Source organism: Onychomys torridus, chromosome 5 (genome assembly GCF_903995425.1).
Source record: "Onychomys torridus chromosome 5, mOncTor1.1, whole genome shotgun sequence".
In the NCBI taxonomy this organism is placed as follows: domain Eukaryota; kingdom Metazoa; phylum Chordata; class Mammalia; order Rodentia; family Cricetidae; genus Onychomys; species Onychomys torridus.
The window spans coordinates 62511945-62584033 of record NC_050447.1 but is presented as its reverse complement, the minus strand read 5'-3'; the positions used below and the strand labels follow the sequence as shown (position 1 = coordinate 62584033).

The 72089-nt window shown below is 36.3% G+C and overlaps 1 pseudogene; it reads right to left on the bottom strand.

Annotated features, from left to right (window-relative positions):
• Window positions 1-45341: 45341 nt before the first annotated feature.
• On the bottom strand, window positions 45342-45986 carry LOC118584755 (annotated as a pseudogene).
• Window positions 45987-72089: the final 26103 nt, after the last annotated feature.

Below are 72089 nucleotides of genomic sequence, written 5' to 3'. Positions count from 1 at the left end.
CAACAAGTTGGTTCAACTCATATGAGAGAGAATTTGCTATGGTTCAAATACCCCTCCAAATATGGTTCTATATGGTTCATGGGTTGATTCTACATCCTCCCAAAGACCCATATGTTGAGTTTGATCCTTGAAATTATACCATAGGATTGATGGTCTAGTGGGACAACCTTGGGTAATAGAGTGAATGCCCTGAAAAGGAATTGTGGAGCCATACACTCACTTGGTTCTCTTCCATCTGTCATGATGTACTACATTCAGCAGAGGCCAAGCCAATGGATCCAGCTGATTCTGGACTGTCTACTAATTTTCATCCTCCTCTTCCCCCATCTTTTGTATCTAGGACTTCATTACATTTCCCCTGTCTAGCCTGGAGCTAACTAAGCAGAACAGAGTGACCTTCAATTCACAGAGAGCCGACTGGCTCTGTCATTCAAGAGTTGGGATTACAGTTTGCCGCCATGCCTGACATGATACTTGTCTTCTTTCAGTATCTTCCAGCTGCCAGTTTTATAATGGAAACTTGTCTTATTTTCCACCAACCATGTCTTTCTGATTCCTGTCAAGCATACTGAACATACATTCATTCAAAAATAAATTCAAAGCATTCAATATTTTCTTCTTTTTTTATTTTATTTTATATTTTTATTTATTTATTTTGGTTTTTTGAGACAGGATTTCTCTGTGTAGCCCTGGCTATCCTGGAACTCACTCTGTAGATACAGTTGGCCTTGAACTCACAGAGATCTGCTTGCCTCTGCCTCCCAAGTGCTGAGATTAAAGGTGTGAGTCAATATGCTTGGCATCAAATATTTTCTATAGAAACTTTTTTTTTCTCTAGGAAAATGGAGTATTTTAGATAATTTAAGGTAAGAATGTTCTTAAGTTTTTAATCTGATATTTTTCATTTTAGATGTTATTATATTATGAATCCTGCAAATTATACAGTACATCCATCTTTGTACATGGTAGACAAGAATACCTTTCAGTAAACAAATTTTGGAGAAAATATTATTACTGTAAGTTTAATATTATACCAAGTAAGAATGCTAAAAGCACAAAACTACCATTTTCTAATGGGCATTATTGGGGAAAAAAGATGTCATTTTTTAAATCACAATATAGAGGGTGTGTAATGTTTAGAAAGAATTCTTAGTGTTATCCTTAAAGAATATATTTTCAAACTCATAACATTGTTTTCTTATTTTTTAATTATAAATATGTCATTTCAACCTTCCCTTTCTTACTTCCAAATATTGCCATGACCCCTTCCTCCTGCCCCCCCCCCCAAAATGCTCTCTTTCAAATTCATGGCCCCAGTTTCTTTAACTGGTACTTTATTAATGCATAAGTTTCAAATGTTGTTCTATTTTGCCAATTTCTCTATTGATCTATGAAAATATTCTTATAGAACTTTAGTCTGTGAGAGAACTAGATTCCAGAAATAATAGAAAACAACTGAGTTTATGGATAGCAAAGTCTCTGCAAGTCCTTCAATCAACATTACTTGTAGAGTGTCATATTCCAAGCTTTAGTTCACAGGGTTATAAACAGCATGACAGTATCTACTTATATGTCAGCTTTGCAAATAACAAAGTGACATGAATACAAGGTCATAGCTGACATAGTAACCTCAGGAATGCCTCCATTTAATACAGAATCCACGAAACTGTTCAGTGGTTCCCCGCTTTCCACTATGATCCTGGGAAGCCTTTGGCTGAATCTTCAGAGTCAGAAAAAGGCTAAAAAATGCCCTACAGCTGGGATTAGATCTCAGCACCACTCATGTTCCACTTTCTCCTTATAACCACCCTTTTCAAAGCTTGTGCATTATCCTTGATCTAGGAACTCTCCTCCTGCAGGTCAAAGTCACATACAGAGGTGTATCTGTGATTATGGATGTGCTGACTTTGGTGAAATACTCAAATGACAGCAACTCCCTTCTGTAAGAGGATATCTGCTCATGTCAAGAGAACTTTCAACTTTCTTTTCATCTTTTGCAAAGGGAATTTGTAGTCTGTTTAGCTAGATTAAGAACAAGGAATAACAAAGGATACTATGTTTAGTTTTCTTGGATAATGCCCTATAATTTTGATTCATGTTTAAATTCCTAGAATGTGTTTTTGTGTTCATTAGAACTTAAGTGTAACTTCTTCTTTTCTTGGTGGTTGTTGAAACTTTGGGATATCATCTACCACATCTAATAATTAAAACTCCATGCTAAGCTAAACAATGAAATAAAAGTCAATTATGCTAACTCAAAATTAATCTACTGTATTTTTTGTTTCTTTAGTAAAGTACCCAGTTAAATGAGGAGAAAGAGTGATGAGAAAATAAATGGTTGACACATTTCTAATCTGCCAAATACTGTGGCACAGTCTTGATTAGTTCCAACAGTAAAAGCCATTGCCTATACAAGTTTATGGTGCAAATCACTAGAGTCAAGAGGTAATTGTGAGTGTTTATAGGCTTATACAGAGTATACTATTGTCAATTTTATTACATCTACAGTGATCCTATTTCTGGTAAATCAACCAATTTCCAAATAGGAATTTTAAACTTGTTGAGTGGAAGCCTACCAAAGAAAAACACAAATTCCAAAATTCAAATTCTATATTTTGGAGGAAAGCACATTAGTAGAAACAATAAAATATCATGTATAAAAACATTTTAAGGTCACAGATGCCCAAACTTCCTTTTTGAAATAACAGTGGTGAATAACTTCATTATTCCATATCCATATTTAAGCAGTGATTAATGGCAATTGCCAAAACATTATAGATTAACTAACTCACAGAAATGAACTTGAAAGTCATTACGAAGCACTGTTTAACTTTATTTTATAAACAAAGAGCTGTGATTAAAACTCAAGATGGTATTGTTAGGAACCCAAGCAAATTGTCTGAGCCTGCAAGTATTTTCTTTCTGCTTCATCTAAGAATCAGAGTTCTCCTTTAATTAATGGCAAAACCAGATTTTTTTAGAATAATAATTTGGTACTGTGGATATGGGTTAGGGGGCAAGAGTGCATATTATGAAATCAAGAAGATCAAATCCTAGCAATATGTAAAAGTCAGGTGAGTGTGTGTGTGTGTGTGTGTGTGTGTGTGTGTGTGTGTGTAAAACTCAAGTTTTGCATGGCCACTGGGAGGGCATGGTGGGGAGAGAGGCAGCATTCTTTGGCTAACCAACAGAACCAAAATGATGATTTTTGAGTTTAATACAAGACTCTTTAAAAAATAAAATGGAGAGGAAGAGAGGAAGAGTCTGGACTCTTTCCTCCTGCCATTGCATGTATGTGTACACATCTCTTCTATGATACTGAGTAAAGATTGTTAGTGTGGAGAACTGGCGTTGCCTGGGTCATTCACAGGGCTGTGAAACATCTGTCAATGCACCCAATTGTAAACGTAAACTCACCCCCATTGCTCAAGAAACATTTCGCACACCCTCATGTTGTAATGCACGACTAATTTCCCAGCAAAGGAACAGTGATGACAGCTGCAGGAAGCGCTTGAGTTTCTAGCATGTTTATATTTTTTATTGTGTAGAAGCAAAGGGAGTCTGTGATGATCAAAACCTGAATGCATATGATGTCTGAATGTGGATTCCGTTCCAGCCAATATTTCTAATGTTTGGCATGATAAATTGTCCCTTGATATTCCAATTCCCTTGTTACTGCTTTTGTACATGTCTGTAGCATTTTTCCACTTTTCTCAGGGTGAAACAACTTAAAAAGTTAACATAAATATTTATTAATCATGCTGTAATCTGTTGTATAAGTGTGCTAAACTCCCTGTCCTTCTACAAATGTGCTACAAGTCATGAAGACAAGTGAAAATAACTGTTTTAGTCTTTTGTTTGCTTGTTACTTCAATTTTTTTCTCATTTTGTTTTTCTTTGAGAAATTCACACAGTGCATTTTTATTAATTTTTTTCATTTATTTTACATACCAATCACAGTTTTCCCTCCCTCCACTCCTCCTTTTCCCTACTCCCCCACCTCCCTTCTACCTCTTCCCCCATCCACTCTTCCAATATCCATTCAGAAAGGGGCTGGCCTCCCAGTGGAGTCAACACAGCATGGCACATCAAGTTGAGGCAGGACCAAGCCCTGTTCCATCTCATCCTGTCCCTCCCCACCCCATTACCCCAGGCATCAAGGTTGGGCAAGACAACCAAGCTTGGGGAATTGGGTTCCCAAAAGCCAGCTCAAGAACCAGGGACAGGTCCTGATCTCACTGCTAGGAGTCCCACAAACAGACCAAGCTACACAAAGGACCCATACAGTGTATTTTAATCATATTTGCTCTCTTCCAATTCCTGCCAGCCACAATCTCTCCATAGAAAAGGGAATTTGGCAGGAAATTCCATCCCGAACTGAGACACTATTAATGATAACTGCTGGGAGAGGAAGATTTCTTTTTTTTTTTTTTTTTCTTTAAAGGATGTGGTCCCTGGTGGGTCAGTTCCAGTAAAAGGACTCATCTGATGTCCAAGGGCAGGCCTGGAGAAATGGCTCACTGGTTAAGAGTACTTGTTGCTCTGGCAGAGGGCCCAGGGTCTGTTACTTGTATCCGTATGTAGCTCATCACCATCATAGCTCCAGTTCTAGGGATTCTGATCTCTTTCTGCCCTCTTCAGGCACCAGACACATACATGGTTCCCGTAGATGCACGCAAGGGAAACACTTATACACATAAAACAAAATAAATAAATAAAATAATGTGTGGACAGCACAATTTAGATAGGATGGACTTCAAAAAGTTTCCTTTCGTTTTACCTACTGTCTTCTTCACATTCAAGGTATTTAAAATGTATGGGTCTTACTGTTTCTCCATGTTCTCTTTTGTTTTTCCTTTATTCTGCAATGTTTCAATTTTTATCTTCTTTAAGAACTCTAGAGACATTCACCATTATCTCTCTCTATTTAATATATGACTATATTTCTTTACACACACACACACACACACACACACACACACACACACACACACACACAAAGAGAGAGAGGGAGAGAGAGAGAGAGAGAGAGAGAGAGAGAGAGAGAGAGAGAGAATTTTAAATCTAGGATTTGAGTATGAGATGAAACTTTTTTTCTTTCTGAGTTTGGTTGATATTTATTAACATACTAACTTTCAACTATTTTCACACAAATAGCATCATTTTGTTTTTTTTCTGTATCAGAGTAAAATGCCACTACATATATATACCATTATTATATATTATATATACTTTATATATTATTATATATATAAATTTTTAAAATATATTTTATTATATATTATATACACAATTATATATATATATATATATAGACACCTAGGCTAGTTTCATTACCTGGCCACTATGAATATTGTAGCTATAATAATATCTCCATGGTATATTGACATAGCATCTCTTTGGTATATCTATCTATCTATCTATCTATCTATCTATCTATCTATCTATATCTTAGCATAGCTGGCTCATATGACATTTCAGTTCTGTTTTTAGTGTTTTGAGAAAACCTTTATTTCCATAATGCCTGTCTGTACAAGTTTATATTTTCAGCTGTGGTGTATAATGTTCCTACCCATAACATATTTTCAATCTTAAGATTTTTGTTTTGAGACAGAGTCATGTTATATGGCAAGACCAGCTGCAAACTCATGGTAACCCTTCTGCCTCTGCCCACTGAGTGTTGGGATTACAGGTTCACTCTACCATGCCCAGCTTCTTTTATAATCTTTTCAAGAGCAAAGGCTATTATGAATCAATAAGTGATTTCTTAACATACATTATTGCACTGCTATGAATTTTTAATATCATTTATTGTGCCATAACAAAGAGAATGGACACATTTTCCAAGAGCTCATTTTATTTCTGACCTTGTCCACTGAAGTTATTTGGACTTTGAATATCTCCTGAAGTCCCAAATGTTTGTGTTATTTGGTCCCTAGCCGAGGGCTATAGAGAATGGTGATAGAATTATTAGGGGTCAGTCCTGTAGAAGGAATCAAATCACTGGGAATGCATTCTTTCAAGTGATCCTTGGGTCCTAGCCGTTTCTTGCTTCTCTGTTCACTTCCCAGCAGCCATGAGCTGAAATAGACTACTCAGCTGTCTACTCCTACCACACACTCCAAAGCAGTGAAGCAATGTCCCATGGGCCGAAACCAAACTAAATCCTCAAACAAGCTTCTTCTTCTTGTACACTAATGATCTTATGAATGCTTAAAGTCCCCTTTAACATATGTATGAGATTCTAGAAATATTGTTCACCACCTGGAAATGTAGAAATCACATTTACAGATTTGTTGTCAGAATTACTTGTGGCAAAATAATGTTATTAAAATTACTTCTTGATCTATTTCACTAAACAATGTTGAAATATTACTTGATTGAGAAGAATTAGACAGAGAGAAATGACTAAAACGTCTGAGGACAAAAAAAACTCAACTTACACTTATCCAGGACCACTTATCATAAGCACAAAGGGACCAATAAATAGATTTCCTGTGTGAAACCAAAAACATATATAAAAAAGAAATGTTAAAAATGAATGAGTTGAGATTGAAGAAACTAGTAAATAGAATTACTTGGAGAAAATAATTTCTTCTTCAGCAGATAGCCATAAAATAAAAAAATGATGAAATTAAGAAATATTTAGAAATAAAGAAACAATGAAACCAGTTTTGTCTCTACACAATTGTCTAAAGAGCTAGAAATTCATTTTTCACCCTAGAGTCTAATGTGATTCCTAGAACATACCCTGCACCAGCATGTATTCTACTAATTTCCAACTTGCATACTAATTTTTCAAATTCATTAATTATTTAGAGTAATGAGGCAGAAATGGTTTCTATGAAATAAGTTACAAATTGTTGTGAGTAGTGTGTAGTTACTTCTTTAGAGAAGTTCTCACATCAAGTGCACAATGATGGTGTGTGTGTCTGTGTGTGTCTGTGTGTGTCTGTGTGTGTGTATGAGAGAGAGAAGAGAGAGAGAGAGAGAGAGAGAGAGAGAGAGAGAGAGAGAGAGAGATTGAATAGTTCTTAAACCAGAAAAAAGTCTGAACAATCAATGACGGGAGAGGATGTGGAGCCCTGAGAAGCAGTGCAGTAATTCACTTCACACTGGGTAGTTTTTATTGTCAGGGATTAGCATAACTGGCTGTTGAAACTTGGCGTGCCACACAGTCAGCATGTGCAAGCGATTGGTAACTCTATAAAGTAACATGATCAATGGTTATTTTAAAATTACAAGCTGGAAATAATCACCCTCATGACCCATTAGACTTTCGGCCTTCTTCCTAAACGCCTTTAGAAATGGGAAGAGCAGCATATTAATTCTCACTGATATTTCATTATTTTCTTGTCACTCGTTTCATTAGTTATACACTATTCCACATTGATGTCAACGACACAAAGCTAATTTCTTGACACACTTTTTTATGGCCCTCATGAATTGTACTCATTGTGGAAAACAGGTTGAATTTTTTATTGGTTTATCCTCAATGAATGATTATATTGAAATAATTTATTTTGTTGCCAAGATATTACTTCCCCAGAAGCATGTGAATTCCTAAAGATACGTTTTGAGGGGACTCCAATTTTACAGTATTTGATAGACAATGCATGTGAATAATGCAGTCACTGTAGTCATGAAATCCATCTTCACTACTCCGTTCAACATGAAGGTAATTTGTATACTGCAATTTAAAGGCATTCCACAGTTCATCGACAGAAAGAACATTTAACAGAATAAAATTGTCCCAAAATACTTAACATAAGTAATTTCCCTAAAAATATATAAATAAAATATAGCTATAAAATGTTTAAAAAGTTGTAAAATTTCTAAAACTACAGTGCACTGAAATCTAGAAATACAAATTATATTATTAGATACTGAATATTATATACACATTATGTTAAAAATAAGCATGTCCTTTACAACTTGGCATGTGTTTAAATAAAAACTTTACTGACTACACAAGTTGCAATAAGTCATATTAAAAGGATGTTATATTTCTGTACTGCAGGTGTTATGTTTAGTTTAGATTGAATTGGTTATTTTAAGCTGTGGTGCCAGCAAGGAAATGCAGAGCCTATTCTTCAAGTGCTCAGTCATAGTACTATACTGAACCAAATTTATGTACCTTATTATTAATAGTGCTTTTGATTGATAGATCAGAATAGTCCACCACCTCAACAATGCCACACTGAGAACCAGGAACCTAGCACCACATCAATGAACCACAGAGAGGAAAATGTATGTAAACTCTATTCTATCTCTGTCTCTGTCTCTCTCTGTCTCTCTGTCTCTCTGTTTCTCTGTCTCTGTCTCTGTCTGTCTGTCTGTCTTCTCTCACTCTCTGTATGTGTGTGTTTGAATGTGATGTGTAGTGTGTGTGTGTTCGACTGTGGTATCATAGGACTCTATCCACCTTATTTTTTGACACAGGGTCTCTCACTGGTGTGTAAATTTCCATATCATGTAGACTGAGCTGGGTTGACTGAGATCCCCAGGGATCTTCCAATCTCTGCTTCCTGGAACTGTGATTATAAGCACGTGTTATCATGCTCAGATCTTCTAGGTAGGTACTAGTGGTTAAATTCAGGTCCTCATGTTTGTAAGACAAACACTTTTTCCTTTGAGCCATCTTTCCAGCCCCACAACTGAGCTACTTAATATTGAACAATTAATCTTATGAACTTGGTAAATAATTTTGATTTTGGCTTTATTGACTCACTATATTTTTTTGCATGTTTGTTTGTAAATAAATATTTGGAGGTTTTTTTGTTTGTTTGTTTGTTTTTCGAGACAGGGTTTTTCTGTGTAGCTTTGCGCCTTTCCTGGATCTCACTCTGTAGACCAGGCTGGCCTCGAACTTACAAAGATCTGCCTGGCTCTGCCTCCCGAGTGCTGGTATTAAAGGCATACACCATCACCGCCTGGCTTATTTGGAGATTTTAAAAAAGAGCTTAGCTATAAATGTATCTTCATGAGCAAATATCAGCATGTTCTATTGTTGGATAATGTTCTGGCATCCAAATTATAGCAGTATCAATTCTATTTGTGCTTGAATTAGGCTTAATTTTTTTCTGATTTGCTTTTGGAAGTATGCTGTTATTTCTAATTGCAAAACTTATATGAGTGATTTGCCTTTACAAAACCATAAACAAAGATGAATCCTCAGATTCATAGCGTCAGTTCTTTATTTCACCATGTGTGATTGAACTCAGACTTAGGTCCTCAAGCTTGGTGGCAAATATCTTTATCCATGGAACCATCTTTCCATCATCCTATTTTTCTTTATATTGAAGATGCATATTATACAAGTACATCTATTTGAATTTTGAACTGGGTTTTTGCCACATGGTAGACAAGAGTACTAAGTGCATTGGTGAAATAAGAGATATAGTTTAGCCTCAGATTGTGTTAGACCATTATGTATGTAGCAGGCTATGGTATAATTATTTGCTTTATATTTCAAAATGGTATTATGAGGAAGTAGTGAAATGCTAAGAAGGATATGTTTCTTCCATTAATAAAAAGGTTTTTAAGAATCTGATTTTCATCTATTAATATCTTCCACAGCTCATCAAATATTCTCTTATGTGAAAGCAATGTCAACATAGACATCATATCAGTACTGATATTCAGAGTCTAATGTCTATTCAGAGTCAGAAGATGGAGATATTTTGAGATGGAGATATTTCCTGAACAAATCTCATTTGTAGCATAGTAATGAAAACCATCATTGTTATGAGACTTAGAAATGATGCACAAAAACGATTAGCATGGTAGATATCACAAATATTTACAATATGTTGAAATTTCCATAATGCATATAGTTAAGGATTTTAAATGGTGTTTGAAATGTGGCACAATAAAGACATTTGCAACATATTCCCTATGTAAAATCTAAAAGTATAAGAGCAAATTTTAAGAGTGCCCTGATCACGGCTTATTTCCTGGAAAGAAAACAGATCTGAGTTCAATTTCTGGAAACCATGATCCCCTTCCACCTGCCACCAAAAGAAAAAAAAGACAATGAGCTGGGAGTAATCTGTCTAGTCTAATTTGTGAGCTCCAGGCTAAAGAAAGACTCAGTATCAAGGAAGGCAATAGCATTTTTTTAGGATGATACCTGAGGTTATCCAATATTCTCTACATGTAGCTCATATCAGTTGGGACATCATTTACAAAATGTGTGCAAATCCAAGCCACACCAAATCCTAGCATGGAGAGGAGGGTCAATCATACAATCCTATCCCTAGCTGTGGAGCTATTGAAAGTGTTAAGAATGAGAGTCTCTAAGAGTATAAACTCTGGTAAGTCACCTCAACCACTCTTCAGCAGAAGGCCACAAATCCAAAAATGTGTGTGCAACATAAATTAGTGCTGAAGGAGGATTAGAAAACAAATAGGAAACAAAGTTTGGTGGACAAGGAAGGGAAGTGGATCTGTAAAGCTTTGGGGGAAGGAGTTGAGGAAGATCCAAACATGTTGTATGAAACTCCCAAAGAAATAATAGAACAAAAAGTAGAGAGACTTAATATACTTCCAGTATAAAACTGAACTGCTATCAAACACCTACTGTGTGAAATGCTAAATGGGAAACTTCAAGTTACAAGTCTTTGGCCTGTATATGAAGAAGAGAACATAACCTGCTGAAGTAATCACACAGATAAATGTGTGGAGAGATAGAGGCTCAGTTGGCAGAGTGCTGACCTAGCATTCACAAAGTACTCAGATTGATGCTCAGCACCACATAAACTAGGCGTGGTGGTGGGTATCTGTAATCTAAGCACTTGGAGAGGAGGTAGAGGCAGGAAGATCAGAAGTCATTTTTGGCTACATAGTGAATTTGAAGAAAGTCTAGGATATGTGAGTCCTTGTCTCAGTATAACCCAAAACATGACAAAACTATGATCAAATTAGAAAGTATATACATGACCCACTCATTTAAAAAGTCATTCTTTTATATCATTGTAATGCAAATAGAAAATACATGTATTTTTCCCATAAAGAAATTTATTACACTAATATGATTTTCATAAAAGCCACTGGGACTTGAAGTTTGTGCTTGGCCAAAGACAATGTGATTCTTCAAAGACAAATCTGTTTCTTGGGCTCAGTAGGATTCCTTAATATCTAACACTCTCATAAAGATACATTCATTTGATTTAAGTGCAAATGAATGTGAACAAGATTTTTCACTTTCTAGTGACCACCTAAGAGTTTAGAAATTGAAGGAGAGAAAAGAGAGTGGAAACTATTATTTAAGCATGTATTTATAGACATGTTTAGGACCTATGGTGAGACCATATAGATAAATTTTTTTCTTTAAATGTTTTTTCTCTTTAATATATAAATATTTTGGGGCCTAGAGAACTATTAAGTAAAGGCATCTGCTGGCAAGCCTGAAAATTTAGGTTTGATCCATAGTATTCACATGGTGGAAGGAAAGAACAGACTCTCAAAAACTGTCTTCCTACACCCACATGTGTGCATGGCCTATGACAGAAAATAATAAAAAACACAAGTGCAATGAATATATTTTCCATGTATTTAAATAATATGATCCAATTACAAAGTATTTTAATATTTGTGAGAAACAGTAAGAAACTACTGTAAGAGCTGGAGTTATGGTACACAATGGTAATTGTCCTAAACCATTTTGAATCATTTATGAGGAAATGTCACCTTTTTTATAAACATATTTTAAAGTTTAAGATAAATACAGAAGCCGGGCAGTGGTGGCACTCGGGAGGCAGAGGCAGGTGGATCTCTGAGTTTGAGGCCAGCCTGGACTACTGAGTGAGTTCCAGGAAAGGCACAAAGCTACACAGGGAAAACCTGTCTCAAAAAACAAAACAAAACAAACAAACAAAAGAAGATTGCATACAGAATTCCCTTAACCATAAAACCAACTTTGCAATATCATGCTATACAAAAAAGTAATGTTAAACCCGATTTGTTGTTGAATTACACACTATGGATTTGAATTTTTCTTATAAAATTGAATAAAAAAATAAAATTTTTTCATGTCTTTATCAGCACATTATCCTGATTCTGCAGAGAGCTGGATCATAATTTCATAATTTCTATGCCTGCTTAACAACTTTCTTTGGTACATTATATCCGTAGTTATTGAATGAATTATAGTTACAGCTCACATGACACATTGTCAGAATAACTGTAACATAATTAAATAATACATGTCTTCTCTTATGTTTGTTTAATGTGCTAAATGAGAAACTGCATATGGAAAAATACAAAAATAACATGAACTGAACAAACAAATGGCTTATAGGAAGAATATAAACTTTTTAAAACTATAAAATTTAAAGAGATTATTTTCCAGAGCTTGCTAAAATACAGAATGATTGTCTGTTAAGCATATTTTGTTCGTTATTTGCAAAATTTTAACCTATGACTATTCAGCACATCTAACATGGAGAATAGTGTCCCCTCAGTGAGTGGTGGCTGTAGTGTGTGATTTCATATTCCTTCTTCCCAGTGTTCTCAAATAACTCCATGAGTAGGGTCAGTGAGAGGAGCTACAGAAACATACATACATGTTCATGCATGTTCTGTTGACGTTAGGGATAATATAAAGAGGGGCTATAGAAGTGTGCATGCATGTCGATGTATATTCTGTTATCTTTTTAGAGGATAATGTAAAGAGGGGTTATAGAAATGTGCATACATACCCATGCATGTACTTCTGACTTTAGTGTGCTATTTCCTTTTAATTGGTTTCACTTGTTGGTTAAAATCCTCACCAAATTCGTAAGGCACAATTTGTGAAATTGATTGTCATGTGGTCGTGCCATCCAGTACCAACAAGACTTCCTTGGGGATCTGTGACAATTCTGGGAATACAGAATTCTAAGAAATTAGATGTAAGTGTCAAGGAAAGTAAAGATGTTTTTGAAAAAATCATGGAATAATATTTTATAAGTGAAGGAGACATGACTGTTCAACTGCATTGCTTTCATGATCACATAACTAGCCTTTCATGCTAGTAAGAATGACGAGTCATAAGAAACAATGCACTGGTTCTCAAGAAATAAAATACATATGTATGTCCATGTGCTGCATGTCTTTAATAGGAGATGAACGAGGCAAAAAGAATTTTAAGCCACATGGAAATAAAAGGCAGCTTGAGAATTTCATGGCTTATTACTTAATTAAGCTACTTTAATCAGAAAGTATTTATTTATTTATTTATTTATTTATTTATTTATTTATTTATTTATTTATTTATTGTTAAAGCTAGGTAGTCTGCATTTATTCATCTCAAATTTAACCATGCCACCAACAGGATCATTAATCACGTGATGTTAAGTGAACACAAACTCAGCACCTCTAAGAATGAAAAATGAAGAGAAAATACCTCACATTATACTGACAATAATGACTTTTAGAAGAAAGAGCTAGAATTTACAACATGAAGCAATTAAGAGAGCTAAATTAAATCAACTTTGTTAGCCCTCCAGACTAAAGGAGCCCTCTCCTCTGACAAGTCTGGCTATTATAAAACCAGGCAATGAGTTTTGTTTGTTCATAGTTTAGCCTATGGAACAGGGTGACTTGGGAAATGGAAAGATGTATTAGGAGAGTCTTTAGGGTTGACATTTAAATCTTTAAACATAATCAAGTGACAGTGCAAATATACAATTGCTTGGGTGTTAGAAGTTAAAAGCATTGCAAATTCCTTTTTGCATGTGTGCATTTTAGAATTAATTCTTTTCACTTGCTTTTTGTCCTGTACCATCATTCTTTACAAAGAGGATATTATGTTTCATGAATCTTTTTACATATTAAAAATAGTAGAAACTCAAACCTACATTTCTAATTTATTGTTCTATTAGTAGAAATCAGTTACAAGGAGGAAGGGCATATCTGGGCTTATTTTCTTAATTCTCTCTCTCTCTCTCTCTCTCTCTCTCTCTCTCTCTCTCTCTCGGTGTGTGTGTGTGTGTGTGTGTGTGTGTGTGTGTGTGTGTGTGTGTGTACATTCATGCACATGTGTATGCATTCCTATGTGTAAGTACAGTGATCTTCAACTTGCACATTGTTTGAGAAAGACTCTATTGGATTTTTACTACTGTATATGCCAACAAAACTGGTCCTTGAACTTTAGAATTTTCTCTGTCTCTCCATAATAGCCTCAGATTACAGGAACCAGGTATCTGTCCAGCTTAACAGGGGCTGTGGTATCTGCCCTCAGTCCCCCATTGCATCCACAGTAAACACTTCACCCACTCAGCAATCTACTCTGCTTGTATTTTCTATTAAATGTAAATTTGCAGGGTAATTTGTTTTGGTCTATGCATTTGCCTCACTCAAGGAGAAAAAAGAATCCTCTGAAGATTCTAAAGCTTAATTTTATATGATTGCAAAAATCACATCCTCACAACAATTATGGTAGTAGCAACTGATTACAAAGATGGCTTTTTGGTTGCAATAAAAGGAAGCATTTAAAATCTAATGAAAAGAAAATTAAATACTTCAGGGATTTGCCACCAAAATTTTCAAGCAAAAGGAACAAAGTATACATGGTCCCTTGATAACAGACTAATATTGAAGAATTATGGGTTTTTCTTCCTATATAAGCAGGAGACATATTTATATAAAAGACAGACATAAAGCACAACAGCACTCATTAGAAAAACACAAGGTGTAAATGAGAGCATCACACATAATTGTGAATTTTATTTCAATTAACAATCTGGGATAAAAGAAAATAGGTGAAATTAATTTGGGTGATAAAGTTTATTTAAAGTATGATATCTAAACATTTTGTTCATTTGTTATGCCATTTATCAAAACTCTGATTGTATTTTTAATTTTCAACTATAAGCAATTCATTCCTACTCAGAGTAATATGACATATTGATCTGTAGCAGTCTGACAATGACATCATAAACATGTTTATTTTCTCTAAAGATTCTTAAAATTGTCTTAACAACTTGTCTTGGAAGGTTGGAATTTTTATCTATGCTAGGTATACAGCTGCTCAGTCTTTAGAAGACTGTCAGACCCAGAAGTTTACCTCAACTTAATTCCTCATTCTTCTTTATAAAACAGTATTGAAATACCTTATTGCCCTTTCATGGGTAAAGTCCTGTGTATGTTTGGAGTTGCCAGTAACTTGAATGGGAGGCAAAGATTTGCACCTGAAGACTATATTGGGAAGTACTTTTCCGGGAGGGAGGTAGGAATGACATGACAGATCTGAGGTTTGAAGGTGTCCCTTTTATGATGTCCCAGTTCAGACCATGAAACTGAACTGTGCACTATGTGTCCACAGATACTGAATGTGCACCAGAGCAGGACTACAAACTAGGACATTATGACTCCTCATGGAAGGAGCTTGTGCAAGGTACTTGATGAAAGATATCATTTGTCATAACCTTCTGCTTCCATAGGGCAGAGTCCCTCTTCTAAGAGAGGTAAATGTGAATAAGGAATTTCAATAGTTGATATTATAACCCAGGCCTTTTTGAACTGTTCTAAGTCCTATGGCTAAATGTAGAGAGTTATTGGGCAACATAAGACTATAGGTTATTTTGGTAATGTTTATGTATATTGAGATATATAAATCTAAATATCAGTCTATATACCATACATACATATTATTTTAATAAGCAGATGTGTATGTATGTGTAGATGTGGAGGCCAGAGTTCTGCCTTGTGTCCTATTCCTCAAGTACATCCAATTTATATTTGGAAACAGAATCTTTCACTTTTACCTGGAATTCAATAATTAAGATAATATGGCTGGCCAGTGTGTCCCAGAATTCCATCAGGCTCTGATTCCTCAGCACTGTGACTACAAGCCACCACATGGATTTTTATGAGGATTCTAGGAGTTAAATATACATCCTTACATTTGCACTTCAAGGGCACACCAATTAGACATCTTTTCATGCCAATTTTTCAAAAGAAAAGAATTACACACAACAGTAAAGTAATAAGATATGGTCCCTATCATTGAATATTTAGGTTCTCTGAGAAAGAAGATGCCACTGTCCTGGCATACCTGTATCATCATGGCATATGACTTATACTAACATATACTAACACAGATGTTAAACCCTCATCCAATGAGATGCAGTGCAATCCCATTTTGCTTGAATATGGAAGGCTATGGCAACTATTTCTGACCTAGAAACTCACCACACAATATGGAAGATAATCATTGACATGTTCTTCCCTTCAGCATGGTGATTCTCTTTCCCTTTAGATGTATGTGAGATGTGTATGTGATGTATATGAGCAATGCTTAAGATTTTTCTTTTAAATATAAACATAGATACAAAGTAAGTTATACCCTTTTGATCAAAGTATGTATTGGAGAATAATGTAAGCTTCTCTCTCTGTAGATGGTCGGCTTTAATTAAAGCAAAGCTGGAATGAAGTCATCCAAGTATAAAGGCATTTTGCTTAGTCTCTGTGTTATGCACCATTTTTTCTTTTCTCTCGCTAACTAAAAGAACTGAATATTTATTTCTAGGGAACTAAACCAAGAATATATTGCTTGCTATTCAATTTTTTTCATGAATAACTTACTTCAAAAATTTGACTCTTCTTCATTTATAAGTGACAGATAACTCTTATTACATTTTCCTGCCATTCAAAGCAAAACATTAAAGATACTTCTTCCTGTCAAATTTGCTCTACAAAGATGTGTTTATATATAGTTTGCAATTTCTTGGCTCAAGGGAATTACTAAGTATAAAATATTTTTTCATAGAGACACTAGTACGTAGAAACATGTCTCACAGTTTTCTGTTAAAATAAATATGACATTGACTTTTTGTTTTAAAGTAATAAAAAGCATTATGTGATGTTATGACAAATAGAAAACATCCTCCACAGGCTCATGTGCTGAACAATTGGTCTCTTTTAGGTGTTATATTTTCAGGTGGTGGAGACTTAGGAGGTAGGTACTGGTTGAAGGAAATAGGTCATTAGGAGCATGAACTTGTGGCTGGCTATCACCTGAGTCCCTTCTTGTACCACTCTTTACTTGCTCGTGACCATGGAATCTCATTCACTGCCATGACATTCTACTTTACCATCTGTTCAGGATTTGCAGAGCCAATGGCCACAGAATGAAACCCTGAAACCACAAGCCAAAACATATTGATCTCCTCCACATTCTGTGTTCAGGTATTTGGCCACAGCAATGGAAAGTCAACACGTGGTTTTCAGACTCTTTTAGAGATGACAATGCAATTTAACAGTTATCTTCCATAAATATTTCATATGAGAGACTGTGAGGCAATGAAAGTATACCCAAAGTTTCTAGACTGGCACATTTATAGAGCTTTACATATAAAATAATGTGATATATAGAATGGATACAGATACCCTAGGACAATGAAGGAGGTTACTCTGAAGATTTTACCAGGAATAAATATATGAAAAGGATGCAGTTAGTGAATTAGGAGTTAGTCATGCTAACATTAGCTTTTTAAAATATTTTTTATTATATTTTATGTTAATTTTCTATTTGCTTAAACTAGGACAGAGGACTTTTTGTCTTACATCCCACACATTTAGATGGATACAGAGAGATAAAATACTAAACATTAAAAATAAGGAAGAGCAAATGTTTAATGACTGGGAAAAGAAGGTCTTTTTAAGTGATCAATAGGTTCGTACTTAGCTACTTTCTGAGTTATTATTTATGACCTAGGGTAGCTTACCTATGTTATCTCCTCCTGTTTAATGTTGGTATCACCCTCATAGAGTTACAGTATATTTAATTTAATAACTTATATATAGGTCTTGGCATACCTGTCATAGAGTTCATGAAGTTGCCTCTTAGGGTCCCTAACTCAAAGATTGCTATTTGTGTAGCCCCTTTGGTTCTTTTTAAGTGTAGGAGAAGCTTGCTTGTAACAAATAGATAACAGCAAAGTGAAAAGGCTCGTTATAGTATGTTATAATTTTCTTGACACATTCTTCCTACAGATTCCTCCTGCTGCTTAGTTAAAAAGAAAGATAATTCTGAAAAATATCAAGTGGCAAATGAAATGGGTAGCATCTAAGAAGTGTATACATGTGTGATAGCTAGGGTAGAGGACAGTTTTGTAACCATAAGATATAAATGCTCCCCAAATCCTAAAAGAGCTTGGAAATGGAATCCTCCATCTGTCCTTCATATGAGACTGCAGCCCAGCTTCCACATCTACCACAACATGAATGACCCTTCATAGAGGACCAACAACCTCTGCCTGTACTCTTAACTCATAGTAAGTAGCAGATGTATGTTGTTTTTAAGGTCTCCATTGGGTGGATTATAGCAGAGCAATTGAAGTTGAATACATTTCCTGATTACTACAAGAATTTCCTATAAATAATAAATGCAGGCAGAAGTTTCTGTCCCACCAGCAACTCCCAAATACACAGAAGCTGCTTCCCAAATTATCACATAGAGACTTATTTTAATTATAAATGCTCAACTGGTAGCTCAGGCTTATTACTAACTAGTTCTTACACTTAAATTAACCCACAATTCTTATCTATGTCTAGCCATGTGGCTTCGTACCTTTTTCAGTATTGCATTCTCATCTTGCTTCCTCTGCATCTGGCTGGCAGCTCCATGCCTCTGCATTCTCAGTTTGGGTTTACCACCTAACTTCCTGCCCAGTTACTGATTCAGCATTTTATTAAACCAATTCAAGTGACACATCTTTAGAGTGTATAAGAGAATTATTCCACAGCATATAAATACTTTATTATTTAAATTACAAAAATAAAAATGTGACATACAATCTGAGTTACCATTTAAGGACATGGACTCTGGTAAACAAAATTAAAGTAAAAAGTATAAAATACAGTAGAGATTTACAGCTTTCTAATGATTGCATTTATGGGTCACTTTGGGTAGTCCAAAAGCAGCCACTCATAGAAGATGCTTCCAAAATTAAGTATTCCAATCTCAGGAATGCCTGTGGTGTTTTTTTAAATCTCTTTATCAATATTTATCTTGAGTTTTTCATTGATCTAAAACTTTTAAAAGAGGAGTGTGTTTACAGGAGAGTTGTTGAGTCTTCCTCTTAGGCTCAGAGACATCAGCTGGAATGATATTGAGAGACTGGTTTTGAAAATTTAGATTCCATTCTGCCATTTCCCTTATGAGTTTACTAAAAATTTATTCATCACATGCCCAGTGCAGATGGACAGTATATTCTCAAACTCTTCATAAGAATAACCTTGACTATTGCACTGGAATCAAAACTATAGAATGCTGACATGTAATTTCAAGTTTCACCTAATAACCTTTTCACTTTAAACATACATGCTAATTGGAAAGCAAAACCTACTTTAAGTACCTTCTAGGTCTGCGGTGAAAATTCCATCTACATTGACTAACTATATGGCCCCATTATTTCTAACACATCACAACTTAGCAAGGGATGGTGTGAAAGGAAACATCAGATAACATGCTGACAGTAATAGCTTTTTTTTTTTTTTTTTAGGTAAATCTCTACTTGTTTGCAACAATGCTGGCATCATGTTTAGCTGCTACTTGCTTCAGCAAAGATGGATTTTTCCTACTCAAGTTTATTACTTTCAGTTATCCACTTGAGTAACTGTGTTTCTATAGCAATTTTGGTCATGTCATTGGACATAGTTAAAATAAGACAAGCTGATTGGGGCTTTTTCATGTTTCTTACTACAGGTAATTGCTATTTCTACAAATGTCAAAAATTGCCATGTTTCACAGAGCTATGCCCAACATTGTCAGTTAAAGGGCAGCAAGATGTGAAGACTTTTTTTAAAGCTTGGTGGTTTTTGATTCAGGAATGAAAAAATAAGAGTCCACGTTTAATACTCCAAATTCTCTTTTATAAATCTAAGAGTCACAAGCTGTAGCTGCTCATTAATGCAATGTCTCTAGAGAGTGGCTGCAATAGGCTCCTGAGATCTCTTTCAGAATACATGGATGACTTTAATTCTTCAAAAGACTATTAGCTGTGCTAAATAATATGCAGCCAAGACAGCAGCCTAACTCAAGTGATATTTTCAGTAGACATCTGTGTTAAAAGCTTTTCCTTTGGAATGGGATTGTATATTAATTGAAGAGGAGTGCTTTAAGTGGTCATATGACCATAAAAAAGTATCATACAGGCCAAACATTAATTAAGAATAAATTCCTATTAGAATATTGTTGAAATAATGTGAAGATTCTGACACGATTATATGACTCAATGATAAAACATCTATCCAGTCAGCACAATTTAAACACTTATTAGACATTTTTATGTGCTAATATGGGGTAAAATTTAATTTCTCTCCCATATCATGGAAGAAAATCTCCTTTAGGTCTAGATGAAAAGATACACAGATAACTTTTGCATGGTGGAGAGAAAGGATATTAGGGGCATTCTTGGAAGCTTCCACAGTGACAGGGAAGGTGTTTCTCTGAGACTCAGTAACTAAATCATTTTTAAGTGCTGGAGGATTCCTGGCTCTGTCTTTCTCCCAAACTTTCTCTGTAGGGAGACAGTAGCATTCAGACTTGGGGCTCAAAGGAATTTCATTATCCTAATGTGTTATCTATTGCTGTGATAATACCATAGTCGAAGACAAACTGTGGAAGAAAGGGTTTGTTAGTCTTATGCATCCTGATTACAGTCCATCACAGAGGGAAAACAGGGCAGAAGCAGAAGAAGGCACCCAGAGCCTTAGATTCAGCATAGACATGGAGGTGTATTGCTTACTGGCTTGATCCCATGGCTTGCTCAGCTGTCTTTTATATACAACTCAGGACAATCTGCCCAGGGGTGGCATCACCAATAGAGGGCTGGTCATTACCCCCCCCCCCCCACACACACACATTAATCAGGAAAATGCCAAACAGACTTCCCTCTAGTGGAGGCATTTTTCAATTAAGGTTTCTTCTTCCCAGATAGGACTCCAACTTGTGTTGAGTTGAAACAAAAACAAAAACAAACAACAAGAACAACAAAACCACAGCAGTACATCCATTCAACAAAATTCCCCGAATTTATACATCCTATTCTGAACAATGGCATTTTTGTACAGAAATAGAGACTGTAACATTCAGTTTTCATTATTTAATCAATCTACATATACATTTATATGATCAGTGTTTCATGCAGTTTATAGGGAATTTCATGTAGTTTCATGCAGGCTACTAGGGAATTTTCTAGGTCAAAGGAGAGATAATTTAGATTTTTCAATGAGCATTACATAAGGTATCATGCTGTTACATAGACCTTAAACATTTGTAGGTTTTTATTTTTCTCAATTTTTAAATAAGTAAAAAATAATATTTCAATATTACATTTTATTTATGTTTTTATGAGTAAAACTATGAAAACTTTTATAATCTTACAAGCAATATGTAACCTTTATTTCCCTAAAAATCCAATTCTCTCAACTTTTTACTGTGAATTTGTTCTTATGACAATGGTGCATTTTATTAGACTTATTGTTTTGTCTAATTTATTTCTAAATGAAAGCACTAGTTCCTTGTGAAACTATTATGACATTTTTTCTGCAATTGTTATCTCATGATTTTATGGTATTTTAAGTTAAATAGTTCATAGTCAATGTCAGTTTACTTATGTCATGTATACTTCTGCCCAGCTTGGACAGCATTTGAGTTTGTAGGTTGCCATTTCTGGACCCTTATGTCAAATTTTGCGTATTTGTTTTAAAACACTAAATACACAATGTATTATTATAAATAAATAAATATTTTCTAGGTACTTATTTTTATAAATTAAATAAATTGAAAATCTACTTATAAATGTAAATATACATGTATCTGTATGACAAATTTCTTAACATTTATTTAATATTAAGTGAATATAATTATAAGTTAAGTAAAACCAACTGTTTACATTACAAAAATAAATCAAAATTAAGGTAGGAGTTGTTGTAGGGGGAAACAAATTATATAATTGTCAGGATATTAAGTTTTTCATTGAGCAGGTATTGTCATTTTATATTGTATTAATTATTTCATGAAGTTATTTTTAATCAAGGAGCTGATAAATATGGATAGAGTAGGGAGGTTAATAGCATGCAGGCTCCAAGAAGACTGAAGAATTCAGCCTGAAGCCTTCAGAGTAATTTAACATTAGAAGCTATAAGTGGAAAATCCATTAAATTTATTAAAGTATCTAAGACCTTAATAGCCTCATGATAGGGAAAGATTTATTTTAAAAGTTTGCAAATATTAAAACCAAATAGTTAATGAAGTCAAAATAAGCCGTGTACAAAATTTATGCTTGACGTTTCTGTAGCTTTCTTTAGTTTCTGTATGAAATTGAAAAAAAATTTAGGGGTTCATGGCAAAAATAACTGTTATCATACAGTTCTGAATCAGAAGTTCTAAATATGTCTCACTGTGGAAAAATCTGTAGCGCTACTCCTTCCTGCAGGGATCACAGTTCGTGGGCTTCCTGACTTTGTGAGTGTCAGTTATTACGTGTGTGTGTGTGTGTGTGTGTGTGTACAGGTGCACTCAGCTTTGTGTGAGGGTTTGTGGAGGATATTGGATCTTCCATTATTTTCACTCATCTTTTTTTTTTTTTAAACAATGCCTCTCACTAAAACTGCATCTGACTGGCCCCTGAGTTCCAGAAATGCCCTTCTTTCTGCTTCCCAGGTGGATTAGAGGCAGGTGAAGCCACAATGTACCCTATACCTCTCCTGAATTCTGGTTCTTTCTCTGTTTTATCAGCAGTGAAACAAAAACTGAAACAATTACCTGCCATCAGAATGCAATATATGTGTATATGTATATATGTATATATATATATACATATACATATATATGAATATCTATTGCACACATATATACATATATATGTATATAAAATACATATAAATACATATGTATACACACACAGACACAGACACACAAACATACACACAGACATACCCATATGCAGACACACACACAGACCCACATAAAGACACAAGAACACACATACACAGACACACCACACACAGATACTCATACACACACCTTGAACTGATCCCTCTGAAACCATGAGCTAGATAAAACACTCTTGTCTTCACATTTTCATGTAAAGTATTTTGCAGATTGAAACACATATAGTTATTTAATGCATAGAAACCTTTAATCTTTATATCCCACTTGTCTTTTTTTTTTTTTGTCATAGTTGGTTCTTGTTTTATTGCCACAGAAAACACTGAGGAGGGGCTTGGGTTACCTCAGTGATTAAGAGCACTTGTTAGTCTTGTAGAGATCATCAATTCGGTTTCTGGCCAGTACCCATACAATAGCTCAAGTTCTAGGGGATCTGACCACTTCTTCTGGCCTCCACAGGTACAACCCACATGTAAAACATACCCATAGATAATTATTTTAAAGAAAAAAAATGAGATAAGGTTAGACTTCAACATTTTAGATTTGGACACTAATTTTAACAGAGTCACTCATTCCAAATGTCTGTTCATTGTATTGTCTTGGTATTCTACTGACACTAATTTGTAATATATGTAATTTCTGCCTCTGGATCTCAACTCCACTCCTTTGGAGTATTTGCCATCCTTGTTCTTTTTGTGCACTGCTTTCATTATGTGGCTTTGCAGTAGGTTTGAAATCAATGATTCCTAAAGTGTTATTCATACTATCTGGGAGAATTCAGCTACTTTCTCAACTCTCTCTTAAATAAAAGTTATATCTGGATTGCTATACTTTGTATCCAAAAAATGTTTGTATCCTGTAGTTAGAGGATAAGTTCCAGGAATCTCAAAATATCTGAGATGATACACATTTATGTCTAGTCTCTTAGCATAATTATTAAATGTGTCCCCTTTTTATTTTCCTTATGATCCTATTTTCAATGACAAAACATGTGATCATCACTACTTCAGGTCACATAAAAGGAGATGCAGGAATGACTTGGGAATTGAGTCTGTCGGAGAACTAGATAGCATCCCTAATTCATGAGGGTGTGTTCATTTATTCCTTCCTTCATTGTTAATGAAGATAATGTTTTACTCTATTGTATACTGTATTTTGATTGAATTTGGATACTTTGATGTTTTAATACTGCTCAGCAATTTTTGGTGTCTGAAGTAAGAGTGACTGACACTTTCTATATGGAAATTCAGCACAGGTGGTTGGTGCTGCTGAGAATACCTTGGGCACAAATGATGTGTTTGAATGCTGAGTAAGCCTGACTTTCTGCATTTGGACTTAGACTCTGTCACAAATAGGATACTATTCTGAGGTTTCTCTCAATTGTAAGCTGTAGATGAACAGTCTTATTAAATAAGAAACACAGAGCCAATTGCAGAGTTAATAGCCCAAAAGGTCAGAGCAATAGCTAAGAGCTAAAAAACCTTACATTTCATTGCCACTGCTATCCTTCCCCTCAGCAAGAGGCCTACTTCCTGTGTGTCTGTCATTTTATTGACTTTCTGTTCTGCCTTCTCATTGGTTGTAAACCCAACCACATGACCTCCTCATCACTGCCTGTCTATACAGACCTCCAGGTCTTCTAAGGTTGGTGTTGAGATTAAAGGTGTGTGTCTCCATGCTGACTGTATCCTTGAACACACAGAGATCTGCCTAGCTCTGCCTCCCAAGTGCTGGGATTAAAGGACTGTGCCAGCACCACCCAGCTTCTGCTATGGCTTGCTATTACCTCTGACCCCCAGGTAACTTTATTTATTAACAGACAAATAAAATAACATTTCAGTACAAATAAAATATCACCATAGTAAGCAATCCCATGCTTGCACCATCATCCCTGCTCTCCCTTCAAAAGATTTCAAGCATTTCCAGCTCTCTCTTGACTTCTCTCCTTTTCTAAGGAAAAGTTTATCAAAATATTCAACATCAGAACATCATAGAGAAATATGCATACAAATGTGTATTGCAGCACATCCATAATAGCTAAACAAAGGAACCAACTTTAGCGCTCATGAGAAATGGATAAAGAAAAAGTATACCTACCCAATACATTTTCCAGTAATAAAGAAGAACAAGTTATGACATTTATAAGAAATCTGATGCAACTGGAGAGAGTTATATCAAGAAATTAAGCCAGTCTCAGAAAAACAAATATCTCTTCCCTAGGTTATATAGTCACATAGATTCATGTGTGCATATAAGACACAAAGATATAAGAGAAACTGTCAAGGTGGATATAAGTGACAAGTGGGAAGGAGAGGAGGAGAGATGGAATGATCAAGGACTGTGAGGAACATAGGTTCATGGTACAATCTATACTTGTACAAAAATGCCTTTATGTAGCATAGTGCCACCACATATAATTAAAATGTTCAATGAAAAGCAAAAATAATAAGTGTACTAGTTACTTTCCATGTCTGATTATCTCTGTTAGCATTCATAACATAGGAAGTCAGTATATATGTTATAAAGCCAAACTCTTTTTACCAATTTTCTTTTCTCCTTTGTAGCAGAGAAAGCACACTAAATTTTCCTTCATTGTCTTCTTATATTACATTTGAAGTTAATCTAAAATATTATTTCCTTTTAAAATTACAACCACTAAATTTTCTTATATACACAATTCCACAGAAACCCAAATTGAAAATCAAAACAAAGAAACCAAAATGACACCAAAATCCAATAAGACAAAAAAAAAATACCAAATTAAAACTACCAAAAACCATATAAAAGTATTGAGCCTACTTTGTGTTGTTCACAATACTGAGTAACAAATATTATTCCTGAAGTTAACATTGCCATGCTCTCCTTTAAAATTGCTACTTTAAAATGAACAAAAATTTTATAAAGTTATCTATACATTATTAGGCACTTAAATAGAGGAAAGAATGAAAAATACCCAAGAATGAATGGTAGTGTTGAGCTTGATAAAGAAATCTATACCTGGGTTGTTCTCACACTTAATTTGAAAGTTAAAAATTGATATGGACAGGAAAGGTATATTTGATTGGGTATTATAATTTCTTTCTTTGTCTTTTTAAAAAGATTTTTAAATTTAATTTTACATTTATTTTATTTTATATATGAGTATTTTGCCTGAACATATGTATGTGCATATGTGTGTGCCAGTTTCCAGTGGAAGCCAGAAGAGGCTGCCATTACTCTAAAGAATTGTTATGAGCTACCATGTGGGTGCTGGGAATTTTACCTGTTGGTCTTCTGAAAAAGCAACCACTGAGCCAGCTCTCCAGCCCCTGAACTACAATGCCCTATTTGATAACTAAAATACACTTTTATGAAGCAAAACAAAGAAGATATATTTCAATATCATTATTAAATACTTTCATTGAAAGTTTTTTAATCCCTTACTGCCTTTGCATGTTTAATTATAAATGTCAGTACCTTTCACTGGAAACAAGCATAGAGAAATAAAAACAGATATCCAAGCCATGTCCTAGGTGTCCTGAAGAGTCCTGTGATGAAATAAAATTAGGTTAAATGGCATTGATTATGCTTTCTGTGTGGGCATATGTAATTTATGCAATAGACTACTGTCATGATGACTTAAGAGTTTTGGTATGAAAGTTTTTAAAGATGATTAAGTATATGATACAATTTTATTTTATGCTTTCTCTTTTCTCTATGTAGCTTGAAGAGATAATGTTTTTTTATTGTGGATGGTTATCTAATGACTTCTTTAAATGGTATATAATGTAGAGAATACAACTGTCCAAGAGTAGAGAATAATAAATATCACATCACAGACTGATGTAAACTTTTAAATTTCAATTATTGTAATATCATGTGTCAGTGGGTATGAGAGTAGAACATGCTTTGAGTTCCATACAACCCTTAGGTTAAGTTTACTGTGATGCTTCCTTCCACATCTGTTCCTCTGTCATTGTCTCTTGCTTTCATACATACAGAAACACACTTTGCTGCTAAAATGCCACGTGTATAATATATAGGTTTAATTCTCAGAATCACTGTTCTATTGTTTTATAGAAAGGACATGTAGATGATCTAGATGTTTGTCATCAATGTTTTGGGAAGAAATAGTAAAGAATTTCAAGAATTAAAAGGCTGTTTTATAAATACTATGTCCTGGATTAAGAAAAACAAAACTTGCTAGATTGTACATATGGTAGAATGAAAACCAGTTGCATCCTGTTAGACTGCATTCTTTTCACACAAAGAATTTACAAAATCGATATATTCTTCTATATAGCTTGAGAAGGATTATAACCTGCCTCAATAAAATCCACTTCTTCATAAAATGTATGATATTTATAAATTATTATTACATAACTACATATTTTAAATAAATGCTCATTGGCCAAAATAGAAACAATGCAACAAAACAGGCATCTCTATTCAGATAATAAAATTAGCATTTATAATACATAAGACATTGCATTAAGCCACAGTAATTTTAAAGGTGTAGTCTTTAGCTATTTGCAAATAGCTTTGTGTTAAAATTGTACTTGTCTCAGCTATTTGTACATGATGGAAAGTACATACAAAGACATTTGGGGAACTAATAATAGCTATTCCTTTTTATTATGACAGTTGATTCTACTACCTAATTGTTAGCTATAATACTATTTGCCGTGACTAGAAACAACAGAGACTCTTTTTGTTGCATTTGGAATTGCCTCATGAATCAGAGAACAACAGTAGGCTGTAGAAACAGTAATATTAAAACTGCGCATAAATTTCTCTAAGCGAGTGCAATACTTCATGCCTTATTATTGAATGAAAGTTTGAAATTTTTCTACTTAGGTTGAACTATTATGTTTTTCCTGATTAAAAGACCTGTTCTTGGAACATATTATTGGAAATATTATATGAGGGATATACAGTTCCAGAGAGGGAATATGGTGCTTGTGGTAACAATGGCTGGCATCTAGTAGTTGTTTTAAGGACATTAGAAATCCTTTGTCCCACACTTCCCCTACCATCACATAGGGTAAGCAGTAGTATTGGTTCTCGTTATATCCCAGTTTTTCTCACTGGTTCATTGCATAGGAGGAATGGTAGACACTTCTGTTTTTGTTTTGTGTAACTTGACAAGAGGTTTTGGTAGATTGCCATAGGTACCATGTGATTATTTGGACATGGGCTTGCACCGTCGGGTGGTAGTGCTGATGTCTCCTTTTAACAAGCTTTTGTGGTGTGAATGTGACATGGCCCCCCACAGGTTCATGTGTTTGAACACATCATCTCTGGCTGCTAGGGATGTTTGATAAGGTTGTGGAACTTTAGGAGATGAGGCCTTGCTGAAGGAAATTGGCCACTGGGGCAAGACCTTGAGGTTTTACAATTTCGTCTTACACTCTGTTCTGTCTGTGATTCCAGGCTGATGCAGGCCAAGTAGTTAGCCTCTTGTTTCAGCAATCATGCCTGATCTGCCTCCTTCCATGTCTTCCTGCCATGAAGAAATGAAATCCTCCCATTTTAAAACAGAAAAAAAAACAAGTAAACAAAAAACCCTTACCTTAAATTGCCTTCATCTAATCTCTGGTCATGTGTAGTTGGAGTTTTCCTGCCTGGCCCAGAGTCAGGACAAATCTCTCTCACCCGCCAGTCCCACAGTCTCTCAGACCTAACCAAGTAAGCACACAGAAACTTACATTGTTTAGAAACTGTATGGCCGTGGCAGGCTTCTTGTTATCTGCTTCTTCTATCTTAAATTAACCCATTTCTGCTAGTCTATTCTTTATCACATGGCTTGTGGCTTACCAGTGTCTTTACATGTTGCTTTTCATGGTGGCGGTAGGCGGTGTCTCTCCAGCCTTCTACTTCCCAGGATTCTCTTCTCTCTTGTCCCGCCTATACTTCCTGCCTGGCCACTGGCCAATCAGAACTTTATTTACACAGAGCGGTATCCACAGCAGTCATGGCAACAAAAAATAAGTAACTAATAATTATTGTTTTCTCTTTTTATTGTTTTGGCTAATTTGGACCCTTTGGTGGTCCATATTTGTAACAACCTTCATAGAGGGAAACTGCCTGTTAATAAAAAATAAAAGTTCTGAAGTGTCCTTCTTGTGGATAGTCATGGAGGACACTATGGGATTGTTATGGACACACTGACTGTAATAGTCAGTTTCTCTAACCCATCAACATTCTTTTCCTTACCTCTCCATCCCACCATGGAAGGGAAAGCTACAACATCAGCAATGATGAATGATTGCTGAATTATAAATAAATATCCTTATTGATAGAATGCTTGTCAAGCTAGAAAGCTGCTATAAAAGATGCTTGATAAATGCTTACTGTTTGAGGTACAAAAATTCATTTGAGTTCCTCATACTGTTAAAAACAATGATATAACTAACAGCCCCATCTCTCTTCGATACTCAACTCTAAGAAAAACATATGAGCATGAACTAACCAATTTTTGTAATAATGCAGTCTAGAGCAGATATAGTAAAAATAATTCCAAACATGGCTTCTAACAATAGCAACTCAGGCTTAAACTTTTTTGGGGAAGAAACTGCAAATTATAGCTTGGTAGATTCTGAACTATTTTTTAATCTATTTTAATCAGTGTGCAAAATAATAAATTTCTTTATGATGTTTTTATCGATAATTTATGTTGTTGGTACTCATTCCTAGTCTTTCTCCTCAAACCAATGCTTCCCACCCACAGGAGTCCTCGCTCTGCTTGGATGAGCTATGGTTTCTACTAAGTACCCTGCTCCTCAAAAATGTATTTTTACCCTATAAAGGGTGTGTTTGTGTGTAGAGAGAAGAGGGAGATAGATAGATAGATAGATAGATACATAGATAGATAGATAGATAGATACATAGAGGAGTCTTTACATGTATTAAACATTCTCCATTTTATGAAAGTCATTCATGCATCAGTATAGTAAAATAAAACATTAACTATTCTATGAGGATCACTTTTATTGTTCACTGGATGGTTTTATGGATTGGAAAGGATAACTTGATGTTTTCAAATGCCAACTAAATGATTTTAAGAGTGGATAATCCTTGTAAAACTGACAGATAAGGTACTAATATCATCTCATAATACTGCATTTAATCTGATGCAATGTAAGGGCTTGTTACCCCTATTTTATATGTGGAGAAATTAAGAAGTTATTAGATAAAAGACCTATTATTGCAAAAGAATCTGATTTTATGACAGTATCTAATATCCTTAAAAGTAAGAATATTAAGTAAAACAAGTAATGCGAAATATTTAAAGACCCAGGAAGATATATATGACCCAAACGTGTCAGTTTCTCTTTCTTAATCTGTTATGAATGAGATAGCCTACACATAGATAATATTCAACCAAAGCAGCACAAATAGGGAAGGTAATCAAGAAATAGAGGTTTATTTTCATTGCCTATTCAATACCAGCAGGTTGATCCTGTTGGAATTTTAAAAAGCATTTTGTAGCTAGGCTAAGTAATTATCTTATGAAATTTCTGTCCAACTAGTTTTACCACAAAATGATGCTTTTTTTTTCTGGAGCTGAGGACTGAACCCAGGGCCTTGTGCTTGCTAGGCAAGCACTCTACCACTGAGTGAAATCGCCAACCCCAAGAACCATCAGGTACAGGCTGCTTGTTGTGGAGTGGGATATAAACCAAATCAGGTATTGGTTGACTACTCTCACAAATTCCATGCCACCATTGCCTCAACATATTTTGTAGGCTGGACAGATTAATGGTCAAAGGTTTTGTTTTTTGTTTATTTGTTGTTTGAGTTTTTGTTTGTTTGCTTTGGCTAATTTGGTATCCAAGTTTCTCTTTCAGTAGCCTGAACAGTACATTTCTGCACCAAAGAACTAGAACATAGGGGTAAAGGCTCCATGTAGGCACTGCTTGACTTCTCTGTTTCAATGAGTTGTGTAGATGTTGTACTTGACAATGGGGCTCTGCTTTCAGTTTGTGGGCAAGAACTCTTTTCCTTAGCATCAGCCTGAGTTGTTGGGGTATTTACATGGGAGTCCCTTGGCCAAAAACTCCATTGATCGCCTCCCAGTATCTACTGAAAGCCTTTCTTAGTTATAAGAGATGGACAATTGAGACACCTTATTCCACATTTCTAGGAGTCCCCATTAGGATCACCTTCATAGATTCCAGAAGTTTACATTACAGTATGTTTCCACACCTCACCCCCAAATGCCCTCTAAGTCCACTTGTCTGCCCTTGGAATCCCTCGCTCCATCCCATTATCTTCCACCTGATCCCTCCCAGTTTTCTTCCCACCCACCCCAATCCACCCATAAAATTTATTCTATTCCTCTTGGCAGGGAGATCCATGTGGTGCATCTAGATTCTTGCTCTTTACCTAACATCTCTGGATCTATAGATTGTAACTTGATTATCATTTACTAATGGCTAATATTGACTTATAAATGAATTCATACGATTTTTATCTTTCTGGGTCTGGGTTACCTCATTCAGGGTGATTTTTTTCTAGTTCCATCCATTTGTCTGGAAATTTCCTGTTGTCATTTTTTGACAGCTGAATAATACTCCATTGTGAAAGTGTATCACATTTTCTTTATCTATTTGTCTGTTGAGGGACGTCTAGGTTGTTTCCAGTTTCTGGTTATTATGAATAAAGCCATAATGGTTGAGCAAGTGTTCTTTTAGTAGGATGGAGTATCCTTTGGGTGAGTGTCCAAGAGTGAAATAACTGGGTTTGAGGTAGATTGATTCCCAGTTTTCTGAGGAATGGCCTTATTGTGTTATTGATCTTAGCCATTCTGACAAATGTAATCTAGAACCTCAAAGCAGTTTTGATTTGCAGTTCCCTGATGGCTAAGGATGTTGAACACTTCTTTAAGCCACTTGATTTCTTTTATTGAGTATTCTCTGTTTAGATCTCTATCACATTTTTAATTAGATTATTTGGTGTTTAAATATATAGTTTCTTAAACTCTTTATGTATTTTGGATATTAGTCTTCTATCAGATGTGGAGTTATCGAAAATCTTTTCCCATTCTGTAGGCTGCCACTTTGTTCCAAATGATGGTGTACTTTGTCTTACAGAATTTTTTTTTGTTTGTTTTCATGAAGTTCCACTTATTAATTGTGAATCTTATTCCCTGCACTATTGATATTCTCTTCAGAAAGTCATCTCCTTTACCAATGTGTTCAAGACTATTGCCTAATTTCTCTTCTATTAGGTTCAATGTGTATTGTTTTATGTTGAGGTCTTTGATCCACTTGGAGTTGGATTTTATGCAGGGTGATAAATATGGATCTATTTGCATCCTTTTACATGCAATCAAGCAGTTGACCAGCACCATTTGTTGAAGATGCTGTCTTTTTTCAAGGGTGTATTTCTGGCTTCAAAACCAGGTGTTCATGTGTCTTTAAAAATAAGTTTGGGTCTTGTAGGAGGGAATGGGAGTGACTGAGGGGGAAGGCTGGAGGGGAAGGAGAAGGAAAGAGGGGGAATCTGTGATTGGTATGTAAAATGAATAAAAATTTCTTAATAAAACTATGTCTGTGTCTTCAATTTAATTCCATTTATCAATGTGTATATTTTTATTTCAATACCTTAGAGTTTTTATTACTATAAGTCTGTAGTACAATTTGAAATCAGGGATGGTTATAAATCCAGCAGCCCATTCATTGTTTTGGGTTGTTTTAGCTATTGTGCTTTGTTTCTCTTTTTCATATGAAGTTGAGAATTGTCCTTTCAAGGTCTGTAAAGAATTGTGTTGGGATTTAGATGGCGATTCCATTGAATTCCTGAATTACTTTTGGTAGGATGGCCATTTTTACTACGTTAATCCTACTGATCCATGACCATTGGGGGATCTTTCCAACTTCTAATATCTTCTTCAACTTGTTGTTTCAAAGACTTGAAGTTTTTATTATACAAGATGTTCGCTTTCTTGATTAGAGTTACCCCAAGATATTTTGCATTATTTGTGGCTATTGTGAAAGATGCTATTTTTCTGATTTCTTTCTCAGTCTGTCATTATGTGTATAGAAGGGATACTGGCTTTTTTGAGTAGTCATGTGTCCTGCCACTTCAGTGAAAGTGTTTATCAGTTGTAGGAGTTTCCTTGTAGGTTTTTTTCTTGTCACTTATATATACTATCATGTCATCTGCAAAATGTAATACTTTGACTTCTTCCTTTTCAAATTATATCTCCTTCTCTTGGGTTATTGCTCTAGCTAAAACTTCAGGTATTTAGTGAAAAGATATGGAGAGAGTGGACAACCTTGTCTTGTCCCTGATTTTAGTGGAAGTGCTTTGAGTTTCCATTTGATTTGATATTGGTTATAGGTTTGATGTAAATTGCCTTAATTATGTTTTGGTGTGGTTTTGTATTCCTAATCTCTCCAGGACTTTTATCATGAAGGAGTTTGGATTTTGTTAAAGGCCTTTTCTGCATTTAATGAGATGATCATGTTTTATTATTTCAGTTTGTTTATATGGTGGACTATGTTTACTGATTTTCATATGCTGAACCATCCTTGCATTACTGGGATAAAGCCTACTAAATCATGATGGATGATTTTTGATGTGTTCTTGCATTCAGTTTGCAAGTCTTTTACTGAGTACTTTTGCATCAATGTTTCCAAGTGAAATTTTTCTGTAATTTTCTTTCTTTGTTGAGCATTTATATGGTTTAGGTATCAGAGTAACTGTGGCCTCATAAAATGAACTACTCAATATATTCCTTCTGTTTCTATTTTATGGAATAATTTGAAGAGTACTTGTGTTAACTTTTCTTAGACAGTCTGATAGAATTGTGTGCTAAAAGCATTTGGACGTGGCTCTTTTGTGATTGTGAGACTTTTAATGACTGCTTCTATTTCACTAGGCATTTAGGTCTGTTTAAATTGTTTATCTGATCTTGATTTAACTTTGGTAAATTGTATCTACAGAGAAAACTATCCATTATTTTAAAATTTTCAAATTTGCTGGAATGCAGGTTTTTAAAGTATGTCCTTGTGATTCTCTGGATTTCCTGTGTGTCTATTGTTATGTCCCCACTTTTGTTTCTGATTTTTCAAATTTGGATATTCTCTCTCAGTCTTTTAGTTAGTTTGGATAATGGTTTGTCTATCTTGTTGATTTTCTTAAAGAACCAACTCTTTATTTCATTAATTCTTTGAATTGTTCTCTTTGTTTCTCTTGTATTGATTTCACCCTTAAGTTTTACTACTTCTTGCCATCTACTCCTCTTGAGCATGCTCACTATTTTTTGTCCTAGAGTTTTTAGGTGTGCTGTTAAGTTGCAGTATGGAATCTCTCCAATTTTTTATGTAGGTAGTTATTGCTATGAAGTTTCTTCTTAGTATTGCTTTCATTGTGTGTTATAAGTTTGGTATGCTGTCTATTCATCCATTGAATTCTAGAAAGTCTTTAATTTTATTCATTATAGCTTTCTTGCCCATTTTCCATATGGTATGGGGTTGTTCAGTTTCTGTAAGTTTGTAAGATTTCATCTGTTGCTGTTGTTCATATCCAACTTTAATCCATGGTGATCTGATAGGATGCAGGGACTTATTTCAGGTTTCTTGTAAATACTGAGCCTTGCTTGTGACCATGATCAATTTTGGAGAAAGTTCCATGAAGTGCTGAGAAGAACGTATATTTTTTTGTGTTTGGGTGAAATATTCTGCAAGTATCTGTTAGGACCATTTGGTTTAAAACATCTGTTATTTCTAATATTTTCCTGCTATGTTTTTGTCTGGATGACCTGCCCATTGGTTGGAGTGGGTATTGAAGTCTCCCACTATCAGTGTATAAGGTTCAATGTGTGATTTACATTGTAGTAGTATTTCTTTTATAAATTTGGGTTTCCTTGTCTTTGGAGGATAAATGTTAAGAACTGAAATGCCATCTTCATGGATTTTTCCATTGCTGAGTATATAGTATCTTTTCCTATCACTTTTAAATAGTTTTAGTTTGAAATTCTGTGAGTCTATGCCATTTTGTTGGGAATTGAGACCACTGATATCACTGAAAGGTATCAGTAAACCTTGATTTTGTATTATTTTGTTGTTTGCTATGGTGGTGGGGTGTTGTTATTGTTGGGGTGTGTGTGTGTGTGTGTGTGTGTCTGTGTGTGTGTGTGTGTGTGTTTGATTTCCTTCTTTGGTTTTGGCTTTACTGGTGTGAGATTATTTTCTGTAAATTTTCATGGGTGTGGTTTTCCTTCTACCACTCCTTTTTATTTAAGAATTTTTTTATTCATTTACATAATAATCACAGATCCCCTCTCATCCCTCCTCCAACTGCCACCCTTAGCCTCCCCCTCAACCCATCTCCCACACCTTCCACCAAAGGGGAAAATGCAAGGCCTCCCATGGGGAGTCAGCAAAGCCTGTTAGATTCACTTGAGGCAGGACCAAGCCTGTCCCTCTGCACCAAGGCTGATCAAGGCATTCCACCACAGGAAATAGACTCCCAAAAGCTAGCTCATGCACCAGGGATAGATATTCATCCCACTGCCAGGGGACCCCAAACAGACCAAACTATACAACTGTCTTCAGTATACAAAAGGCCTAGTCTGGTCCCACGTAGCCTCTATATAGCTTTTGGTTTATAGTGCATGAGTTCCTTCCTACTAGTTTGGTTCATTTGTCTCTGTAGATTTCCCCATCATGACCTTGAACCCTTTTGTTCATTCAGTCTCTCCTCCCTCTCCTTGACTGGACTCACAGAGCTTGGCCTGGTGCTGGGCTGTGGATCTTTGTATCTGCTTCCACCAGTTACTGGATGAAGGCTCTATGATGACAGTATCTGCACCAACCTGATTATTGGGGTAGGCTAGTTCAGGCACCCTCTCCACTACTGCTAGAAGTTTTAGTTGGGATCATCCTTGTGGATTTCTGGAAATTTCTTAGCACCAGGTTTCTCCCTAACCCCACAATATCTCCCTCTATCAAGATATCTAATTCATTGCTCTCCCACTCTGTTCCTCTACCAACTCAACCATCCTGTTCCCTCATGTCCTCATCCCCCATTACCTCCCCTCTATTGCAATCCTCACCCACAGTTTACTCCAGAGATCTCATCTATTTCCCGTTTTCAGGGTGATCTCTGAGTCCCTCTTAGAGTCTTCCTTGTTAGTTAGCTTCTCTGGAGCTGTAGGCAGTAGTCTGGTTATCCTTTGCTTTACATTTAGTATCCACTTATGAGTGAGTACTGCTGCAGGCCACAGGAATATATCATAAAAACTCAGCTGATTATGGCAGAGTCACTACCTGGAGGGATCAAGGAATTCCTCCAGAGGAAGCCAAATTCCAAGGAGCTTTTGGTGTTATTTGGCTTGTTAAATAATTAGCTGTATTCTGTTATGAAAATCATAAGTGCCTTCATAGTTTTCCCAATTGATTTTTCTCTAAGAAGGGCAAACAGTGTGGACTGACCACTCTCTGCACATACACATTCAAGGTATTTGGAGAGCAGCCTCAGAAAAGGCTTCCTCTGGAATCAGACATCTCCATAAGCCACTTTCAAGGACTAGCAGTAATAACGGTCTACATGCAAGTCTCCTGATTTAAGATAAATTCCACTAGGAAACACCGCCTAGGTCAGGTGGATGTTAAGAAATAGCTTTACACGATTTAGCTCAGACCCTCTTTTTTTACAGCCTTACTAACTTTATAGACCTCTAACTCCTTACACTTCTAGGAATATTTAGAAGACCTGTGCTACAGCTATGCTCAGCCTGAACCCCAGTTCAAGCCTCCCTGTAATTATCATGGTTGGCAGCATCCGGCCAGGTCCATCCCCAGATGGAGGAAAGTACCTCATCAGAGATAGCTCTGTACTCTCTAAGAACAGACTTAAACATCTAGACTACCTGTTTGAGAAGGCCTGGTGGATGTGCCAATTAAGCTTAACTTCCTCCTTTCCCAAATCTTACCTATAGTTCCAGATTTTCCTTTAACTATCACCAGAGGCATCTAGCTGTACACAGGTTGCCTAGCGACCGAGCATACTTTCCCCCACCATGCAGAAAAAATGGCAGATAGCTTGGACAGATAGGAGCCATAGGAAAAAAGAAGGCAATTTAATTTTCTCCCATTGACCTAGCAACTTATAGAGTCTTAACATTTTCTACCAATCATTTTTAAGACTATAGTGGTGCACATAAGATTCCTCTTCTTAGATATTACCCGAATTTAGCCTTTAGTTAATTCATTTCCCCATTAGTCACTTCCCTTTAGGGTTGCAAATGATAATTAACTATTACTGCCTCTCTATGTGATTCTTATCACCCTCCATTTGACCCTGAAAGCATGGCTTTACACTGCCAAAGGATTACTGCTTGTAAGTGTATATATACCAGGACTTCCAGGGCACAGGACAGAGAAGAGAAAAGAGAATGTAAGTACTAGATGGGTAAGAACTTGAGAGGAACAAACTGAGATGGGGAAGAACTATACTGAAGGGCTAGAAGAGAGTACTAGAAGAATGAGACGGGAGATGAGGAAGAGCCAGATGAGGAAGCAATAGCTTGGTAAGAACAAGATGAAGGACTTAGATGAGGCAGAATTAAAATGAGAGAATTAAGATAGAATTTAGAGGGAGAAGTAGATAAATATAGAAAGAAATCAGGCAAGAAAGGAGTTCGGCATGAGAACAGAACTGAAGCTGTGTATATAGGATGTAATGCCAGAGGAATTAAAGCAGGTGGACTATAGAGCTTGGTATGCTGAGATTCTGTTTTCCAAAAAATAGTCCTTGCCATTAGTAGTTCTCTCCTGAGCCCTTGGGATATATAATATTAAGGCTGGTCCCTCTAATATTATACAAGAGAGTACATACATGTTCATCTTTCTGAGTCTGGATTATCTCACTCAGGATGACATTTTCTAGTTCCAATCATTTGCCTGCAAATTTCATGGTGTCAATGTTTTTTACAATTGAGTAATAACTCCATTGTGTATATGTACCAGCTTTTCTTTATCCTTTCTTCAGTTGAGGGACATCTAAACTGTTTTCAGGTTCTGCCTGTTATGGATAATGCTCCTATGAACATATTTGAGCAACTATCTGTGTGGTATGATCAAGTATGTCTTGGTGATATATGCCCAAGAGTGGTATCATTGGTTCTAGAGGTAGAATGATTCTCAGTTTTCTGAAATGTCGCTGTCCTGATTTCCAAAGTGGCTATACAAATTTACACTCCCAATAACAGTGGAGGAGTTTTACCCTTTCTCCACATATTTTCCAACATAAGCTGTCATCAGTGTTTTTGATCTTAGCCATTCTGACAGTGTAAGATGGCATCTCAGAGTTGTTTTTATTTGCATTTCCCTGATGACTAAGGATGTTGAGCAATCCCTTAAATATCTTTCCACCATTTGGGATTCTTCTATTGAGAATTCTTTGTTTAGATCTGTAGCACATCTTTTTAATTGGATTGTTATTTTGATATCTAATTTCTTGAGTTCCTTATATATGTTGGAGATCAGCCCTGTGTCAGATGTGCATGTGCGGTTGGTGAAGATCTTTTCCTATTCTGTAAGCCATTGTTTTGTCTTATTTACTTTGTCCTTTGCCTTACAGAAACTTCTCAGTTTCAGGAGGTCCCATTTATTAATTGTTGTCCTTAGTGTCTGTACTATTCGTGTTGTATTTAGGAAGTAGTCTTCTGCTGTGAGATGTCATTCTGTATGCTGTGAATATGTGTTGCTCTGATTGTTGATAAATAAAACACCAATTTACCAATAGCCAGGCAGGAAGTATAGGCAGGGCAAGCAGCCTAGGAGAATGTTGGGAAGAGGAAAGGAGTCAGGAGTTTCCAGCCAGACACAGAGGAAGCAAGATGACAAGGAAGAACTGAGAAAAGCTAACAAGCCATATGGCTAAACATAAATAAGAATTATGGGTTAATCTAAGTGTAAGAGCTAGTCAGTAATAAGCCTGAGCTAATGGTCAAGCAGTTATAATTAATATAAGCCTCTGTGTGTTTACTTGAGGGATGTGAGTGAAAGAGATTTGTCCCAACCACTGGCTGGTTGAAACACATGAAGACTTCCAACTACAGTCTCCTGTGCCAGTGTGTTCAAGGTTACTTCCTACTTTCTCTTCTATTAGGTTCAGTGTAACTGGATTTATGTAGAGGTCTTTGATTCACTTGGACTTGAGTTTTGTGCATGGTGATAGATATGAATCTATCTGCAATCTTCTACATGTTGACACCTTCTACTTCACTTTATAAGGCTGGATTTGTAGATAGATATTGTTTAAATTTGACAGTATCATGGAATATCTTATTTTCTCCATTTCTGGTGATTGAAAGTTTTTTTGAGAGATTTGAGAGAGAGAGAGAGAGAGAGAGAGAGAGAGAGAGAAAAGAAAAGAAAAGAAAAGAGAAGAGAAGAGAAGAGAAGAGAAGAGAAGAGAAGGTCTTCAGGAAGCCTATCTGTCTTTTTTCAGGAGTCCTGAATTTTTTGATTGCTTTCAAATATCTTAAGCATCATACCTATTAAGTCCTTTTTAGGTGAATGTTGTAAAACACGTCAGAAAAATCTAAAGCTTCCAGAAATTTATCATAACACTTCTTAAAATAAATATACACAAATATGGTACATATACACAATGGAGTACTACTCAGCAGAGAAAAACAATGACATCATGAGGTTTGCAGGCAAATGGATGGATGTAGAAAAAAATCATCCTGAGTGAGGTAACCCAGACTCAGAAGGACAAACATGTTATGTACTCACTCATAGGAGGATACTAGATGTAAAACAAAAATGACTAGACTGCTACACAACTCCAGGGAGGCTACCTAAAAAATGGGACCCTAGGAAAGACCCAGGGATCACCCAATGACAGATAAATGGATGAGATCTACATGAACAACCTGGATGAGAGTGGGGATAAGGAAGGGCAGGCAAGATTTGAGGGAAAGAAAGCCTAGGGGAGCAGGAAATCCCAGCTGGATCAAGAACAGAAAAGGAGAACAAGGAATGACAGACCATGATAAATGAAGACCACATGAGAACAGGAATAGGCAGAGTACTTGAGAGGTCCCCAGAAATCCACAATGATACATCCTCCGTAGACTGCTGGCAATGATCAAGAGAAAGCCTGATCTGACCTAGTCTGGTGATCAGATGGCCAAACACCCTAATAGTCGTGCTGGAACTCTCATCCAATAACTGATGGAAGTGGATGCAGAGATCCTCAGCCAGGTCCCAGGTGGAGCTCCAGGAGTCCAATTGTCGAGAAAGAGGAGGGACTGTAAGAGCATGAATAGTTGAGACCAAGATTGTAAAAACCACAGGGACAAATAGCCAAATGAATGGAAGCACATGAATTATGAACCAAAGGCTGTGGAGTCTCCAGCTGGATCAGGCCCTCTGGATAAGTGAGACCATTGAATAGCTTGAACTGTTTGGGAGGCATCCAGGCTGTGGGACCAGGACCTGTCCTTAGTGCATGAGCTGGCTGTTTGGAACCTTGGGCTTACACAGGGACAATGTGCTCAGCCTGGAAGGAGGGGACTGGACCTGTCTGTACTGAATCCACCAGGTTTAAATGAATCCCCAGGGGAGTCTTGGCCCTGGAGGAGATGGGAATGGAGGGGAGAGGGAGGTGGGAGCAGGGAGGACAGGGGAACCCATGACTGATGTATAAAATTTAAAATACATAATAATAAAGAAAAAACACCACAAATATAATAATAAAAAAAAACAAAAAATATGCACAAATGAGACCATTAATGATTCCAGCAATGTTTCCTTTCTCTGTATTTTCTATTAAAAAAAAAGATTCACATTTATTATTTTCAATTCTATGTATACATACATTTCTGTGTTTAGATTTGTTCATATAAGTGAAGCTGCTATCGATGTCCAGAGCCATCATATTTCCCTGTAGGTTAAGTTTCTTGTAAGTATGAGCTGCCCAGAGAGATTTCTGGAAAACAAGCTCAGGTTCTCTGTAAGAGCAGCACATGCTATTAACCCCTGAGCCACCATTCTGGCTCCAAAGAATATTTTCCTAATATCAAAAAGTATAAAAAAGAGGAAAATACCCTGTGCTGTCCCTGTGCAGGGCTGTAATTGACTAGAGAATTCATTAGTTTGATTCCCATGATTGACCAAGACATCCACCTTCACATCTGTCTTTTCTACTGCATATTATAAGTTTTCCAAAAATTCTTAGACTTTGACTTTATCATAACTTGTGTAACGAAGTTGCTATTAGGCATTTTATTAATTCATTTCTAGGTCAAAGTGTTTGTTTAATGTGTCAATAGACACTAAAAAAGACAAATCGTAAGCTTTTAGTTAATAGCCCGTTTACCAACAGTATGTATGTTCATATGCATTCATACTAATGTGTGGCATTTGACTTTTAATCACATTAGTTTGGTAGTGAATGTCATATTTTACTGCTATTTTAATCTGTGTCTTTTATTGTTAAAGCCATAGAATTTTATGTGTTTATTTATCGTTTGTCTTTTGTTATACACATTGTGTCTTAATACTGGAAGCTTTTTTATTGTAGTTTTGACATTTTTCTCGTCAACTTAGATGGGATTTAAACATAAGAAGAATATTGTCACAATGTCTCAATAAAACATTATTTTGCTTTATGTTAATCATTATTCATACTGTGAACATTATCTCTGGAGCAGATTAAAAACACACACGAAAAAGCTCAGGGAATAGATAATCACTATTATCCCTTTGTCAACTACAAAAATAAAATATGAAAACTTTTTTATTTTTAAAAGTAGTATCTTGTCTTTAAAATATGCTTTAAAATTCTTTTAGCTACACTCTAAGGTGTTTTAAAGAAGATAATCACTTCATAATGGAAATAATGTAGCTGGGCAGAGAGAGGAAGTAAGATGACAGGGCCCAGAAAGGGATCCAGGCATGAGTATAGGGGAAGTAGCTCTCTCTTTGGCTGAGGATTTACTAGCAGTAAGAAGGTGGCTGGCTTCTTTCTGCTTCTCTGATCTCTGGTAATAATATTTAGTGTTTACTTAGTGACCTTGATGTGGGAGGCACTATACCTGAAATTATCTACAGAAAATTCCATCCTTATCTATAGACAAAAGAACTGATCCTACAAATTAACATGGGATTTCAAAGCTAGTGACTGTTCTAGCACTGTATACTACTATATTTTAGAATAAAGAATATAAATTTATTTGTGTTGTCCTCATCTTTTACCAAGAAAATAAGATGTTTTAAAATAAAATCTTAAAATAAATACATTAATGTAAACCATTTGAAGTTATCTTATTTAGAGGCCAATGGTGATAGAATAACAACATGATCATATACTTTCTGAGAAATTAATTTTAAGCTAAGAAAGAGTAAAAAGTAAATTTGGATAAACTATCAAATAAAATTTATCACATTTCTGGCTTTGTTACAGCCCAATTGATATGTTTTATGGGGAAAAGACTGAAAACTTGAAGTACTGAAATATAATATTAAAAATTAAATGCATAATGGCCTAAGAGCATTTCTTTCAGGAATATACAAAGAAATTGGCATGAAATTTGTCATAATTTTATGTAAAAGTACAAATCTCAGATTGAAACACACACATGGAAAGCCTAAATGTTAACATCCAAATGTAAGAGAAAACATGAAATGTCTATTTTTTTTTTTTAGTCTAGGTTACCTCACTCAAGATGATTGTTTTGAGCTTCACCTATTTACCTGTAAATTTAATAGTTTTGCCTTTTCCTTATAGATGAATTTTATTCCATTTTTTAAATGTATCACATTTTCATTATCCATTCTTTAGTTGATGGACACCTAGGCTGATTCTAGTCTCTGGCTGTCATGAATAGAGTAGCAATGAACATTGATGAACAGGTGTCTCTGCAGTTAGACGTAGAGTCTTTGGAGTACAGGTTCAATAGTGGTACAGCTGCAACTTGAGATAGATTGTTAGTACATAGGAAGGGGCCAGGGTGAGGGGAGGGAGATCTTCCAAGGAAGGGGAGATAAAATATAATAAACTAAAGATAAAATGGGGGAACATAGTGAGTACAGGTTCAATAGTGGTACAGCTGGAACTTGAAATAGATTGTTAGGTACATTGAAAAGGACCAGGTTGGGGAAGAGGAGTCTCTAAGGAAGGGGAAATAGAGTATAATATTATAGAGATAAAATGGGAGGAACTAGAATAGGATTAAAAGAGGACAGATATGGGAGGGCAGGGTAAAGGAAGGAATATGGAGAGATACAACTAAAACTAATGTCCTTCCGAAAAACCGTATTGAAACTTGCTACTATGGAAGCTTCCTAAAATATATACCTATACAAAATAAATTTCAATGGAGTTGTCATATAATGGGGAGATAATGACCTAACTAGACATCTTATATCACCAAGTAAAACCTTCAGTGCCAGCAACGGGTGACATCTTGTTAATTTGTTGGCCAAAAGGGTCAAAATATCAGTCTATTGCCAAGGCTCTTAGTTATTCTCCCACAGACTAATGGTAAGGGGTGGTGACTAAAGACATCATTAATGTTATCAAGCATGGAGAAATAGATTAGAATCCCAACTAGAAATGTTACCCTTACTGATTAGCATTCATAGTACTGCAAGGTAATCTGCATACTATAAAAAAGTAATCATCAGTATAACTCATCTACAATCACTGATACCTACAACAGTAACCTCTTACAAGAAAAATTGGTTTTGTTTGGGAGTAGCCAAATAGTTTTGAACATTAGATTTAGGCTCATATGTGGTGCTATTGTGTTCCCCAACATATTGTGTGTTCCCTGAAATAAACATATCTGGGGTCAGAGAACAGACAGCCACTAGACAAAGCCAAAAATGGTGGCTAGAAAATGGGAAGAGTAAGCTATAGCAGAAGTTGGGTGGTGGTGGTACACACCTTTAATCCCAGCACTTGGGAGATAGAGCTAGCTGGATCTCTGAGTTCAAGGCCACTTTTGAAACAGCTAAACATGGTGACCCACGCCTTTAATCCCAGGGAGTGGGGGCAGAAAGAGAAAGGTATATAAGGTGTGAGGACCAGGAACTAAAGAAAAAAAAGCATGTAGGAGAAAAAAGCATGTATTTAGTTAAGCATTTGGCTGGAGAAGCATTCAGGCTTTGGAGCAACACAGTTCAGCTGAGAACCATTGGGATGAGGACTCAGAAGCTTCTAGTCTGAGGAAACAAAACCAGCTGAGGAACTGGCGAGGTGAGGAAACTGTGGCTTGTTCTGTGTCTCTGATCTTCCAGCATTCAACCCAATAACTGGCCTCGGGTTTGAGTTTTATTAACAAGTACCTTTAAAATTCCTACTACACTCATACTATAAGATGGCCATACCTGAAACAACTAAAGAGCAAAGATCTGTGTGTATAAATGTGTGGGTTTCTATGTTTCTATGTGCCTGCAAGATGCCCTATTGCAATAGTGTCACAAACCAACCAATATATGACTGGATTTAAGGCCATTTCATGAGATGGAACCCATCCTTAACCTGAGTAGGGTCCCAATAACCTGAGATCAGATAGGTCAGGGACCTACTAGAAAAACAACATTCTAGTGTTCTGTTAAAGGAATCTAGAAACAGATCGGGACTTCTTAAACTTTTTACTTAAGTCTCGTTACTGAAAAATTTGTATTTTTATTCATTGAATATAAGCTTATAGAAAGGATATGCTGAAAATACATAATGAGGAGTTGAATTTAAATCAGTTCCTTGGTATGCACGTACTTTTACCACTTATTAACAGCAAAAAATAAATTTGCATAAATATGAACCACAGGCATGCTTATTTTCTTAAATGTAAATAATACTATATCTTGGCTGAATATTTGATACTTTAAAGCACAACACACATTGAATGTTTATCTGAGTTGACTGACATTTTGATTTTGTCAATCTTGGAATAAATGCTGCTTTGCATATACTCATAGTTACAGCACAAATCTTATAGATCCTGCTTTCTTAAACTTATTGCATTCACAACACCTCTTGCCTGTGAAAATATTTCTACATGATCCTAGGTCTGTAGGACTATAAAGCATATGTAGAAATCAAATATTCAGAGACAAAAATGTAATCAAAACTATGTTCTTCAAACAGCATAACATTTACCTTTTTAATGTTATTAAAAGATAACATCTCATATTTCTATTTAAGAATTTAAACTAAATATCCAAATAACATTTAATCAATTATTTTAGTTCCTAGTTGAACTTGATAGCATCTTTTTCCATTTTGTTTCCAGGTGAGTTTGTTTTTCTTCCAAACATACCAGTCTTCCCTTCTTCTGGACCAAAACATTGAGTCTCAGTGTTCTTATTTGTAGATGATATTGCCACATGCTACCACTTTGCTTTGACAGAGTTCAAAAGCAAGAAAAGAATATAATCTCCACCATTATTTTATACAAGAAATTATTTAACAGAAATGAGAAACACTATCTTTTTATTGATTTTTTTTTAATACAAGTCTTTTATTGTCCCAAAAGACACTCCAAATCGTACTTAAATGAAGAATCTTGTTTCTGGAGCAGGGTAACTGAGGTCTTACTCATCAGCCTACTGCACTGTTCCCCTTTCAGACACATAGATTCCAACCAAAAACTTTCTGATATCCTTGTTTTTAACTGTTGTGGTGTGCTGAATCAGAGCCACTGAATTTGAAACAAGTTCAATATCATTTCCTTCAAGGATTAATTCATCCTTTTGGGCTTGAGAGACAGAACAAGCAACGCCTGTCCTCATCCGAACCCTGCGGATGTATTTTTCGCCCAAGAAATTTCGGATTTCAACCAAGATCCATTCTCCTGAATAACGACGTTTGATGGGGAAGTGGGCATACACAGACCTCATCTTGTAGCGGAAGCCCAGTGTAACACCCTTGATCATGTTCTGAACGTGACAGTGGCCAGTTCCTTTCTGTTACCCCACCATTTGTCAACCTGGAGCCTCTTCTTCCTGAGGAGACTCAGCTCTACATTGATGTGATTGAAGTCCCTCCAGAGGTTTCCTCGGGGGCCCTTCACAATGACTGTGCGCCCCTTCAGAGTGATGTCCACATTTTCTGGAATGTCCACTGTCTGATGGCTGAGAATGGTCTTCATTCTTGCAGTAGCTGGGGCAAAGAGAAAACGCCCTTCCCTTTTTATTGATTTTTGAAAGTGCTATGCAAATTATGCCATTGTCACAGTGCTTTTCAAACTACACTAGATTACTTCCTGGAGCATTTTAAATTTATCAGGATACGTGGATTAAAAATATTTCAGTGTATGTATTACTCATCACATTTCTATGGTCTGTGTAGTTTTCATATCTATGAATGCCACTAACTAGAATTATTGTTTCCCATTAGAAGAAAGAGTGACTCTTCTTTTAAAGACAGAATTGTAAAAAGAATAACAGCAATGAGTAGATCTATAGAAATACCCACTGTATCAGAAAACACTACTTTATTTATTTATTTTTTTATGTTGGGCACTTCCTCTGGATTATTTCACTTAACCCACATGAGAAAGGTAATTATTCTTTTTTTTTCATTTTCATTCGTGTGTGTGTGTGTGTGTGTGTGTGTGTGTGTGTGTGTGTGTGCGCGCGTGTGTGTGTTCTGTGTGTACAAACCTGCGTGTGTGTATAGGGGTATACAAAGAGAATTGAACTCGATTTCAATGCTAATCATGAATTAGTGCAAAAGTCACTGACATTAGCAATGAAAAGAAGATTAGCTCACTGTCTATATAGAAATTACAGTTATCACTTTGTCCCTCTAGTGCGTACTCACTATTATTGTTTCAAATTCTGAGGACATGCACAGAATTCAGGGACTGACACATGTCATTGGACTGAAAAATGAACTCAAAAAAGCTTTTTTTTTCCCACCCTGGTGTTAAATTTCATGTTCTGGGCACCTGTATTAAGTATAATAAGGACCACATGTTTAATATCAAAGTTCTCCATAAAAGGAACCTTTCAATTAAAACTATAAAAATAAATTGACTCATACTTTTCTTGTCCTCTCTCTCCTCTTCTGCCTGCTCCTTGTCTCTCTCCCCTCCTTCTCATCCTCATCTCTCCTCCTTTCTCTTGTCATCTTGTGCTCCATGTTCCCATATCCCTTTCTCTCTACCTCTGTCTGTTTCTTCTTTTTCTATATTGGAAGCTTGTTTTTTAAACTTTGCCAAGCGTCTGAGCAAGGAGGCATTGTGTTTGAAGCATGACTCCCCTAAATCACTCTATTGGAAGCCTTCCAAGTACAGAGTAAAGAAGGTTTGGCACCCAGGTCCATTAGGAGTGAAATGTAACCAACTTCAAATGTTTTCAGATTTACTGATGCAAGGCCACTTTATGAAGTGGCAGTGGAATATGAAATGGGCTTTTAGCCTGAAATAGGATCTCAATATTTCTTTAACCAGCACCCCATACAAATATTATCTTTAAAGCACCATTAAAGGATGGGTATTATCCTTTAACTATTTCATCTTGCTTAGTATAGTTTTTCTGGAAAGATAATTTTATGCAGGAAACATAGACCCTGTAAATTAATATTTTTCTATTAACTTTAAAACAGTAAATAGTAACTTTGACACCAAGAAATAGGAAAGAAAAATATCATTCCTTTACTCACTTTGCAGAGACAATCACTTTAAAGTATGTTCAATTCCATTCCTGATTGATTATTCTTCCTTGTTCTGTGTGCATGTGTCTGCGTCTAAGTTTGAAGACACTTACCTAAAAATAAGTATTTAGAATTCATGTTGTATAGATAAAATATGGATACCTTGGGCTCTCTTTCTTTCTTTTTTCAGGGAGAAAATAACTTATTCAGCTCACACTTCTAAGTCACAATCCATCCTTGAAGGAATTCAGGACTGAAACTTAAGCAGGAGCTTGAAGCAGAGCATACAGAGGAACACTGCTTACTGGCTGCTTTCTGGCTTGTTCATTTTTCTTTCTTTTTTAAAAATTTTTAATTTTTATTATTAAGAAATTTTCTATTCATTTTACATACCAATCACAGATCACACTCTCTTCCCTTCTCATGCCCCCTAGCCTTCTCCCCAACCCACTTCCTCCGAGGCAAGGTCTCCCATGTGGAGTCAGTAGAGCCTGGAGCATTCAGCTGAGGCAGGTCCAAGCCCTTCCCCCCTGAGCCAAAGTTGTGCAAGGTGTTCCAGTATAGGCACTGGGCTCCAAAAAGCCTGCTTATGCACAAAGGATAGATCCCGATCCCACTGCCTGTGGGCTCCCTAAACAGTTCAAGCTAAACAACTGTTTTACCTATCTAGAGGATCCCTCTTTAGACTACTAGCAATAGCCGAGAGGGTGCCTGAACTGGCCTACTCTGGTCATTAGATTAGTGAATATCCTAACTGTCATCATAGCGCCTTTATCCAGTAACTGATGGAAGCAGATCAGAGACCCACATCCCTGTGCCAGGAAGGAGTCCGATCAATGAGAGAGAGGAGGAATTCTATCAGCAAGAGACACTGAGATCATGATGGGAAAACATACAGAGATGGCCAGCCAAGCTAGTGGAAAGTCTTTCTTATTTTTAATAAGTATTTATTGAACATTAACTAGGCATATTGCTTAGGTGTTGGTTTTCTGTTTTCATAAATTTCATGATTTGTTAAGTTGAAGCGTGGCTAATTTACAGAGTCCCCCATCTGGCCATCTTTGAACAAAAAGAATTCCACAGATATTATGGAGGGAGCATAAGTTATTAAGATTACTGGTAATCATTGAGCCAATTTAAATACTTGTACCAGTTATTAAATGTAAAAAAAATTTAAAAGCAGTCTCATGTTACCCAGGCTGGCTCAAACTTGTGTGGCCAAGGAGGACCTAAACTTCTGATCCTCATGCCTTTACCATGTATTGCTGTCATGCATCACTACATTGGATTTTATGCGGTTAGAAACTGAAGCTAGAATTTCTTTTATGCTAGGCTATCATTCACCAAGTATATTACATTCAAAATCCAAATGTAGGATATTTCTGTTTTAAGCAGTTCTATCTTGTTATGGTCTATAAATTCCATTTTTATTAGAAAGGACCTCATAATGATTATAGTTGATATTTTAGAATTTAATAAATATTACTTTGCTTGAAGAAGTGACACCAAAATTAAAACTAGAATCAAATCATTTATCTTTGAAGTCAATTTATTGAGAACTAAGAAAGCATGGGAGAATTTTGTGCTCTATATTCACAATTTAAGGTTTAAGAGTTACATTTCTATTTAACACATTTCTCCCTCATCAAACTCATCAGGTGGAATAGTTCATTTGGTTTGGGAATTAATAGCTTATAAAGTTGCATAAAATAACACAAGATAAAACTTTAAAACTTATTTGTTGATGTGTAGAGAATGATACATCTCTATCATATGCTGTCCTTGAGACTCAGGGACATCTCAGAAGAGTGGAGGTAATACCATAAAATTTTAAAAGTCAGAGGTCAAGAATGATTTAAAAAAAAAAACAAAAAACAGTTCTTGTTTTCTGGACCAGTAGAGATGTTGCACTTATGAATTGCAGCACGTGTGGATGCTTGCGCAGGATCAATACCTTCAGCATTCCAACATGGATAAGAAAGGCTCATTAGTGCCTACCCCTCACAGAAGAGATATTAGCAGTTGATAGTAGCTGGAGAAGGAAGAATCAGTTTTTTTCAGGAAGGTGGTTCCAGGTCTGATGGCAATGCTAAAGTTGATAGCTTCACACATTTGTGCATTTGGATAGTAATCCTTTTGAGTTTACCAATTTTTTTTTTTTTTTATAAAAAGGGGGAGTTTAATCAGGAGGGCAACATAGGAACAATCTGGTAGAAGTTGGAGGAAATTGTGGGAGTGGACTGTAGGCAGATTTTTCTATCCCATCTATCATCACCCAGATATCCACACAGAGACTTATTATTAATTATTAAAGCTCTGCCAATAGCTTAGGCTTGTCCCACTAGCTCTTACAACTTAAATGAACCAATTTCTATTCATCTATGTGTTGCCCCATGATTTGTGACATTTATCTGTCCTTCTGCATGTCTTACTCACTATCCATCTAGCTGGCAACTCCACCTTCTTCTTCCTAGCATTCCTGCTGCCCTGAAAATCCTGCCTACATTATTGGATTTATAGCTTTTATTAAACCAATCTGAGTGATACATCTTCACAATGTACAAAAAAATATTCCACATCATTTACCTCTTTGAGTCTAGGTAAAAAGAAAAGGTTTTAACTATAACATAGTATAAGTATATACAATAAGAACAATTATCAGATATTACCTAAATAGAAAGGAAAGGTATTAAGTTTAACAAACAAAACTATACATAATAAGAACAATGATTAAGTAAGAATTACACTTACAATGACCAGTACATTTGTATTTGGCAACTTTAGAAAAATACTCCATTGTTTGGACTCTCTTGATGAGTCCAAAATTTTATTCCTAATATATCTTCTATCATAACCAAAGAAAACTATAACTATTTAGATTTTAGCTCTAGCAGAGACCCAAGAAGGATACAATTTTACTTGAGTAAACTGAAAGTTCAGAGCAAACAACTTCCAAATCTAGAAATGACAGAAATAGCTGGCTGCCTAGATAGTCACCCAAGATTTCTCTGTAATGTAATCTTCTGCCTACAGGCCTAGAATATCTGACAGACTTTACTTTAAAGCAGGAATTTTGAAGGATAGTCCTACCTTGTGTTGGAAAAGTTAGGCAGTCACTTTCTTTTGTGTCATGCTTGTCCAGTTTAGATAGCACACCATCATCAGTTGAGGCAAGGGCAGTTTCTTTAGCCAGTGGCTAGCTTTTTCCAAAGGAAAGCAAACTCCATGTGGAGGATCTTTGATGCTCATTATGTTTTCTGAAGTAGATTGTGGCTGTCGGGAGCAGACATGTCTCATTGTCATTAAAAGCCTTATGTTATTAAAATAACTTAAATACAATATTCTATATATCTCTGAAGTATTTGAAGACCATCTGTCTGTCTGAAACATATCTCTGTTTGACCTTGAAAACACACCTAACATGGCCAAAAATTTGATTGCTATAGATGACTAACTACTAACCTATATTTTTTAATTATCACAAGCAGTTTATAATAATAATTTTCAAGGACTAAAAATTACATTGTTAAATGAGGAGCATAGGTATAATACCTTAAACAATGGCGTTTTTTGAAACCTTTTGTTAAGCTTTCAGAGATCTTATGGGGAAATACATGTCCCCACATTGGACACCATTTGTAGGTAGACTTTTTCTGTCCCACATGCCATCTTCCAAATAATCACACAAAGACTTAATATTAATTATGAAACCTTGGCTGATAGCTTAGGCTTGTCCCACTAGCTTTTATAACTTAAGTTAGCCCATTTCTATTCATCTATGTGTTGCCACATGACTTGTGACATTTACCTGTCCTTCTGCATGTCTTATACCCTCTCCATCTGGCTGGCAACTTTGCCTTCTTCTTCTGAGTATTCCTGCTGCCCTGAAAATCTTGCCTAGCAATTGGCTGTTCAGCTTTATATTAAACTAATCTGAGTGACACATCTTCACAGTGTACAAAAAATATATATACTCCACAGTAATGGACCTCATCAAAAGTCACTGTACACATGTATGGAATTCTCAAAGAATAAGTAATAATAATAAATTGTAAAATAAAAGGATAGACACAAGTTACCATGATTTGACTACTAAAGCACATTCTCACCTCAACAATGTATAGCTTCGATAAGAACATTGCTCTTTCCCCATATTTTAAGATTAAAATAAATTATATGGCCTAAAAATACTGAGACCCAGGCTTGTCTCCACTGAAAATATGATTGGATCGATTCTTTCCCATCTTAGTTTCTTTCAGCAATTTCAATGTGTTTTTAATCTGCAGATAAAGCTGAGGAAGCACTGTTTTAGTTAGAATACAGATTGTTTCTCAGCTTCCGGGCAGCTAATGAAGAGGAAGCTTTGACAATTATATTATAGGAAAAGCCACTTAATTAATAATGTCTGTTAGGTTAAAAGCAGACCAATCATTCAGGATAAATACTACACTTAGTGGTCCTGGAATTAAGTAGATTTGTCCTAAGGGATTCTCATAGGAAGAAATATGTGAACATAATAAACAATATCACTATTGCTGCATAGCAAAACAATGATGGGGACTGGGGATTGTGCTTTCACAGCTCTGATTTTCCTGACTTCATTTTTTTCCCATAACTGTGTTATTAGAATTCAGAAAGGAGAGGGACTATAGAGGAGGTATGAACATACAGACATTGATTGACAGTTTCTTGCACTATCTCACCTGGCATGATCTCAGTGAACATGGTTTAGATGTGGCATAGTTATCTCTGTATTGACTCTGTCGTGTTGAACAAAAGACTTCAATTTCTTTAATGATCAAAGAAAACAACCTCTAAAAGTAATTAGGGAAGAATGAAGAGTAAAATTGGTAGCAATAAATGGCCAACAGAGGGATTTTATTTTAAAGTTAATCTTGGTTGATTTGCAAGAGCAGAGAGAGTAGATTTTAAGTTCCACTTATCTTTGTAAAGGGATGATAACAGTGAAAATGAAGAACAGTGGAACTCACAAGAGCCTATCTATATTGTTTCAGGAAATGTTTTAGAATTTGGACGTTATGTATCTGAACATCAAATTTAATGAAAACTTTATCTCTCATTGTGGCAGAGATGGAACATCTTAAACTCTTCAAGAAAATTTAAAAGCTGGCTTTCCTTGTTCTCCCTTTCTGTTCTTGATCCAGCTGGGATCTCCTGCTCCTCTAAGCTCTCTTTCCCTCAAACCTTGCCCTTCATTACTCCCACTCTCGTCCAGGTTGTTCATGTAGATCTCATCCATTTCTCTGTCATTGGGCAATCCCTGTGTCTTTCTTAGGGTCCTGTTTTTTAGGTAGCCTCCCTGGAGTTGTGAGTAGCAGTCTAGCTTTGGGAGGCACCCTGGCAGTGGGAACCAGACCTGTCCTTACCACATGAGCTGGCTGTTTGGTGCCTGGGGCATATGCAGGGACACTTTGCTCAGCCTGGAAGGAGGGGACTGAACCTACCTGTACTGAATCTACCAGGTTGAGCTGAATCCCCTGGGGAGTCTTGTCCCTGGAGGAGATGGGAATGGAGGGGAGGGGCTGGGGGGAAAGCAGGGGCGGGGGCAGGAGGTGGGAGGACAGGGAACCCATGGCTGATATGTAAAATTAAAACACAAATATAATTTAAAAATAAATAATAAATAAATAAAAATAAAAACAATAAAAAAGCTGGCTTTCTTGTGAAAAATTATTAAGATTAATATTTACAAGATTTTGATATTGTGACATTAAAAAAGGCATATTATACAATACAAAACACATCATCTTCCTATGTAATAACTTAGAACTAATTCTCACTGGCATTGTATCTGAGGGCAAATCCTTGCTCATTTGGATTGAATAGTTGGAATTGTTATTGCTACTTCTCCACCATGCTCCTGTAGCTGCTAGCCAATCGTGGGAGCCTTGGCCCTACTCTAATTTTGCAGAAACCTAGATTTGAAAGTTCATCAAAACTTTGTGTCATATTGTCATTTGATGTGATGGAATGTTAGCTGTACATGGTAAGTGATAAAGATATAAAATGAGCTAAAATGCCACTAAATAATTCAGTAAAGCCCCACCATTTTAAAAAGTAATAATATATCAATTTCTATGCTAAGAAATATTTTTATCTAATTTGTGGCAAATTTTTGGGAGAGTAGTATCATTCCTTGTTTTTGTTTGTTTAAGTTTAGAGAGCCATCCCAAATATTGTGGATAATCATGGCTGGCATTAGAAGACTTTGGTTCCATACAATCTCCATTGTTTTGAGAGAAGTAGTGAATCAAAGATGATTCATGACTCATGATAAACAGAAAAAAAAAAAAAACGTTTTGGAGGAGATAGAAAGACTAAGAGTGTGGTGTGTGTGTGTGTGTGTGTGTGTGTGTGTGTGTGTGTGTGCATGTATGTATGTGTAAGAGAGAGAGACAGAGACAGAGGGACAGAGAAAGATAGACACAGAGAAAGTACCAGAGAGACAGAGACAAAGTCAGGTGAGAGAGTTGCTGTGTTGTACAAATTTCTTTTTGACAGTACCTAGAAAATAGAAAGCAACAAATGTAACACTTTTTATGCTAAAGCTTTGTTTAACTTTATTTAAAAAATTAGAGCACTTTGTTTTGTGATAACAAATAAAGATACTTGTGTATCCTTAAACTCTATTCAACGAGAGAGGTATAGAAGAGTAGTATGGTCTAAAATTACTGTTACATTTTGACAAATATTTATCATTTGTATTTATATAAATTAAATATATTTTAATATATTTATCTCTCTATATCTATCAATAGATAGATAGATAGATAGACAGACAGACAGACAGACAGATAGATAGATAGATAGATAGATAGATAGATAGATAGTGACTGGACTGGAATCTGGATAGATGGTAACAGATGTTGCAGTTTTAATTTCTTTCCATAACTCTTCCCCAGTATAGTTTAATCTGATGGTCAGTGTTAACCACCAGCTTGACAGAATCTAAAATCACCTTGAATACAGATCTTTAATGTGTCTATGGAGAATAACCTTGATTAAGTTACTTGATTGTGGGTCCTAGGAAGCCCATTTTGATCTCTATGTAAGTGTAGAGAAAATGAGATGAACACTAGCCATCATGGATTTATTGCTCTCTTCTCCCTAATGTGAAAGTAATGTGACCAGCTGCTGCAAGTTCCTGTGTTCTGGAATTGTGAGTTAAAACACATCCTTTCTCCCTTTGGTTGCTTTAGTTGAGGTATTTCATCACAGCAACAGAAAAAGAAACTAGCACAGTCACTTAACTATTAATGTAGAAGAAACCACAGAGGGGAGAAAAATTAAACAGGAAACTTTAAGAAACACTAAATTTAGTGAGCTTGAAGTATTGGGTAGCCTAGTGTATCCATGCATAGGCACTCAGAAATAACTGCCACTTTCTTGGTTATCTAGAGTTTTAGTATTGGCAGTTGCTCTGTGTTATGGAGCCTGGATGATCTACCCTAAAGCCACAGGGTGATAATCAGTGTTTCAGTTGGAGCTATGATCTCATCTGAGAATGGACCAGGGAAGGATGTGCTTTCCTATGCAGCAGCTACCAGCTACGACTACTATTAAGAGGATTTTGTCATAAGATTAACATTTTTTTTGTTGGTTGCACAATATCAACTATTGTAACCTGCTGGTTCTGTAGTCCTCTCTATTTAGTGGTTCAAAACTTGTTTCTTCAAGATACCGAAAGGGAAATGTGTTCTAGTAAGTTGGAAGTCAGCCCACTCTGAGATGTTATCAACATACATCTATAATCAGCGATTCATCTCAGTTTTGCTTCATTCTATTGCTTGGATCACAGGTAATGCTTTGTAAGAAAGGGACACAAGATTATTAAGGGCTATAGAGGCAGACCAGTCATTAATGGTTAGCTCATATCCAAAATGTCAAGAGTATTCAGATGTTAATACATAAGGGCCACTTTAGTCTATAGTGTTTGTCCAACACATGTCTAGATAAGGATCTCTCCTGTCTCTGAGAAGAGCAAGTATTAAAAATGATATCTTTAGGTATCACACATGATAAGCTCATGTTCTACTGCTGAACAATACCCACACTCCTTTTTATTTTGAGGAAAGGTAAAATTAAGTTTTCAATTCACCTTTATTTTATTAATTGTAGTATCTCACACATTTAAATCAATCTTAGCTTATTAGAGAAGGTACTTACCATGCAAGCAAAGCACAATGGCCCTCACTCACTCACTCACTCATTCATTGGATAGTACATTTAGTATCTTCATCCCTTTTGTTGTCTTAACTTAATATGTATGCAGCTTTAATTCATGTCTTAGGACTCAATTTTAAAGTTTAGGAGAAACAACGTAGTTACTATTTTTCAGTTCAGGACTTTTATAGTAGTAAAGTCACAATACCTCTCTTAAGCACAGTTGACAACATTAGAATCTTAAGTAGTACCACACCATAGAAAATTATGCCAAAAGCAACCCAAAGGAATATATTACATGACAGATAATCTTGTTCTTAAAACAGCTTCATGAGCTAAGTTTTCACTCACACACTTGAAAGGTTACAGAGTAAAACCATAATTTGCTTCAGTGAGCTAACTGTATGTCAGGTGAAATTTTATTATTTTACGGTGCCAGAGGTATAATTTATGTCAAGTACTTGACAGATATTTAAATTGCACAACTTGAAGAATTTTGACATATGTATTCTCTATGAAACCATCACTACAATGGAGATATTAAACATTTTTCTTCCCCCTGAATGACTCTTTAAGGCATTGTGCAGTTCATCTCTTTCAACCTCAACTGAATGGATGCTGCCTGTAATATTAACTGGATTGTATTTTCTAGAATTAAAATAATATTTATTGTATTTAATGGGTATGTATGTGTGTCTATGTGTGTACATTTGGTGTGTGTGTGTGTGTGTGTGTGTGTGTGTGTGTGTGTGTGTGTGTATAAGTGCACAGGTGCCCATGGGTCACTTGGATCCAGAGTACAGTTATTTTTGAGCTATCACATGAGTGCTCATTTCTGAACCTAAGGAGCCATCATTGTTTTTAGCCTCAGAGGCATCTTTCTGGCTTTTCTTTATAGTTATTAATTAAGACTAGATGGTACACTTTATCAATGGCTTCCTTTTTGCTACAATTGATAAAACCATGGAATTGTTTTATCTTTTGGATGATTTTTCAGTGCTACTATTATAGTAATAATCATAATTATTCAACATACATCTAAATTCTATTTTTTAATATTTTCAGAATTTGTATGTGTCTTCATGGGAGATGGTACTCTTTAGTTTTCAAATTTGTATTTTTTGTCTGCTTTTGCTATAAAGCTAGTTTGGTAAACTAAAACAAGAGATATAGCCTTATTCACTATTTACTGAAAGAGATATGTAGAATTTGTGTTAGCATTACAAATATTTGTCTAATTCTCCTGTGAAATGTAGGCTTACACATTATCTAGTATTGAGTTTTCAAATTATTCAATTTCTTTTATATTTGCAGGACTGTTCAAATGCTTTACTTTATTCTGAATAAATTGTAAACCATGTAGTTTTCACTTCATCAGAGTTGCCTCCTCAGTCATGGGTGCAGATTGGTTAGAGTATTCCTTGTTCATCATAGCTTCAGTGTTTGTAGCACTGGCCTTTGTTTTGCTGTTGACATTCCAATTTATCCTTGCTATTAGTTTTTGCTGCTTTCACTCTCTATATATAATTTTACATGATATTTGGCAGAAATAGAGTTGTCTTCTTAAGGTCTTCTCTCATTACAAAGCTGCTTTTGTCAGGTCTCTTATAGGGGTATTTATTGTCTGTAATCATTCATATTTAAAGAATGAAAAAACTAGATTGATTATTGATATCCATCAAAAAAAGGAAAGCAATATCTATCAGAAAATAGGAAAACCAAGAATGTTACCACCTTGACTATTAGGGTGCTGAGATCCTTAGCCTATCTGACCTCATGCTATCCAAAAAGTCCTCTCAACTTTGTTTTATATATAATGTGCAAATACTTAATATTCTACTTGGCAGGAAGAATGAAATGAATTAAACTCTAGTGGGTGGAAAGAAAATGGTCCCTGTAGGGAGTGCCACTATTAGGAGGTCTGGCCTTGCAGGAGGAGGTGTGGTCTTGTTGGAGGAAGTATATCACTGTGGAGATAGACTTTGAGGTCTCATATATGGTCAAGATACCTTATAGTGTCTTTCTGTTGCCTGCAAGTCAAGATGCAGAACACTGGGCTACTTCTCTAGCACCATTTTGGTGGTATTGTGTTACTCAAAATATTGTGCACCCTTATAAATTTATCTGAGGTCAGAGAACAGATACAAAGGCTAGAAAATGGTGGCACTCACGCCTTTAATCCTAGTATTCCAGAGGCAGAAATCCCTCTGGATCTCTGTGAGTTCAAGGCCACATTGGAAACAGCAAGGCATGGTGACACACGCCTTAAATGCCAGAAAGTGAGCCTTTAATCCCAGGAAGTGTGGGCAGAAAGCAGAAAGGAATGTAAGGCATGAAATCCAGGAACTAAGCTGGTTAAGCATTCAGCCTTTCAAGAAGCAGTTTAGCTGAAATTCATTTGGATAAGGACTCAGAGGCTGCCAGTCTGCGGAAACAGGATTAGCTGAGGATTTGGCAAGGTGAGGTGGCTGTGGCTTGTTCTGCTTCGCTGGTCTTCTAGCATTCACCCCAATAACTGGCCTCAGGTTTGATTTTGTTAATAAGGCTCTTGAAGATTCATGCTACACACCATGTCTGCCTGCATGCCACCATGTCACAGCATGCTGATAACTGAGTATACCTCTGAAAAATGTAAGCCACCCCAATTAAATGTTTTTCTTTTATAAGAGTTTCCATGTTCATGGTGTCTCTTCATGGCAATAGAAACCAAATGTAAATTTTTTTCTTCTCAGTAGTAGAAGTAACTTTTGATTATTTTTAATTAGTGTATTAGTGTTTCTATCACCATGAAGGGATGCCATGACCACAGCAACTCATATAAAAAATATTTATCTGGGGCTAGCTTACAGTTTGAGAAATTTAGTCCATTATCATTGTGGCAGGACATGGCAGTGTTAAGGAAGGCATACTGCTGAAAATGAGCTGAGAGTTATAGAACTTGATCCACAGACATCAGGAAGTGAACTAACTGTGTTTCATGCTGAGCATATGAGACCTTAAAGCCCAATCCTACATTGATATATTTCCTCCAACAAGGCCACCCCTACTCCAATGAAGCCATACCTCTTCATAGTGCTACTCCCTGTAGGGGCCATTTTCTTTCAAACCACCGCAATGGGGTAAAAGATTTTTCAGAGAAAACATTTGGGTTCAAAGTACTTAGCTACTTGGGAAGATTCAAATGTGAATGAAAGTTCAAATAAACAATTACAGACAGTGAACTTTCATGAGACTTGTATTTTAGAGCTGCCATACTTGTGAACAAAGTCAATGTATGAGCACCAATTACTTTTAGAAATCCTCCCATGACCCAAGAAGGCTGCTGGATGTAATTAACAGAAAATGAAATGAACAGTGTCAGTATCTGATGGTCATTAAATGCTACTTATATTTAATTCCAACTAGAGGTCACAGACATCTTGTTCAATTTTCCTTCACCTGCAGACCCATTCCTCACAGTGGGACTTTCTCAGAAAATATAGAAATAAAACACATAGTGTGAACTATTTCCTGACCTATGATGAATAGATGAACAATCTACTTTCTAAATTTATATTTTACCAGTACTTTTTTAAAAAGATGCTTAGTATTCAATTTCATAGAATCATTTTATTGTAAATTCTTATATTTAAAATAATTTTGAAAATTCATGAGTTCTTTATTTTCAACATTTTCACCCCCTCCAGTATTCTCCTGTCCACCCCACTCCCTCTCACATGCATGACCTCTTCTTTTTTAATTTTATACTCACTTCACCGCCAGTGCTGCAAAAGTGTCACTTTTATATTGAGGATAACTATAGCAGGAAAATTAGACTTAGAGATTGCTCAGCAAAAGGGAATTATTCCTGGAATTGAAAGCTCAGCTAACTACCATTGGCTGGAGAACCTAAAACTGCTACTTTCCTTCCTAAACTAATATAATTTCCAAGTATATTCTAAATACTTATCCTTATATCCAAAGATAATGTAGCTCTCACCACTTACCAGAGAATCTTCTTTTTGCAGTAGATAGAGACAATTACAGAGATCCTTACTGATCAAAATGTAGAGAAAAACTGACCATGGGGTACCCAATCTAAAATGATACATCTACAACACAATTTCTTCTCACCAAGCTCATGGAACATAAAGAAAGATGGGATGTAAATACTATAAGAAGAAGAGGACCAAGATGCTTGTTGTGAGAAAATGTCACCTATCATTACCTTTCAAAATAAAGGGAGGGCTGAAAGATCAACCTTTGATCAAAGGTGATTTATAAAATAATATAATTGACACACACAAATAATAGTTAGAATTATATATAGGAAGCTAGTGAAAGAAAAAAGATTAGCTAATACATTCAAAAATATAATTTTATTCATGTGCTTTTTTTTAATAATAGAATCTTTAAAATTTTCTGGGTTACATATCCAAATTTTGCAATTATTAAATGTATATAAATTACTCAACTGATCTTCTATAAAAAAGGCATTCAAATTTTCATTACAAAATAATCATCCAAGGACTACAGTTAAAACATTATATATTAATTATTTAGAACAATGTACAAAATGTTATGTAGAATAGAAATTTTAAACATGAAGGGCTCCAGGCAAACAAACATGCATAAAGGCTAAGAGAATATTAATCCTTATGAAAATACAAATTAAAGTAACAATCCAATTCTACTGCACATTTATTATAATGACTACTTGTCATTAAAATATATAAAATATTGACCCCAGTAATGACTAAGAGTAATATAAAGATCCATAGAAAGGCTTGTGCCAGTTTTTTTAGTTTTTATTTTTATTTTTTTAGAGTATGTGTTGGGGTCAGCACAATAAGAAATGGGAGAGATGGACTTAGAAATAAGCCTGAATCTGCATCAGGAACTCTGCTGTTGAGCCCAAGAGCTGATGTCCCTAAGTGAGTGGTTGATTAGGACAACAAAATGGGAACAGTCTGGATTTCTAACACTCAATTAGTGTTACAGTTTGAAACATTGGCCCAGGCTTATGTTTTAAAGATTCAATTGCAAACTTGGGGTGTTATATTTAAGGCTCTAGGGCCCCAAGGTTATGGGACCTTGCAGATGGTAGTAGGTCACTGGGAGCAGCCTTTGCATTTCTCTGGTCGTTGAACATTTCTTTTTTGTTTGCTGGTTTGTTTGTTTGTTTTTTGAGACAGGGTTTCTCTGTGTAGCTTTGAGATTTTCCTTGAACTCACAGAGATCTGCCTGGCTCTGCCTCCTAAGTACTGAGATTAAAGTTTTGCACCACCATCATCCAGGTTTTGAACATGTCTTTAAGTGATTCTCAGCCATTTGAGATTCCTCTGTTGAGAATTCTGTTTAGAGCTGTACCTCATTTTTTTTTTAAGTTGGCTTATTTGGTCTTTTGATGTCTAGTTTCTTGAGTTCTTTATATATTTTGGATATTAGCCCTTGGTTGGATGTGGGTTTGGTAAAGATCTTTCCCATTTTGTCCTCTTGACAGTGTTCTTTGCCTTACAGAAGTTCTACAGTTTCATAAGGTCCCATTTATTAATTGTTGATCTTAGTGCCTATTGATTGGTGTTCTGTTGAGGAAGTTGTTTTCTGTGCCATTGTGTTCAAGATCATTCCACACTTTCTCTTTTATCAGATTCAGTGTATCTGTTTTATGTTGAGGTCTTTGATCCACTTGGTCTTGAGTTTTTTTTTTTAAATGATAGATATGGATCTATTTGCATTTTTCTATGTGCCAACATCCATATATACCAGCACAATTTGTTGAAGATGCTTTCTGTTTTCCATTGTATAATTTTGGCTTCTTTGACAAAAATCAAATGTCCATATGAGTGTGGATTTACTTCTGGGTCTTCAATTCAATTACATAAGTCAACCTGTCTGTTGTATTGCCTATACCATGTGGTTTTTATTGCAATATCTCTGTAGTAGAACTTGATAATATAGATGGTGATGCCTCCAGAAGTTCTTTTATTGTACAGGATTGTTTTATCTATCCTTGGTTTTGTTTGCTTTTTCATATGAAGTTGAGTATTGTTTTTTTCAAGGTCTGTAAAAAATTATGGTGGAATTTTGATGGGAATTGCATGCAATTTGTAGATTGTAGCTCATGCTGGAGAGGATTTGAAACAAGGGGAACACTCATCCACTGCTGGTAGGAATGCAAACTTGTAGAGCCACTTTTGAAACCAATATGGCAGTTTCCCAGAAAATTTGGAATTGATCTACTTCAAAACCCAGCTATACTACTCCTGGGCATATACTCAAAGATCACTCTACCATACCACAAGGACACTTGCACAAATATGTTCATATCAATTTATTTATTATTGCCAGAAACTGGAAATGACCAAGATGTCTCTCAGCTAAAGAATTGTGAAAGAAAATGTAGTACATTCACACAATGGAGTATTACTCAGCTGTTAAAAACAGTGACATCAGAAAATTGCTGGCAAATAAGTTGAACTACAAAAAAAGTCATTATGAGTGAGGTAACCCATATCCAGAAAGATAAGCATACTCGCTCAAAGTTGAATATTTGTTGTCAAATAAAGGAGAACCATGCTGCAACCCATAGACCCAGGGAAGTTAAGTGACAAGGAGGGCTCCAGGAAAGGTGCATGAATCTCACTGTGAAGTTCAAATATAATGGACATTGCTGGTGGAAGGGAGAGGGGCCTTGCAGAGGGAATAGGGATGGGAACAGGGGGGGATCAGGTGGGGGGACGATATAGGGGGAAAATACTAGGAGAGATAACTGGAATCTGGAGACATCTCTGGAATGAGCTAGAAACCTAGAAACCAAGAATGGAAACTACCAGGGATCTGCGAGGGTGACCCTAGCTAACACTCCTAACAATAGAACCTGAATACGAACCTGAACAGGCCATATCCTGTAACCAGGCATTACTTTCAGGAGAGGGACTGGGACACCAACTCAGCCACAAACCTTTTGACCTACAATTTGTTCTGCCTACAAGATGTGCTGGGATAAAGATGGCACAGAAATTGTGGGAGTTACCAACTAATGACTAGCACAGCTGGAGACACATACCCTGAGAGGGAGTATATCCCCGAGGGCCATGACCCAGAGGCAGGATACCCCAGAGACCTAGGATGGAACCAAACATGAATGGCAAAAAAGAAAAGAAGTAATAATAAAGTCAATGAAATGATTCCTAATGATATTCTGCTATACTCATAGGTTGATACCTATCCCAACTGTCATCAGACAGGTTTCACTCAGCAACTGATGGAGACAGATGCAGAGAGACTCATAGCCAAAAATCTGACTCAGCTTAGGGAATCCTGTGGAAGAGGGGGAGGAAGCATGGTAGGGCTGAGTGGTGTCAAGTATAATGTGGTGGTATTGTGTCCCCTGAAATATTGTGCACCCTAATAAACTTATCTGGGGTCAGAGACAGAAAAGCCACAATATTAAACATAGAGGTTAGGCAGTGGTAGCGCACACCTTTAATCCTAGCATTCCAGAGGCAGAAATCCATTTGTTCAAGGGTATAGTCAAGTATGGTGACTCACGCCTTTAATCCCAGAAAGAGAGCCTTTAATCCGAGGGAGTGATGGCAGAAAGCAAAAATATATATAAGGCATGAAGACCAAAACTATAAGCATTTGGCTGGTTAAGCTTTTAGGCTTCTAGCAGCAGTTCAGCTAAGATCCATTCAGATATGAGGACTCAGAGGCTTCCAGTCTGAGGAAACAGGATCAGCTGAGGAACTGCGCAAGGTGAAGAAGCTGTGGCTTATTCTGCTTCTCTGATTTTCCAGCATTCACCCCAATAACTGGCCTCAGGTTTGATTTTATTAATAAGACCATTTAAGATTCCTGCTACACCTGGCACCCAATGTGGGGCTTGAACCCACAACCCTGAAATTAAGAGTCTCATGCTCTACCAACTAAGCTAATTGGGATCACAAGAAAACCCACAGAACCAACTAACCTGGACTAATAGGGCCTCACAGAGACTGAACTGACAACCAGGGAGCCTGCATAGAACTGACTGAGGCCCTCTGCATATATGTTACAGTTATGTAACTTCATCTTCTTGTGGAACACCTAACAGTGGGGTGAGGGTCTGTCTATGACTCTGTTGCCTGCTTTCAGAATCCTGTCTTCCTACTGGATTGTCTAGTCTACCTTTGATAGAAGAGGAGATACCTAGTCTCACTGAAACTTGATATACCATAGCTGGCTGATAGCTATGGGAGGCCTGACTATAGCTGAAGAGAAACAGTGAAGGAGAAATGGGTGGGCAGGGGTGGGGATTTGGAGGGAGGGTGTGGGGAAGGAACTGGGAAGAGTAGAAGTAGAGGAAATATTATTTGGGATGTAAAAGCAAAGAAACAAAATAAATAACAAAGAGACTAGTGAGTTTGAGATGTTTGTGATAAACATGGAAGCAGAGATGGGTACCTAGGATTTGAATAATACCCATTACCTAAATACGAGTAGGAAATACAGACTAGGTTATGTGAACTGCAGGTCACATTTGTAAACAAGAGAAAACACTTATGAGTCAAAACAGAAGAGCAGGAAGAAAAGCAACAGAGAAAATTATTTTGAAGTGATTTTCAGTAAAAGTAAGAAAAAGCATAAGGTGGTTATATCCACAAAGCAAATCGCTAATTTACCTCTCTCTCCAAAACTGGTGAACACTGTGCAATGGTACGGTATACTCTGTAATACTCAGGTTTGTAGGCTTTTAACAGGAAAAGATATGTTTGAAAATACACTATCATCTTATACCTGTCAGAATGACTAAGATCAAAAATACTGATGACATCTTATGTTGGAGATGATGTGGAGCAAGGGGACCACTCCTCCACTGTTGGTGGGAGTGAAAAACTTATACAGACACTTTGGAAATGAGTATAGCAGTTTCTCAGAAAATTGGAAATTTTCCTGGAAACAACCTAGATGCCCCTCAACTGAAGAATGGATAAAGAAAATGTGGTATATATTGGTGGAATTATTAAGGCCACTCCACGTAGTTAAAAGGGAAGTTTATTTTGTGGGGTAACTTACAAATGAAGGGGTAGGTCGCAGAGTCTGGCAAGGTAGAGGGTAGTCCGGCGGCGGCGTTCTCTGGAGAACTCTGCTCGGTCCACCTCTCGCGTCCGGCGTCCCGGAACCAAGAGAGTGAGTTCTTCCCGATCCTTCGTCTTCTGCTTCCTCCTCTGCCCCGCCTTGTGGGTGTGACCATTACCGAAGCCTCAGTGGGGGTTGGAACTTCCAGGCCAATGCTGGGATGCCTATCCACTACAGGTATATATACACAATGGAGTACTACTCAGCAGTGAAAAAAATGACATCATGAAATTTGCAGGCAAATGGATAAAACTAGAAAATATCATCCTGAGTGAGGTAACACAGACTCAGAAAGACAAACATGGTATGTACTCACTCATAAGTGGATACTAGATGTAAAGCAAAGCGTAACCAGACTACAACCCACAGCTCCAGAGAAGCTAGCTAACAAGGAGGACCCTAAGAGGGATGCATGGATTACCCTGGGAAGGGGAAATAGGTGGTATCTCCATGAGTAAACTGGGGGTAAGGGGAGAAATAGAGGGTAGGGTATGGGGGATAAGAACATAATGGATCGAGATGGTCAAGCTGGAACAGGGATAGAGTGAGAGAGCAATGAAAGAGATACCATGATAGAGGGAGACATCATGGGGATAGGGAGAAACTTGGTTTTAGGAAAGTTCCCAGGAGTTCACAATGATGACCCCAGCTTAGACTACTCGCAATAGTGGAGAGGATGCCTGAAATGGCTTACTGCAGTAATCAGATTAGTGAATACCCTGTCATCACAGAGCCTTCATCTAGCAACTGATGGTAGCAGATGCAGTGATCCACAGCCAAGCACCAGGGCAAGCTCCAGGAGTCCAGTTTAAGAGAGAGAAGCAGGATTCTATGTGCAAAGGGCATCAAGATCATGATGGGGATCCTATAGAGACAACTAAACCAAGCCAGTAGGAACTCATGAACTTTAGACCAACAGCTGTAGAGCCTCTATGGGACTGGACTAGGCCCTCTGCATAAGTGGGCCCTCTGGCAGTAGGATCAGGATCTATCTGCTGGTGTATGAGCTGGCTTTTTGGAGCTCACTACCTATGGTGGGACACCTTACACAGCCTTGATGCTGGTGGGGGGAGGGACTTGGACCTGCCTCAGTTGAATGTATCTGGCTCTGCTGACTCTCCATGGGAGGCCTTACCTTGTGGAAGGAGGAAATGGAAGGAAGGGGGATGGGTTGGGGAGTAAGGCTGGGGGCCAGGAGGAAGGAAGAGAGGGGGTTCTGTGATTGGTCTGTAAAATGAATAAAAATTTCTTAATAAAAATGTGTATGAACATTGCTAAAGAGGGGAGGAAATATGGAAAGAACAGAGGATCAGGAAGTATGCTATGAGAATATATCTCTTAGTAATGTCAGAAGATACATCCATAAACTATCACAGACATGACTTCCGAGATGTGAGCTGAAAAAGGACAACAATAGACATGTCCAAGCAGACAGGGAAAAAACAATGAAGCCTCACTCAACTCTACACAAAGAACTGTGGGCACCTACTCACCATCTTCATAGTATGAGTCATTTTTAGTAGCTTATAAAGAGAAAATGCCTTGAGCATAACCTGTCAGACTTATATTTATGAGGTGTTGAATGATGATCAGAACCTAAAAAAATTATATCGGAGTTGTGGAAATGCCTCTCTTGAAATTGCTTACAATTCACTTCAACAGAATCTCCAAAATCTCTGAAAACTATAGAAGCCAGCATTAATAAGCATCAATAATTCTTAAACATGCCTTTTGTTATAAAGAATACCGTTTCTTACACTGGTTTTATTTCTCTACTCAAATTATTTGTGAAGCTTTCAATAAACAGTGTTTGTGTTCTGGATATTGTTTTACTCCCTTTCCTCCAGAAGGATTCTCTGGGTTTTACAGCATGTCTTCTAAAGTGAATGACAAGATAATTGTTTGATTAGCACATGGATGGTTAATGACTGGGAAAATGGGGTTGACATAAAGAAACTCATTAAAAGATATTGGATAGTGGGATCTAGAAAACAAATGAGTTAGAACAGCCAATTGGTAGTATCTAATTAACCTTAAAAATCACGAGGAAACTGAAAGTATTTTTCTTCTTAATTTTCCCAGACCATAAACTAAAAGAAACAACTTGCCTTTAAATCCATGAGGATGCTCCTCCCTGCTTTACTGGGATCATAATAAGTTACAGGCTATCCCAAATCTTGGTAGTTAGAAGGCTTTTATGGCAAATGAGAAAATAGTAAAGTTAATGTCCCTTCACGTGAATTTCATTTGCATGACTTTCATTCTGAGTATGATAAACCCATTCAGTACAACTCAGTCTTTACACAAAAATGATCTAAAATGCACTACTGCAGTGGTACAGTAATTGAACCTTCCCCTTCAGCTATGAGAAAAACCATCATATCTTTAGTAATGAAGCTATTTAACAGGATTGAGTTTCCGTATGAGGAATAACCTTAAACTTTCGGGGTTAATTTCTCATGAAATGTCTCCATGTCCCTTTCTCCTACTCATCATATAAGCCTTTTAATTCCAGTTCTTTATTTTTTCCCTTGACTGTCTCTAATTCTCTTGCCTTGGTGATGAAACATGTTATTTTCTGCCCTAAAGGACCAGTGACTTCACTTTGCAGTGGCTTCACAGGGCAATAGCATCTTTTCTTTCAGTGTGTTTGCTATGCATTTTGTTCTAATATATGTGTGGAGATTTTTTCTTCACTTTTGAAAGTTGGTTTGGGGGCTCTGCTCTTTGATCTTATAGAAATACTGTCTTCTGAGCTAGTATATCATACTGGAAATCTAACCATGAACATGGACTGTTGAAAAATCTAGTAGCTGACAAAAGAATGCTAGCAGATGAAGTAATATCACCTAAAGCATCTAGGTCATTTTTGGAAATGCTGAACAAGAATTATAATTTTTTATCAGCAAAACTGACTATCAAACATATTTCTTAGAGGCAAAAATATTCTAATCATTATTAGAACCCTTCTCAGGAAGATTATTCCTGGATACTTCAAATCCATGTATAGTGTAAACTTAAAGTACAGACACACCAATGTAATTTAGTTAATCTACTACCTCAAAATCTTCCATTAATAAGCATACAGAATTCAATACAATATTTAAAATGTCTTTGTTTAAATAAAATGTTTAAGATACCTGACTTTAGAGAGTTGAGCAAATCCAATTGAATGAATTTGATTTCTAATAATCATATGTTGTCATATTTTCTATAGATTTTTATTAGTGAAAAAGAATTTCAAAAGTCATGAAAATTGCTTTTTTAAAGTGCCAAATATTAATAATACTTTTATTTATTCTAAATATCTAATATTCTTTTTAGAGCTGCAGAAGTAAGGAAGAGAGAAAAACAGTCACATAAGCATTCAATATCATTTTTGCATAGCATTATGAGTAAATTATTTTTAGAACATAGTTGAATACTTGATTGGTTTTGGGTTGAATTACACACACACACACACACACACACACACACACACACACACACACACACACTTTTCCTTCCTTGACACAATTTACTTACAGAAGGAAATGTATTAATTTTGCCTAAGATTTCTAAGAAGATTGAGTAAATGGCTGGTTGAGATAGGTGTTTTAGTACTTGAAGAAAAACAGTATGCAATGGTGGAAATACATTATGGAAGAAAGTAGATGACCTTGTTGCATCCAGAAAACAAAAGTATAAAATTAAGCTACAAAGTCCTGACTCATGCCTGCAAGGTGCCAGTCTTTTAACTAACTTCCATCTCTTTTTGAGGCTTGTGTGGATGCTTAACAAAGTAAAAAGTACAGCATGTTTTGTTATTTAGATGTATAATAATGGTGAGATTTCATATTTTGGGAAACAAGAGAAAAAGTGGACTTAAAGTACTTTGTAATCAGAAAATGTCGATGTATCTTTAAGAGATTGTTAAACTTCTAATCGGAATGTATTGCTGAATACCTTAAGGGCAATTTGGACTATAAATATTTGTTTTAAAGCTACCATTGGCCATATAATATATATAACACAATCAATAGTAATGTTTTTTAAGAAGTGCTTGCTCTAATACTCTGTACCTATATTTGAACAGAGAACTCTTTAATACACACCTTGATATTGCTAAGAGCCTATGATCTCTGCCTTCCATGAGCAAGGAAAAAAAAATCAGTAAAAAATCAAGTTCTCAACACAATTGTCCAAGAGTCTAAAGAGATGATACATTCTTCACCTTTGAGTTTTGGTTTGAAATTATTTACTTACTGCTTTTTTTAGACATGCCTGGGATGAAAGGTTGTGGTCACACAGAATATAATAGGCCATAATTGTAATGTATGCCACACCACACACACTATTTTCTTATGAAACATCAACTGAGTAGGTCCATTCCTGTGGCAGACATGAGACAGTTTGTAGCATCAAGGATAATATATATTCTCTGGAAAAAGCAATAATTTAAATGTAAATATTTAAATTGTTCTTTTATTCCATAGTTTAATATTTATTTTATTTTAAAAAATAATTTTACCACTCCAAAACAGTCACATGAGAAACAAAACAGAATCCATTTTAAAAATTGTGGAGATGGAAAATGCTTTATTGAAGCCTATCTTTGGTTCTCAGTTGGAATGGACCTGCTGATTGGCTTTAGTGGAGAAGGCTCAGCAGTAACCACAGCATACTGGCTAATGTGTCAGTGAAAGCTGCTTCAGAATGTGACAGCTGGAAGCTAAGTGGAAATAGCTAGAGAGCCCACAAAATAATCAGATAGGCTCAATAATCGTGTCCCAAACACACCTGCTGCCAACAAACTGAGATGCTTATACACTGTGAGGGAGGAGGAAATCAAGGAGAAATTTTCTTTTATTGCAACATCTGCAAAGGGATTCTGTCTGATCTTGCAATGCTAATCTCTTCTCTCCAAACCATAGTTGTAGCTCCCAACCTCCAGAGTCCTGATGAAAGCAGTCAGGAGGTACCTACGTCTATTCAATAACTGATGATTCTGCTGATTTCTCAAAATAACTGTACTCCATTTTATCAGGCTCTAAGACTGTTTAAATCCTTGAGGTTTTGATACCTTTCTAAGGTTGCTAAATTCTTACAATTCTCAGATCAACTCTTATGGATAAATTAAGTTCAAGGCTACATTTTAATATCCTAACTGTCCTGTGTAATAAGGCTAATACACCACATTTTTCATTTTTTACTTGCCTTGGTGATAGGTAAAGTCACATTGCTTTCCTAAATAGAAAGTCTGTTCTATTTTAAGAGTATGGAATTTATTCTGGAACTTCCATTGTAGGAATGAAAAGATCATGGAAACTACAAATTTCTAGTAAAAGTTCCAAACTATGAGTTAGGGTCCTCACAAATATCAGATTGGCATCATATAAAAGAAGGGAAAATCCAAAAGCAATACAGTTATGCAGAGGTTACACTCAGCATGCATGGATGCTTGTGCTTATTTTAATTCATTAGTAATAATCTAGCTAATATTCAAAATAATTTTAAGTAAATGAACTCCCTGCATAATTTTTCTGCTACCTGAAATAATGTCCTTCATTTTCACAAATGTGTATACGTATGCATGTATATGTATGTTTCTTCTTTAAAAACATAAAGTGGCCAGGCAGTGGTGGTGCACGCCTTTAATTCCAGCTCCTGGGAGGCAGAAGCAGGCAGATCTGTGTGAGTTCGAGGCCAGCCTGGTCTATAGAGCCAGGTGCAAAGCTACACAAAGAAACCTTGTCTTGAAAAACCAAAAAATAAAATAAAATAAAATAAAGTGTACAATTGTTTTTTACCAACATAAAACGGATTCTTATGAAGGCTAGTGTATAGTGAGACTTTGCTCCAGAAAACCAAAGACAGAAATAACTGTTAATAATAATAACAAAATCTACAATTCCTTAGCATAGCCACTATTATTTTAAGTGTAACAAAATAACTCTGCCAATCATTGTCTCATATGGTCTTTATTTAGTCATTTGCTTATTTTAACTGACAGCATGTATTTGTAAAACATTACATAATTTATTGAAATTCATCTGTACACATTTCATAATGGCTACATTGGTCTAAATAGCACATACACACGTTTATCAGTTTTATGTAGTGAAAGTAATTAAAATATACTCTGAGTAATATTGCAGATTATAACACAGTCAACCAAGAAATCAGCTCACTGGATAAAAGCACTATGTGAGCCTGAAGACCTGATATTCAATCTTCAGAACCTATTTAAAGATGGAAGGAAGGCTGGCAGTGGTGGCACACGCTTTTAACCCTAGCACTTGGGAGGCAGAACCAGGTTAATCTCTGTGAGTTTGAGGCCAGCCTGGTCTACAGAGGAAGCTCCAGGACAGGCACCAAAACTACACAGAGAAACCCTGTCTTGAAAAACCAAAACCAAACCAAACCAAAACCACAACAACAAAACTCTCCAGGACCCTTGTAAAGATGGAAGGAGAGAACATTTTTTTTTAAATAATTTAATTTAATTTTACATATCAGCCATGAGTTCCCTTGTTCTCCCCCCTCCTGCCCCCACCCCTGCCTTCCCTCCAGCCCACCGCCCATTCCCATTTCTCCTGGGGATTCAGCTCAACAAGGTAGATTCAGTCCAGGCAGGTCCATTTCCCTCCTCCCAGGCTGAGCAAAGTGTCCTTGCATAAGCCCCAGGTTCCAAACAGCCAGCTCATACACTAAGGAGAGATCTGGGTCCAACTGCCTGGGTGCCTCCCAAACAGTTCAAGCTATTCAATTGTCTCACTTAGCCAGAGGGCCTGAGCCAGTTGGGTGCTCCACAGCTTTTGGTTCATAGTTCATGTGTTTCCATTAGTTTGGCTATTTGTCCCTGTGCTTTTCCCAATCTTGATCTCAACAATTCTTGCTCATACAATCCTTCCTCTTCCTCGCCAATTGGAGTGGTGGAGCTCCACCTGGGGCCTGACCAAAGATCTCTGCATCCACTTCCATCAGTTATTGGATGAGAGTTCTAGCACGCCAGTTAGGGTGTTTGCCCATCCAATCACCAGACTAGGTCAGTTAGGGCTTTCTCTTGATCATTGCTAGTAGTCTACAGTGGAGGTATCTTTGTGGATTTCTGGGGACCTCTCTAGCACTTTGCTTCTTCCTATTCTCATGTGGTCTTCATTTATCATGGTCTGTTATTCCTTGTTCTCCCTCTCTGTTCTTGATCCAGCTGGGATCTCCTGCTCCCCTAAGCTCTCTTTCCCTCGAACCTTGCCCTCAGTACCCCCCTCACATCCAGGTTGTTCATGTAGATCTTACCCATTTCTCTGTCATTGGGCAATCCCTGGGT